General features: G+C 43.0%; 2 pseudogenes; one reads left to right on the top strand and one right to left on the bottom strand.

The window, feature by feature from the left end:
• The first annotated feature begins 17,813 nt into the window (after positions 1-17,813).
• Positions 17,814-40,641, top strand: LOC119925347 (annotated as a pseudogene).
• Positions 40,642-60,434: 19,793 nt separating this feature from the next.
• LOC119925346 lies at positions 60,435-61,383 on the bottom strand (annotated as a pseudogene).
• Between the last annotated feature and the right edge of the window lie 10,706 nt (positions 61,384-72,089).

Below are 72,089 nucleotides of genomic sequence, written 5' to 3'. Positions count from 1 at the left end.
GTCACAGACCATTCTCCTAAGCACTGGAAGATAATACACAGGTTATTTTAAATATGAATAATGCATACTAAATCAGAAAATGAATCAGTATACAATAAGCGTTCAATGTGCACAGTCCTAATACTAAGCATGGTTTAATTTAATCATGTTAGTGGATCTACTTGTAATGGCATATCAATCTGTACTATTTACTGAGCACCTATTGTGTGCAGAGCACTGTACTAAGCACTTGGAAAGGTAAAACACAACAAAGTTCGTAGTCACATTTCCAGCCCACAAAGAGCTTACCGTTTAGAAAATGCATATGATTCATTGTGAGCTCAGTTGCAAATATTTCTCTACCAGATCTTTCCTGAGATCATTCTATTGCCCCATCTAATGGTCAAAGAGAGTACAACATTATTTGCTGATTGGCTTTGAAGGTTTCCTTAGAACTAATAATAATAGCAATCGTGCTATTTGCTAAGTGCTTACTCTTTGCCAAACAGTGTACTAAGCACTAGAGTATACAAGATCACCAGAATGGACACCTTCCCTGTCCTAGATGGAGCTCACAATCTAAGGGGGAGGGAGAACAGGTATCAGATACCCATTTTACAGTCAGGGAAACTGAAAACTCAGAAAAGTTATGTGACTTTCCCAAAGTCACACTGAAGGCAAGTGGAGGTGCCAGTATTAGAACCCAGGTTTCAAGATTCCAAGACCTGTTTTGTCTTAACTAGCTGTAAAAGCTAAGAGTAGACTAATGATTCAAATATTTCAGGTAAAAAAACATGATTTGATGAAAAACGTGTCATTTTGGGTCTGCATGATCCAGATTTCCTGTCTAATGACATTGATGAAAATCACACGACGTTTCAAGTGTAGGGGCAGCTTGAAAGTCTCATAAGTAGTCACTCATCTGCCACTTGCATTCTCTGGCATTTTTGAAACAATTCTTTCCAATTTATGACAGAGAGTACATCAGAAGAAGATGGTAAAAATACATAAAACACCATAGTTTATTACTACTGTTGTTACCAGATTCAGGGAAATAGAAATCAAGGATAGGCCTTAGTTATCCTAAACATACCCACACCAAACCCCATACTGTTTTTGTTCTCATAATCTAGAGTGAACCAAGAAGTTACTAATAACTGGAACTACAAGCATTAAGTTCTATCGAATAAATGTTTCCAGTTCAAATGAAATCTGTTCACTTAAAACAATATTTCAAACATTAGATTGGAAACGCTTAGAGTAAATTATTAATTCATTCATTCAATCGTATTTACTGAGTGCTTACTGTGTGCAGAGCACTGTACTAAGCGCTTGGGAAGTACAAGTTGGCAACAAATTAACATAATGATACCTAAGAGAAAAGGGAAGTGTTTACTCGTGATGAATGTGTGTTTGTCTTTATGGGATTTTCTCATTTGTTTGAACGTGAACTTGCATCATTTTAACTTACAGAGTAGATTGAATCCTCCAGGTGCCTCAGCCCCAAGAGATAAAACCAAACACAACTATGTTCCCTGCAAAGTCAACATCGATGTGCACAGAAGTAACTGAATACACTGAATAGATTGTCTCCCCAAGCAGTGTACATTAGAGACGCCTGATTTTACTAGAAATAACAAGGGATAGCTCACCATTTGACAATGCTATAAATACCCAGGAGTCCAGTGCCAAAACAAGAAAACAGTGGTTTTCTTCCTCTGGGGCAGAGCAAACTGTTGTTTTTTTCTGAAATAAAGGAACTTGGCATATTAGATGTCAATCAGTCAATCAACCAGTCAATCATATTTATTGAGTGCTTACTGTGTGCAGAGCACTGTACTAAGGGCTTGGGAAGTACAAGTTGGCAACATATAGAGACAGCCCCTACCCAACAGTGGGCTCACAGTCTAGAAGGGGGAGACAGAGAACAAAACCAAACATACTAACAAAATAAAATAAATAGAATAGATATGTACAAGTAAAATAAATAAATAAATAAATAAATAGAGTAATAAATATGTACAAACATATATATACATATATAGAGGTGCTGTGAGGAAGGGAAGGCGGTAAGATGGGGGGATGGGGATGGGGACGAGGGGGAGAGGAAGGAGGGCTCTAAGTTTTGGAAGGCCTCCTGGAGGAGGTGAGCTCTCAGTAGGGCCTTGAAGGGAGGAAGAGAGCTAGTTTGGCGGATGGGCAGAGGGAGGGCATTCCAGGTCAGGGGGATGGCGTGGGCAGGGGGTCGACAGCGGGACAGGCGAGAACGAGGCACGGTGAGGAGATTAGCGGCAGAGGAGTGGAGGGTGCGGGCTGGGCTGTAGAAGGAGAGGAGGGAGGTGAGGTAGGAGGGGGCGAGGTGATGGAGAGCCTTGAAGCCGAGGGTGAGGAGTTTCTGCCTGATGCGCAGATTGATTGGTAGCCACTGGAGATTTTTGAGGAGGGGAGTAACATGCCCAGAGCGTTTCTGGACAAAGACCATCCGGGCAGCAGCATGAAGTATGGATTGAAGTGGGGAGAGACACGAGGATGGGAGATCGGAGAGAAGGCTGATGCAGTAGTCCAGACGGGATAGGATGAGAGCTCGAATGAGCAGGGTAGCGGTTTGGATGGAGAGGAAAGGGTGGATCTTGGCAATGTTGCGGAGCTGAGACCGGCAGTTTTCGGTGATGGCTTGGAAGTGAGGGGTAAATGAGAGAGCGGAGTCGAAGATGACACCAAGTTTGTGGACTTGTGAGATGGGAAGGATGGTAGTGCCATCAACAGTGATGGGAAAGTCAGGGAGAAGGCAGGGTTTTGGAGGGAAGACAAGGAGTTCAGTCTTGGACATGTTAAGTTTTCGGTGGTGGGCAGACATCCAGATGGAGATGTCCTGAAGGCAGAAGGAGATGCGAGCCTAGAGGGAGGGAGAGAGAGCAGGGGGCAGAGATGTAGATTTGGGTGTCATCAGCATAGAGATGATAGTTGAAGCCGTGGGAGCGAATGAGGTCACCAAGGGAGAGAGTGTAGATCAAGAACAAAAGGGGACCAAGAACTGAACCTTGGGGAACCCCCACAGTAAGGGGATGGGAGGGGGAGGAGGAGCCTGCAAAAAAGACTGAGAATGAACGACCGGAGAGATAAGAGGAGAACCAGGAGAGGACGGAGTCTCTGAAGCCAAGGTTGGATAGCGTGTTGAGGAGAAGGGGGTGGTCCACAGTGTCGAAGGCAGCTGAGAGGTCGAGGAGAATTAGGATAGAGTATGAGCCGTTGGATTTGGCAAGCAGGAGGTCATTGGTGACCTTTGAGAGGGCAGTTTCCGTGGAATGTAGCAGATGGAAGCGAGACTGGAGGGGATCGAGGAGAGAGTTGGTGTTGAGGAATTCGAGGCAGCGCGTGTAGACAACTCGTTCAAGGAGTTTGGAAAGGAATGGTAGGAGGGAGATGGGGCGATAACCAGAAGGTGAGGTGGGGTCAAGAGAGGGTTTTTTTTAGGATGGGAGAGACATGGGCATGTTTGAAGGCAGAGGGGAAGGAACCAGTGGAGAGTGAGCGGTTTAAGATGGAAGTTAAGGAGGGGAGAAGGGATGGAGCGAGAGATTTCATGAGATGAGGAGGAATGGGGTCAGAAGCACAGGTGGCCGGCGAAGCACTTGAGAGGAGTGAGGGGAGCTCCTCTGAGGATACTGCTGAGAAGAATGGGAGAGTAGCAGAGAATGCTGAGAGCCGGGGGGTTGGAGAAGAGGCGAGAGTGGCTTTGGGGAGGTCGGACCTGATGGATTTAATTTTATTAATGAAGTAGGAGGCCAGATCGTTGGGGGTGAGGGAAGGAGGAGGGGGAGGAACCGGGGGCCTGAGAAGGGAGTTGAATGTACGGAAGAGCTGACGGGGATGATGGGCATGGGTGTCAATAAGGGAGGAGAAATAGTTTTGTCTGGCAGAGGAGAGGGCTGAAGTTAAGGCAGGAAAGAATAAACTTGAAGTGAACGAGTTTGGCATGGTGTTTAGACTTTCGCCAGCAGCGTTCAGCAGCTCGAGCATAAGAGCGAAGGAGGTGGACAGTGGCAGTGATCCAGGGCTTTGGGTTAGTGGTGCGAGAGCGTCAAAGGGAAAGGGGAGCTAGTGAGTCTAGCTGAGTAGAAAGGGTAGAGATGAGAGCAGTAATCTGATCATCAAGACTGCGTAGAGAGGAGAGGGAGGCGAGGTGGGGTGTGAGGCGCTCAGAAAGATGGATGGGGTCAAGAGAACAGAGAGCTCTGTGAGGGAGTAATATGGATTTACAGGGGAAAGGAGTGTGAGTGAGGAGGCAGGTGAGAAGATTATGATCAGAGAGAGGGATTTCAGAGTTGGTGAGGTTGGACACTGTGCAGTGGTTGGAGATGATGACGTCGAGGGTATGATCAAGTTGGTGAATGGGTCATTTCTGAAATATCTGGCTCCTGCTCTCTGGATGATTAGTGAGCAATCGACTGGATTTTTAAGGCCAACTCAAAAAGGTAAAAAGTGAAAATGCCCAGAATGTCCATATTGAAATTAAAGGTCTTGGTGGAATTGGGTTGATTGAAACAGTCAAAAATCTGAATGTAAACATGCCTTCATCAGATAGGAGACTAAAGGGTTCTGCAGGAAATGGGAGACATGGAAATTGAGAAGACATATTTAGAATCTGAATTTGAGGCTTAAATAGGGAATTATAGCTATATCAAAAGCTATAAATTGACAAAAACATTTTATGGCATCCTATCCTTTTAATAAAAACTCCCTTCGCAAAACAACTTGTTGCAGCTTACATTTTTAAAAGTAGATTTATATGGCACTATTTCAAACCACGTATTAAATCATTTTATAAACATGAGTCAAATAATCTTCATGTGATTCCAAAAGAAAGATTTATATAACACTATTCCAGTTTACATACTTACAGAATAATTTGTATTCAAAAACTTGAAACTGAACCAACATTTCAGTGTTATTTCCCTTCCATCACTCCCTAATTAAGCAAGAACGATGTTTAAAATACAATGCTGACTTCTTGGTTGGGGTATAGGGTGTGAAGAATTAAACTCAGCTAAATGGAAGGAGAGAGCAAACATAGAAAAGACTTGAAGAAAGGGAAGAAAGAATTTGGAATAAAAAGAGGTGCTCATATGAAAGGACAGTCCATCATCAGGTATAGATTACATTCAGATACCTCTCCACTAAACTCCAATATAGTTATAATTAACAAAAAAGAATCAAAGCTGAGCAATAGTGAAAGTTTAAGTATAGGGACTGGAGAAGTCCACCGGTTAGGAATAGAGCATTTCCACAGATTGTCCAGATTCCTCCTATAACCACAAATACAAGAGAAGAAATTGTGTGATTTAAGGGAAAGGTAGAGGTATTGATGGCAGTGGGTTTCTGCTTCTGGAGGAATGAGGTGAAAAACTTGGCATCCTAAATATATTCTTATAGTACAATGAATGGATTCAATGACTAAAAAGAGGCATTTAATGAGAACTCACTGTTTGCAGAACACTATACTAAGCATTGGGAGAGTACAATACAACAGACTTTCAAAAACACCCTTTCATATCTATGAGGATTATGGATTTTGCTCTAGGCCCAGTAAGGGATAAGGGAAGCAGCAGTGTTGCCTAGTGGATAGAACATAAACGGGAAGTCAGAATAGCTTGTGTTTTACCCCGGCTTCTCCAATGGTCTGCTGTGTGACCATGGGCTAGTCACTTAAATTCTCTGTGCCACAGTTACCTCATCTTTAAAATGGGGAGTAAGACTTGAGTCCATGTGAGACAAGGACTATCTTCAAACTGAGTAGCATGTATCTATCTTAGCAAAGAGTACAGTGTCTGGCACATAGCAAGCACCAAAACTTAGAACTGCCCAGCGCTTAGAACAGTGCCTGGAAAATAGTAAGCACTTAACAAATACCATCATAACTATTGCTTAGAAAATCAATCAATCAATCAATCAATCGTATTTATTGAGCGCTTACTATGTGCAGAGCACTGTACTAAGCGCTTGGGAAGTACAAATTGGCATCACATAGAGACAGTCCCTACCCGATAGTGGGCTCACAGTCTAAAAGGGGGAGACAGAGAACAGAACCAAACATACCAACAAAATAAAATAAGTAGGATAGAAATGTACAAGTAAAATAAATAAATAAATAAATAAACAGAGTAATAAATATGTACAACCATATATACATATATACAGGTGCTGTGGGGAGGGGAAGGCGGTAAGGCGGGGGGATGGAGAGGGGGACGAGGGGGAGAGGAAAGAAGGGGCTCAATCTGGGAAGGCCTCCTGGAGGAGGTGAGCTCTCAGCAGGGCCTTGAAGGGAGGAAGAGAGCTAGCTTGGCGGATGGGCAGAGGGAGGGCATTCCAGGCCCGGGGGATGACGTGGGCCGGGGGTCGATGGCGGGACAGGCGAGAGCGAGGTACAGTGAGGAGATTAGTGGTGGAGGAGCGGAGGGTGCGGGCTGGGCAGTAGAAGGAGAGAAGGGAGGTGAGGTAGGAGGGGGCGAGGTGATGGAGAGCCTTGAAGCCCAGGGTGAGGAGTTTCTGCCTGATGCGCAGATTGATCGGTAGCCATTGGAGGTTTTTGAGGAGGGGAGTGATATGTCCAGAGCGTTTCTGGACAAAGATAATCCGGGCAGCAGCATGAAGTATGGATTGAAGTGGAGAGAGACACGAGGATGGGAGATCAGAGAGAAGGCTAGTGCAGTAGTCCAGACGGGATAGGATGAGAGCTTGAATTAGCAGGGTAGCGGTTTGGATGGAGAGGAAAGGGCGGATCTTGGCAATGTTGCGGAGCTGAGACCGGCAGGTTTTGGTGACGGCTTGGATGTGAGGGGTGAATGAGAGAGCGGAGTCGAGGATGACACCAAGGTTGCGGGCTTGTGAGACGGGAAGGATGGTAGTGCCGTCAACAGAGATGGGAAAGTCAGGGAGAGGACAAGGTTTGGGAGGGAAGACAAGGAGCTCAGTCTTCGACATGTTGAGCTTTAGGTGGCGGGCGGACATCCAGATGGAGATGTCCTGAAGGCAGGAGGAGATGCGAGCCTGGAGGGAGGGGGAGAGAGCAGGGGCAGAGATGTAGATCTGGGTGTCATCAGCGTAGAGGTGATAGTTGAAGCCGTGGGAGCGAATGAGGTCACCAAGGGAGTGAGTGTAGATTGAGAACAGAAGGGGACCAAGCACTGAACCTTGGGGAACTCCCACAGTAAGAGGATGGGAGGGGGAGGAGGAGCCTGCAAAAGACACTGAGAAAGAACGACCGGAGAGATAAGAGGAGAACCAGGAGAGGACGGAGTCTGTGAAGCCAAGGTCAGATAACGTGTTGAGGAGAAGGGGGTGGTCCACAGTGTCAAAGGCAGCTGAGAGGTCGAGGAGGATTAGGACAGAGTATGAGCCGTTGGATTTGGCAAGCAGGAGGTCATTGGTGACCTTTGAGAGCGCAGTTTCCGTGGAATGAAGGGGACGGAAGCCAGACTGGAGGGGGTCGAGGAGAGAGTTGTTGTTGAGGAATTCGAGGCAGCGCGTGTAGACAACTCGTTCAAGGAGTTTGGAAAGGAATGGTAGGAGGGATATGGGACGATAACTAGAAGGTGAGGTGGGGTCAAGAGAGGGTTTTTTTAGGATGGGAGAGACATGGGCATGTTTGAAGGCAGAGGGGAAGGAACCAGTGGAGAGTGAGCGGTTGAAGATGGAAGTTAAGGAGGGGAGAAGGGATGGAGCGAGAGATTTCATAAGATGAGAGGGAATGGGGTCAGAAGCACAGGTGGCCGGAGTAGCACTTGAGAGGAGGGAGGAGAGTTCCTCTGAGGATACCGCTGGGAAGGATGGGAGAGTAGCAGACAGTGTTGAGAGCCGGGGGGTTGGAGAAAGGGGGGAAGAGACTTTGGGGAGGTCGGACCTGATGGATTTAATTTTGTTAATGAAGTAGGAGGCCAGATCGTTGGGGGTGAGGGAAGGAGGAGGGGGAGGAACCGGGGGCCTGAGAAGGGAGTTGAATGTACGGAAGAGCTGGCGGGGGTGATGGGCATGGGTGTCAATAAGGGAGGAGAAATAGTTTTGTCTGGCAGAAGAGAGGGCTGAGTTAAGGCAGGAAAGGATAAACTTGAAGTGAACGAGGTTGGCATGGTGTTTAGACTTTCGCCAGCAGCGTTCGGCAGCTCGAGCATAAGAGCGAAGGAGGCGGACAGTGGCAGTGATCCAGGGCTGTGGGTTAGTGGTGCGAGAGCGGCGAAGGGAAAGGGGAGCGAGCGAGTCTAGCTGAGTAGAAAGGGTAGAGTTGAGAGCAGTAATCTGATCATCAAGACTGGGTAGAGAGGAGAGGGCGGCGAGGTGGGGTGTGAGGCGTTCCGAAAGATGGGTGGGGTCCAGAGAGCGGAGATCTCTGTGAGGGAGTAATACGGATTTACAGGGGAAAGGAGTGTGAGTGAGGAGGCAGGTGAGAAGATTATGATCAGAGAGAGGGATCACAGAGTTGGTGAGGGTGGACACAGTGCAGCGGTAGGAGATGATGAGGTCGAGGGTATGACCAAGTTGGTGAGTGGGTGAGGTGGGGTGGAGGAAGAGGTTGGCAGCGTCAAGGAGAGATAGAAGGCGGGCGGCAGAGGAGTCGTTAGGGATATCCATGTGGATATTGAAGTCTCCAAGGATCAGAGTGGGCATGGAGAAGGAGAGAAGGAATGTGAGGAAGGGGTCAAAGTCGTTAAAGAAGTTGGAAGTGGGGCCCGGAGGGCGGTAGATGACGGCTACAAGAATCTGGAGGGGGTGGTAGAGGCGAATAATGTGGGCTTCAAAGGAAGGGAAGGAAAGGGAAGGGGGAGGAGGGATAGTGCGAAAGCGACATTGGGGGGCGAGAAGGAAACCGACACCTCCTCCTTTTCCATAAAATTCCAGAAAATACCATAAAAATGTTTTTTGGGGTATTTCCTTGGGACATACCCAGATATTATTTATGATGAAAGGAAATATTTGCTTCGGGGGGAATCTGAGTACTGTGAGTTAGTTAAATGCCATTTTTAGTCTTTGGTTTGTGGGTACAAGCAAATTATCCAAATCATTCAGATATTTGAGGGGTATTTTAGCCTCAATTATCTGGAAATTTCAAGTCAAATAAATAACATTTTCTTGAAATAGCCTCATCTCTGAGACCAAAGGGAATTGGGGGACTTGAATTATTAGCTAATATAGACTTGGCAATTTCCTAATTTACAGTTGATGAATGAAATTTTAAAAAGTTATATATATTTATATATATACATATATATATATATATATATATATAACTTAATAGCATCAGGCTTGTGAGCTTAGGACATTGCTTAGAGAAAGAGAACCCTGAGAGAAAGAGAACCCTTTTAGAATGCTATATATTGAACTATGGTCCAATCAGTGAAATGGGACAGGTGGAATATTACAATCAATTATCCCAAATTATAACTTCTAAGAGGAGAGAGTCATCTAAATACACATTTCTCCCTACATTGCTGAAGCTGACAACTATTTTCCATCCTTTATCTAGGGCTCTGACCTGATTTTTTATGTGATCCTATTTTTTTCTTATAGTTTAAATTGTTAAATGTGCAAGAGTGGGAGAAAGATAATTTATGTTGCTTTCACACTTTCATCTGGGTATTTTAACTTGAATAGATGAATCCTTCTTTTCCTGATTGTAAATGAAAGTCATCATCATATAATTATGCCTCTGTTCCTATAAAGACATGCTTTATTCCATCCACATTTGGGGGTCGTCCAGATCTCACTGGAGGGGTGCAATAGTTGGCTTCATGCTTCCACAGCCAATTTAGGATCCCTTCACTTTCACTGTCTCATTTCATACAAGTACTTGCATGAAAACATGAACCAATAATATTGATATCTGATAGTGAAAAACATCATATCCTGATGTGGTATTATATACCAAGGTATTTTCAAGAATGTTAATTCCCAAGGATATTTAAACTCAATGCAAAAGATCCTTACAAACTCTGAATATAGCATACCACCAACCCTGAATAAACCATTTCCTTGGTACAAGGTAAACTTCAAAAGAACACAGGATAACAGGCTCATTTTTTTTCAATATACAAACTCAGGGGTTTTCTGGTGCCTAGTAAAGAAATATAGCTTTCCAAAGAGCAAAGGAGCTGTCCATTTCGTTCACTGGAATTGAACTAAGGTGATGCATTACACCTAGTTTTGGAATACCACATCTCCTTTTTTTGGATGATTGGTAAGTCACATAGATTTTAATGGCTGTTTTTACTTGTTGCCTGTAGAGCAAATATGGGTCATTTATCAGTTTTGATTTGATTAGACATGTGTTTAAAGACTTCACAAGGATGTAGGGTTAACTGATTGGAATTAATTTAACATTAGCCTAGAGCAGTGAGGATTTGCTAAAATGTGTAGGAAACTTGTAAAATGGAGCCCGGGCCTGGTAGGCAGTAGGTAGTAAATTCTAATCCTAGCTCGCCACTTGTCTGATGTGTGACCTTGGGCAAGTCACTTCAGTTCTCTGTGCTTCAGTTCCCCCATCTGTAAAACGGGGATTGAAACTGTGAGCCCCATGTGGAACAGGGACTGGGTCCAACCCGCTTTGCTTGGATCCACACCAGCGCTTAGTACAGTGCCTGGCAAACAGTAAATACCTAACAAATTGCACAATTATTAAATGAGGCCATTTGTCAATATTTATCATCACCTCCAAAATGAGTCCAGATCTGTTATTTAAGTGCCTGTCTTCCCCATTATATTGTAAACTTCTTGAGGGTAGGGGTGATGTCTATTAATGTTATATTCTCCCGCACATTTTGTATAGTACCCTCTGTATAGTAGGTGTTCAATAAATGCTACTAATTGATTCATTGACTGATTTATCTGTGAATCCCTTTAGACTGACTACCTGCTGCATAGAGAACTGATAACACCATTCTGATCTTCACAAACAGGAACAGCAGTTTTGCTCTGCTAAAGCTCTGGGTAAAAAGGGGAAATGAATGAATATAGTGTAGAAAGACAATAAGGACCCAGTGCCAAAGCAAACTGTGATGTGACAATGGGTATTCCAGAAAACTCAAACTTTCCTCTTATTTTCTTTTCTAGGAGAAACTATGAACTCCAAAAAAAAAATGGGATGATAAAAGAGAGATATATTAAGTCCAATTAAAAAGTGTAGCTCTGTGGTACCCAGAACAAAACTGATCACCCAGTGGTGATCTACTTGTGAAAAATGTAAACAATTGAGAATATTTAGAAAAGCAAATTCACCTAATTTATATATATTATGATCATATTACTTAAACGATATTGTCACTGATTTTTAGTGATTGCATTAAATGCTAGGATTATGTCAGGATCCCTTTCAATGTTTCAGTCCATCCTGTTGTATATGAAGATTGAAAATACACACGATCTATGTCTCTCCCATTAAATTTCAAGTGTAGGGATGATGTCTTTAGCTTGTATGATACTCACCCTAACACCTAAAATAGTGGTCTCCATCCAGGAGGGATTCAATAAATATTACTGAAAGAATGTCACCAGTGGTGATCTATAATCCTCAGGAGTTCAATTACAATCAACCATGAATGGTATTTATTCAACTCTTGCTTACTTGAGCTCTTGGGAAAGTACAATACAATAGTGTTAGTAGAAACAATCCCTACCCTCAAGAAGTTTATAGTCTAATGAGGGAAGAAGACTTTTAAAAAATTACAGGTTGGGGTAGCCACTGAGTATAAGGATATGCACATAAATGCTATGAGCGTGGAGATGTGGGGTGGGACCAAATTTATGGCAGAGGCAGTAGAAAGGAAAAATAGGGTGGTGGTATGAGAGCTTAGTCTAAGAAGGTTCCTGGAGATCTGATTTTAGTAGGGTATTAAAAATGACGAATGTGGTGGGCTGTGAGATATGGATGGGGAAGAATCTCCACGCGTGAGGGAGGGCATGAGTAAGGGGTTGGTGGTGTTTTGAGGTGAAAGTGAGGGATAGTGAGTGAGTAGTGAGTAGAGAAGCAGCGAGTCTAGTGGGTAGAGCACAGGCCTGGGAGTCAGATGGACCTGGGTTCTAATCCCGGCTCCACCACTTGTCTGCTGTGTGAACATGGGCAAGTCCCTTTACTTCTCTGTGCCTTAGTTATCTCATCTGAAAAATTGGTATTAAGACTGTGAGCCTTATATGGGACAGGGACTGTGTCCAATTCAATTCACTTGTATATACCCCAGTGCTTATAGTATAGTGCTTGTCACATAGTAAATGCCTAACAAATACCACCATTATTATTATTAGGTTCTTGCTGAGACAGCGAGATAGGAATTATCTCATCTTGGTAGATATGTTACCACATGTTTTTTCTTCTTATTACACTGAAGGAATATTTCAAACTAAACAGACACTTGCCTGTTGTGTGACCTTGGCCAAGTCACTTAACTTCTCTGTGCCTCAGTTATCTCACCTGTAAAATGGAAATTAGGACTGTGAGCACCACGTGGGACAACCTGATTCCCCTTATCTACTCCAGAGCTTAGAACAGTGCTTGACACAGAGTAAGTGCTTAACGAATACCATAATCATCATTATTATTATGATTATTATTATCATTAATCTTTGAGACATCAAGAGATAGGAAACTACATCAAGAAGTACCTGATTTCTGATTTTCCTAGCATATCTCCAATTTCTAGACCAGCATTTGTCATGATGTTTGACAAGTAATAAGCATTTAATAGCATCTGCCGATTAAATCCCCTTTTCCCCGGCTCCTTCTCCCTTCTGCATCGTCGATGCACTTATATCTGTGACCTTTGACATTTGATATTCTCTCCATCCTCAACCACGCAGCACTTATATTCATATCTTCATATTAGAATTTTTTTATATTAATGCCTATTCCCCCTCTAAACTGTAAGCTCATTTTGGGCAGGGCATATCTGTCAATTCTATTGTACTGAACTCTCCCAAGTACAGTATTCTGCACATAGAAAACTCTTGGATAAATACCACTGATGAAGAAGGACCTTAATTATTAAAAACATTTAGGATCTGAATGCAAAGGGAGATGAGGAGAGGGAAATATTGGCAAGTAGTGAGTCTGGTAATGCATGATCATCAGTCACATATAATTACTACTGTTCCACAGATATGACTACACAGGGATTGCAAATCAATTCGTAATACAAATGTTTAGAACATTGACAGGACAGAACAAATTCCCTTTGAATGCCAAATACTGAAAGCAATGCTTTTAAACAGTGGAAACATTTCCAACTAATTTTCAAAGAAATAAATGTAGTCACTGAATGCATCTATGAAGTGTCCATTTTCTTGTAGTCTTTAAATAGACAGATTAATATTTTCCATTATATATTACTGTGAAAAATAGACATTTTCATACATTCCAGACATTATCATCTAATTAGCATTATGATAAGAAAATGTACTTCCTTGTTCTATGGTATTTCGAACACCATTCTCCTGTAGTACTTTATCTCCTATAACTATTTCCATTGAATGCTATTATGGCAATCCAGAACTCTTGTGTTATATTGTAGTTCAAAGAATGAATGAGTGAAACGGGATCTTGTCTACATCTGAGTTTAATCCAATCATATCACGGAGTCTCCAGTGGAATATATCAGAGGGATATTTTGCCCACTCCCTTTTATCTCCTCTCCCAGCTTCTCTCCCTGGCTTCCCTTTTCTGAAGAGAATCAGTGTGATCTAGTGGTTAGAGTATGGACCTGGAAGTCAGAAGGACCTGGTTTCTAATCCCACCTGCCACTTGCTCCTGTGTGAATTTGGACAAGTCACTTCACTTCTCTGTGCCTCAGTTACCTCATCTGTAAAATGTGGATTAAGACTATGAGCCCCATATGGGATGTGGACTGTGTCCAACCTGATTAGCTTGTGTCTACTCTAGTGCTTAGTACAGTGCCTGGCTCATGGCAAGAGCTGAACAAATACCATAAAAAAAACAGCACAAGGAGCCACTACTTGCCCTTTGGAGCTCACTTGTGAAGTGTAGGCAAATCTTTCCAACAGGTATTCCATAAATCAGATGGCAGGTGTAGTACCAATGTCCTTCTGTCCACCTTATCCAGACAGGTAACCCATCAAGAAGAAGGGGAAGAGATCCCCCCTTCTTGAAGTGTAAGGTCTGAACCTCCAACCTTAGGCAAACCTACCGAGCCAGCTAACGGTTTCCCTGCAGAAGAGAAGCAATTTGGCCTAGTGGGAAGCAGCTTGGCCTAGTAAGGAAAGCGCAAGCCTGGAAATCAGAAAGACCTGGATTTCAGGACCGGCTCTGCCAGTTATCTGCTGTATGACTTTGGGCAAGTCACTTCACTTCTCTCTGCCTCAGTTTCCTCAACTGTAAAATGAGGATACCTATTCTCCCTCCTACTTAGCCTGTGAGCTCCATATGGACAGGGACAGCATCCAACCTAATTAACTTGTACCTACCCCAGAGGTTAGTACAGTGTTTGTCACATAGTAAGCACTTAACAAATACTATTAAAAAAAAGAAAAAGAAAGGACCCTGTAGGTTTTTGGCCTAATCCATACCATCTGAGACAAGATTAACCATTGTTGACTTTAGCCTTATTCTTTAATTCCATATTACAAGGGGTTCTGCAGATGGCTTGAATTCATTTCACGTGATCTATATGTTGATTTCATTTCAGAATCTTATGAAATGGAGAAGTAAAAGTATAATTTCAGTTAAATCAGTCCTGGAGATAAGAGAAGCAAGTCACTGAAAGTTGGTAAGAGCAGGACAGTTCTAAACATATCTCTTTCCTCTACTTAATTTTGGAAGTGGAAATGGGGTGAAAGAGAGTTGGGAAGTTTATGGGGGCATTTCAGAAACTTGTAATAATAATAATAGTATTTGTTAAGCACTTACTGTGGGCCAAGCACTGTTCTAAGCACTGGGGTAGATACAAGGTAGTCAGGTTTTCCCACGTGAGGCTCACAGTGTTCACCCCCATTTTACAGATCAGGGAACTGAGGCATAGAGAAGTTAAGTGATTTACTGAAGGTCACACAGCAGACATGTGTCAGAGCCGGGATTAGAACCCACGTCCTCTGACTCTCAAGAGCATACTCTTTCCACTAAGCCATGCTGCTTAAGCAGCGTGGCTCAATGGAAAGAGTACTGGCTTTGGAGTCAGAGGTCATGGGTTCAAATCCTGGCTCCACCAATTGTCAGATGTGTGACTTTGGGCAAGTCACTTAACTTCTCTGTGCCTCAGGTCCCTCATCTATAAAATGGGGATTAAGACTGTGAGCCCCACGTGAGACAACCTGATCACCTTGTATCCCCTAGCACTTAGAAAAGTGCTTTGCACATAGTAAATGCTTAACAAATACCATTATTATTCTCATTATTAAAAGAAGAAAGAAGGTACTTCAACTCTCCTTCTCTCTCTCTCTCTCTCTCTCTCTCTCTCTCTCTCTCTCTCTCTATCTCTCTCACACACACAAACACACAACCCACAACCAGGGTTATATAATAATTATTGTAGCATTTATTAACCACTTAGACCATGATATACATTAGGGTAGCTACAGGATAATCAGATCAGACAGACTTTGTTCCACACAAGATCCATTATCTAAGGGGAAGCCAGAATGCTAGCTGTTTATGCCCTATTTTATGGCTGTGGAAACTGAGGCTTAGAGAAGCTATGTGACTTCCCCAAAGTTACAGAGCAGGCCACTGTCAGACCTGGAGGCTGAGTCTCCTGGATCTGTCCATTTCCAGGCTCTGGGTCTTCCAAACAGGCTATGCTGTATTCCCAGCCTGTTTCCTGAGGTAAGCTTCCTATTGTCTGAATAATCTCTGAGGATCTCACAAACACCCTGACATTCAGCTCACATGTTCTTTACTCTGGACCTATGATCCTCGCCTTTTTCCTGAGAGGACCACCTACAAGATTCTTGACTCTCCTCCAGAACAGGGTCACTATAGGTGTAGTGTCTCTGGGAGGTGGAGCAGGCCATTGTTGGATTCTTGATGACCCCCAGATCCTCTTTGATCCTGCTTTCATGGACCAGGAGTGCATATATCATCCAAGCATCTGAGCTGGCTTCCACTCAGAGCTCTGACATTCAAATGAGGTACTGGATGCTCTGTGCTGGTTTGCTGTACCTTTTTATGTCATTTGTTAAGTATTTAGTGTGTGCCAGGCACTGCACTAAGCACTGGGGTAGATACAGGATAGCCTGGTTGGACACAATCCATGTCCCAAGTGGGACTGACAGTCTTAATCTCCATTTTGCAGATGAGGTACCTGAGGCAAGAGAAGCCCCTTAATAAGACTCTTAAAAGCAAAGGTGAAAGCTATCACCACTCATCTCCTTATTGTTCTCTCTAAAACAGTTCAGCTTCTCCCAGGTACACAAATACATGCACGGTACACAAATACATGCACCCTCAATCTATACCGCAATCTAGATAGTAAGCAGTGTGGCATAATGGTTAGAGCACGGGCCTGGTCATCAGAAGGACCTGGGTTCTAATCCTCATGCTACCACATGTCTGCTGTGTGATCTTGGGCAAGTCACTTAACTTCTCTGTGCCTCAGTTCTCTCATCTGTAAAATGGGGATGAAGAGAGTGGGCAGGGATTGTCTCTCCTTATTACTGAATTGTACTGTCCAAGCACTTGGTACAGTGCTCTGTACACAGTAAGCACTGAATAAATGTAATTGAATGAATGGATGAGCCCTATGTGGGACAGGAACTGTGTCCAAACTGATTAATACTTTAGCATTTAGACCAGTGCTTGGCACGTAGTAAGTACTTAACCAGTACCGTAATTATTAATATTATTATTACCCACCCTCAAACTTTTTACCATATAGTTATATAGAAAGATAGATTAATAGATAACCTGTGGTGTGTTGGATAAATATCCTTAAGATATTATTCAAGACTCAAGCCACCTGGAGAAAGAATCATATTTGAAAGGTAGGAGTTATTGCTGAGATTAGACTTGCTCAACAACAGGAATCAAATGCAAAATTGGAAATGACTGAGTTCTTTATTTGTTAAAACTCTCTGTGATATCACCATTGAAAAGCACTGAAAGATAGACAATAAAGATTACAAGCAAATTCTACTTCCTAGTAGTCACAGTTAAATGACTCCTTTACGAAGATTTGCACTGACAAGCCTTTCCCACTTTCGCCAATCTGTGTGCAAAGACTATCCTGCACGTTGCTTCATTCTTTCCACCATCTTTCTCCATAATTTCCTCATGGTACTGTTCAGTTTCTCATTCCTCAGAGTGTAGATGAGGGGGTTCAGCATGGGGGTGATAAAAGTGTAGAATACAGAGACAGTCTTGTTCCCAGAAAAGGTGGTGGAGGGCCACATGTACAAGGAAGTGGAAGGACCAAAAAGATGAGTGCCACTGCTATGTGCGAACTGCAGGTGGAGAGAGCTTTGCATCTTCCTTCGGACAACTCCTTCCTCAGTCTCGCCAGGATGTCAGAGTAGGAGATGAGGAGGATGACGAAGCTCCCCAGAGCAATGGAGCCGCTATTGGCTTTAAAGATGATGCTCGCAATGAAAGTGTCCGTGCAGGAGAGTTTCAGCAAAGGGTGCAAATCACAAAAATAGTGATCAATCTCACTGGAGCCCCAGAAAGACAATTGGATTACCAGGGCCACCTGGATGATGGAATGGATGAAGCCCCCTAGCCATGATTAGGCCATCATCTTGGTACACAAAGACCTCCTCATTATGATGGAGTAGTGAAAGGGCTTGCAGTTGGCCACATAGCAATCATAGGCCATGACTGTAAGGAGGAAGATCTCAGTCCCGCCAAAATGATGGACCCCCAAAAGCTGTTTTATGCCCCCCGAGTAGGAGATGGCTTTTCTCTCTGTGAGGAAGTCAGCAATCATCTTAGAGGCTATGATGGAGGAGTAGCAGAGGTCTACAAAAGACAGACAGATGAGCAAGAAGTACGTGGGTGTCTTGTGGAGGTTGCCCGCACAGACTGTTATTATGATAAACTGATTTCCAAGAAGGATTGTGAGGTAAAATAATAAAAACACCACAGAAAATATCTCCTGCAGCAGTGGGTTATGGGAAAGTCCAGAGAAAGTGGAAGAGAAATTATTAATCTGAAAAGATAAGAAAGCAACAGTGTGATGAACACTAACTGATATTTACTGACTGAACGAATAGGTAGTATTTACATCGGCAAAGGTTGATGCTTCCATCCACAATTGTTTGATTCATTACCACATACTAAATATCTACATACAAGAAGCCTCCCCCTGTTCAGTATAAGCCCTCTGCGGGCAGAGAACATGTCTACCAACTCTGGTCTACCTGGCTCCTCCACTTGTCTGCTGTGTGACCTTGGGCAAGTCACTTAACTTCTCTTTGCCTCATTCACCTCATCTAAAAATGGGGATTGAGACTGTGAGCCCCATGTGGGAGAGGAACTGTGTCCAACCCGATTTGCTTGTATCCACCTTAGTACCTAGTACAGTGTCTGGCGCATAGTAAGTGCTTAAAAAATTCCGCAGTTATTATTATTATTACCTTCCCGAGCTCTTAGACCAGTACTCTGTACACAGTAAGCACTCATTAAACACCACTGATTTATCAACTAATTGACAGTTCCTATGGTGCTGTGAGAATTCCGGAAATCTATCCTGGCACCCTGGTATGATCCTTGGAGATGCCAAAAGAGCTGGTAGATATTTAAAGCTAAAGTGGAGAAGGGACTGAGTATCCAATATCGTCACCATCTAGTCCTCCGAACCGGGGCTGCTGGAAGTTGGGAGGACATGGGTTCTAATCCTGGCTCGGCCTCATGTTTGCTGGGTGGCCTTAGGCAAGTCACTTCTCTGGGCCTCAGTGCCCACATCTGTAAAATGGGAATTAAGACTTCTGTGGGACAGGGACTGGGTCTAACCTGATTAAATTATCTGCCCCAGTGTTATAACAGTGCTTGTCACATAGTAAGTGCTTAATAAATGATAATGGAGAGGCAGCATGGCTTAGTAGAAGGAGCCCAGGCTTTGGAGTCACAGGTTATGGGTTCAAATATCAGCTCTGCCAATTGTCAGCTGTGCGACTTTGGGAAGTCACTTCACTTCTGTGCATCAGTTAACTCATCTGTAAAATGGGGTTTAAGACTGTGAGCCCCCTGTGAGACAACCTGATCACCTTGTAACCTCCCCAGTGCTTAGAACAGTGCTTGGCACATAGTAAGCACTTAATAAATGCCATTATTATTATTATTATTATTATTATTATTATTATTATTATTATTAATGACATTTACCACCCCAAATGTAGTACAGTCAACAGGGCCTGGGAATGCACCACGTGCAGAACATCAGAATCAGTTTTATTGAGCACTGGTTTATTTTTCTACAGAAAAGCTCTGGGCATGTCACCCCCCTCCTCAAAAAATCTCCAGTGGTTGCCTATCAATCTTCGTATGAAACAAAGACTCCTCACTATTGGCTTCAGAGCTTTCCTTCACCTAGCCCCCTCCTACCTCACCTCCTTTCTCTCCTTCTCCAGTTCAGCCCACACATTCCGCTCCTGTACCGCTAACCTCCTCATGGTGACTTGTTCATTCATTCATTCATTCAATCATATTTATTGAGCGCTTACTGTGTGCAGAGCACTGTACTGAGAGCTTGGGAAGTACAAGTTGGCAACATATAGAGATGGTCCTTACCCAACAGCGGACTCACAGTCTAGAAGGGGGAGACAGACAACAAAACAAAAGATATTAACAAAATAAAATAAATAGAATAGTAAATATGTACAAGTAAAATAAATAGAGTAATAAATCTGTACAAACATATATACAGGTGCTGTGGGGAGGGGAAGGAGGTAGGGCGGGGGGGAGGGGGAGGAGAGGGAGAGGAAGGAGGGGGTTCAGTCTGGGAAGGTCTCCTGGAGGAGATGAGCTATCAGTAGGGCATTGAAGGGAGGAAGAGAGCTTGTTTGGCGGATGTACAGAGGGAGAGCATTCTAGGCCAGGTGGAGGACTAAGCACCTGATAGATGCAAAGATAGGATAGATGCAAGGTTATCAGGTTGTCCCATGAGGGGCTCACAGTCTTAATCCCCATTTTACAGATGAGGTCACTGAGGCACAGAGAAGTTGTGACCTGCCCAAAGTCACACAGCTGACAAGTGATGGAACTGGGATTAGAACCCCTGATCTCTGACTCCCAAGCCCATGCTCTTTCCACTAAGCTATGCTGCTTCTGTAAAATAATGGTTAAGTGCTTACTAGGTGCCAGGCACTATACTATGCATTGGGGAAGATACAAGCAAATTAGGTTGGACACAGCCCCTGGCCCATGTGGGGCTCACAGTCTCAATACCCATTTTACAGATGAGGTAACTGAGTCACAGAGAAGTTAAGTGACTTCTCCAAGGTCACAGATCAGACAAGTGATCTGAGAGCCCATCTCCTCCAGGAGGCCTTCCTAGACTGAGCCCCCTCTTTCCTCTCCCCTTCTCCATCCCCCCCTGCCCTACCTCCTTCCCCATCCCACAGCACCTGTATATATGTTTGTTCAGATTTATTACTCCATTTATTTTACTTGTACATATTTACTATTCTATTTACTTTATTTTGTTAATATATTTTGTTTTGTTGTCTGTCTCCCCGTTCTAGACTGTGAGCCCGTTGTTGGGTAGGGACCCTCTCTATATGTTGCCAACTTGTACTTACCCAGCGCTTAGTACAGTGCTCTGCACACAGTAAGCATTTAATAAATACAATTGAATGAATTGAATGAATGAATGAGGACGTGGGACGGGGGTCGATGGCAGGACAGGCGAAAGCTAGGCACAGTGAGGAGGTTAGCGGCAGAGGAGCGGAGGATGTGGGCTGAGCTGTAGAAGGAGGGAAGGGAGGTGAGGTAGGAGGGGGCGAGGTGATGGACAGCCTTGAAGCCGATGGTGAGGAGTTTTTGCCTGATGCATAGGTTGATTGGTAGCCACTGGAGATTTCTCCCCCACTTCAGTGGGGAGTCTTTCCCCACTTCAGCCTATACTTCACTCTGCTGCCCGGATTATCTTTGTACAGAAACGCTCTGGGCATGTCACTCCCCTCCTCAAAAATCTCCAATGGTTGCCTGTCAACCTACGAATCAAGCAAAAACTTCTCACTCTTGGCTTCAAGGCCTCGCCTCGCCCCCTCCTACTTCACCTCCCTTCTCTCCTTCTACAGCTCAGCCCGCACTCTCTGCTCTATTTATTTTGTTAATGATGTGCATATAGCTATAATTCTATTTGTTCTGATGGTTTTGACACCTGTCTACATGTTTTGTTTTGTTGTCTGTCTCCCCTTTCTAGACTGTGAGCCCGTTGTTGGGTAGGGACTGTCTCTATATGCTGCCGACTTGTACTACCCAAGTGCTTAGTACAGTGCTCTGCATACAGTAAGTGCTCAATAAACACGATTGAATGAATGAATGAATTAATTAATGACAAGTGATGCTAAAATGAGTGATCATTAAACTATGTGAGAGTAGAAAACTAATAAAAAGAATGAATCAAATCTCAACTTACCATTACCAAAAATGTCTTCTACCTTCCAAATGAAATAAAGCCACCATGGTTGACCCCACTACCTAAGCAATGGAATCTCTTTGATTATGTCATCCAGCTCATATTTTGTGCATGGCTCAGCCCCAATCACTAAGAAGTGTACACGTGATATCCCCAGGACATTCTTTCAATGAATAATTTGGATGGGAGGGGAGTAGCTTTGTTGATCAGTACCAGATGTTCAAAATTTTTAAGTTAAATATAGCTGTTCTTTGTATTGGAAGAATATCCCTCTGAGTAAAATTCTGCAGTGAAGTGTATGCAAATCCTAATGAACTACCCAAAGTTCCACCCTCATTGTTTGCAGGCAAAGATTTTCTTTTGTTGTGTTGTTGTGGTTGTTATGTTTAGCACCTGGGGCCATCTTATTTTTGCCTCTGTCTCATGATCCTCTGAAAGCTTTGCCTCAAACAGAACAGCTTCCTTATCAGTTGCAGTGCACCCTGCTTGTCTGTCAGCCATAGTTGGCTCCCATCAGCTGAGATGCATTGTAGGTTGTCACTTTGGTTTGCAGTATGCTTAAAGCACTTTCTCTGATTCCTTTGTATAGATTTGCCCAATTTCGGCACACATTACAGCAACTTCTGGGGTAACGTACTTTCATCCACTCATTTTACTTATCTTATTTGAGTTACTGAAAGGTGATAATAGCTTCAATGGTAGGAGACTTTGTTCCCTGATTGCATTCTTTGTATTCTAGTATTGCCACTGAATATTGAGCAAAACCCCAAAATGCCCCTGATAGAATTACAGCCATTTCATTCTGTTACCTAGGTAATACACTGCCCAATGACGCAACTAGAGACAAAAGGTAGAGGCTTGAACCCAGAAGACCAGTATGTTGGTTGGGAGACTGTCGGAGTATGGTTCCAACATGGCTTTAAATTTATACCAAACTGCATTCCTGTAGAGTAGTTGTAATATCCCTGCTTCTGCAAGACTTCTAAAGCACTTTCATTCCTGTGTGTTGCATTTAATGTGTGACAGCAGGAAACTCAAACAACTACCTATGGAGAGCCAATATCAGGGAACCAAAATCAAGGAGAACAGAGAAATATTTTAATCACTTGATAAAAACAAAACCTCAGACAATTCTGCATCTCAGCTGAAAACTATGGGGGGCAATTGTTTAGGATACACCAGCTTGGAGTACTGCTATCAAGAAAGGTGTGGCAGTGCAAATATTAAGCTTAACAGTAAGTGTTTCTGTTTAAGATGGTTTCTGGGCCTTGTAGCTTGCTTTTGCATGATGTTTTATGTGACTATCGGAGAATTATTTTTAGCTGGAGGTTTAAAAGGTGACAAAAAGTGATGCCCACGGCGAGGTCCTTTTATTTTATGAGAAAATGGTAAAAACAGTATTTATCTCTCAAACTGAGTGCCTTTGTGGGGGGATTTTTGCTTCACAGTAACTCCAATTACACTGTAGACTTTACACATCTATTGGACTAAATCAATAAATTTGTAGCAGAGTGTTATAAAACAGTATTTTGCAACTACTCAGTGCCTGCAACGTACCCTGGGTTGACCCACCGACTTTTTTTTTCTAATGGTATTTGTTAAATGCTTTCTATGTTCAAGCACTGTTCTGAGTGCTGGGGTAGATACAAGTTAATCAGGTTGAACACTGTCCCTGGGTCATGTGGGATTCACAGTGGTGAATCCCCATTTTACAGTTGAGGAAACTGAGGCACAGAGAAGTTAAACAACTTGACGAAAATCACACAGCAAGTGAGCCCACTGTTGGGTAGGGACCGTCTCTATATGTTGCCAACTTGTACTTCCCAAGCGCTTAGTACAGTGCTCTACACACAGTAAGTGCTCAATAAATGCGATTGAATGAATGAATGAATGAATATGGGCAGACTGTGGGATCCATATTAACATTTTCAGTCACACATGCACTCATAGGTGAATTTCGCTATCAGTGGTGACTTCAATTCTAAAGGACAACTAAATAAACTCATTAATAATGATGATGATGATGATGATGATATTAATAATGGTATTTGTTAAGTGCTTATGATGCACCAAGCATTCAAGATAATCATGTTGGATACAATCCCACTCCCTGCTCCATGTGAAACTCACTCTCTAAGGGGAAGGAGAACAGATATTTAATCCCCATTTAATAAATGGGGAACCTGGAGCCCAAAGGATTTAAATGACTTGCCCAAAGTCACACAGCAGGCAAATGGAAGAGCCAGGATTAAAATCCAGGTCTCTTGATGACCAGCCTTGCTCTTTCCCCAGGCTATGCTACATCTATTTAACATCTATTTAACATCAGCGCTTAGAACAGTGCCAGTGCTTAGAACAGTGCCTTGGACAGAGTAAGCGCTTAATAAATGCCATTATTATTATTATCAAATGACAATATACGATCACAAACAATGAGGTTTTCTTTGAGGACTCAGAATGCTGTCAGTGTTTCAGCATGGCAGCAGTGCTTGTTATGTTACATTAGGTGTGTAGGATGAATGTACAGGATAGTAAACAACTACTCAGTGATGATCTCATGGGGTATGGCAACAGGGCCCCTACGTAGTTCATGTCCCTGATTACAATACACTTATTTGAATTCTATATTTCCTGTCTTAAGGTCATATTAATCTGAAAATTATAAATGTTTTCATCAAGTTTTACATCATCAGGTGTTGCACATGATATTTTAATTTGCAAATGCCTAATTAAAGAGTAACAAAAATGAATGTTACAAAATGGCAAATGAATAAACCACAAGAAGATCTTTGTATAGTAGATAATGAATTTTCCTAGATCTAAACATTAAATTCTTCTGAATGGGTTTTTCCCAGGAAAAATAAATTAAATTTAACTTTATAAATAAAGAGGATGTTTATTTGTATAGTTTATTTATGTAGCTGTCCTTCATAGTTGAAGAAGATATCAAATGGACATCTCCATTTGGATGTCTGCCTGCCACCTAAAGCTCAACATGTCGAAGACTGAACTACTTGTCTTCCCTCTCAAACCTTGCCCTCTCCCTGACTTTCCCATCTCTGTTGACGGCACTACCATCCTTCCCGTCTCACAAGCCCGCAACCTTGGTGTCATCCTCGATTCCGCTCTCTCATTCACCCCTCACATCCAAGCTGTGACCAAAACCTTCCGGTCTCAGCTCCATAACATTGCCAAGATCTGCCCTTTCCTCTCCATCCCAACTGCTACCCTGCTCATTCAAGCTCTCATCCTATCCCGTCTGGACTACTGCATCAGCCTTCTCTCTGATCTCCCATCCTCGTGTCTCTCTCCACTTCAATCCATACTTCATGCTGCTACCCGGATTATCTTTGTCCAGAAACGCTCTGGGCATATCACTCCCCTCCTCAAAAATCTCCAGTGGCTACCAATCAATCTGCGCATCAGGCAGAAACTCCTCACCCTGGGCTTCAAGGCTGTCCATCACCTCGCCCCCTCCTACCTCACCTCCCTTCTCTCCTTCTACAGCCCACTCCACACCCTCTGCTCCTCCACCGCTGATCTCCTCACCGTACCTCGCTCTCGCCTGTCGCACCATCGACCCCTGGCCCAGGTCATCCCCCGGGCCTGGAATGCCCTCCCTCTGCCCATCCGCCAAGCTAGCTCTCTTCCTCCCTTCAAGGCCCTTCTGAGAGCTCACCTCCTCCAGGAGGCCTTCCCAGACTGAGCCCCTTCCTTCCTCTCCCCCTCGTCCCCCTCTCCATCCCCCCATCTTACCTCCCTCCCTTCCCCACAGCACCTGTATATATGTATATATGTTTGTACATATTTTTTTTACTCTATTTATTTATTTAATTTATTTGTACATATCTATTCTATTTATTTTATTTTGTTAGTTTGTTTGGTTTTGTTCTCTGTCTCCCCCTTTTAGACTGTGAGCCCACTGTTGGGTAGGGACTGTCTCTATATGTTGCCAATTTGTACTTCCCAAGCGCTTAGTACAGTGCCCTGCACATAGTAAGCGCTCAATAAATACGATTGATGATGATGATGATGAAGATACCACTGAGGTGAAGTTCACCTGTTGGAACATGTGTGGTTGTAAAGGTCAGTGTAGGACAACAATCTCGGTCACATTGGGCTCACAAAATGTTGTGCCTTGTGGTTCTGTGCTTAATGCTTATTGCATCTGATGCTACAGGTATGTAATAATAATGATAGTATTTGTTAAGTGTTTACTATGTGGCAAACACTGTTCTAAGCATTGGGTTAGATACAGGGTAATCAGGTTGTCCCTCATAAGGCTCACAGTCTTAATCCCCATTTTACAGATGAGGTAACTGAGGCACAGAGAAATGAAGTGGTTTACCCAGGTCACTCAGCAGGCAAGTGGCAGAGCCAGGATTAGAACCCACATCCTCTGACTCCCCAGCCCATGCTCAATATATCCTGACACCAAGAACCAGCTTAATTGTACTTCAATGCATGTAATCTATTTTGTGCATTAATATCTGGCCAGCTTGTTTTAGGTTTATACATGCTTCTTACTATGTCATGAGATGTTAAAAGTTATTTTAGGTGTAGTTCTTAAAGGCAACAGTTCTGCTAATGTCAAAATGTTCTACTTTAACGACCTGTTAATCTCAGAATTCTCACTTCCACTAAGTGAAACTGTAGTATTTTCAGGTCTTCAGGCATATGTTTGCCAAGTAACACCAGCCTGTGACAATATAGTAATTCATACACACCGTACAGCTATATAACTCTATATATTTATACATTGGAGGAGAAGCATTGTTTGAAACTGATAGCTATTTTACATATTATTATATTTATAATTATTAAGCACTTACTATGAGCCAAGCACGATACTAACTGCTGATGTTGATATAAGATAATCAGTTTGGACGCAGTCCCTGTCCCACATAGGGCTCATGGTCCAAGTAGTAGACAATAGGATTTAACCACCATTTTACAGATGAGGTACTAGCTACTAGCCAAATTTATATGTGTATATGTTCTATTCATTCAGGTCTGATATCATTACTTTTGGGAGAAGGGTAGAGAAGAGGGAAAGGGGAATGGGGCCTATTTTCTGAGGGGTGGGTGGTTGTTTTATCTTTCTTTAACCCATTTCTCCCAAACCAGAGCCGAGGCCTTCAGTGAAGACAGAGATAGTCGTAGGGGCAAAAGAGATAATAATAATAACAATGTTGGTATTTGTTAAGCGCTTACTATGTGCCAAGCACTGTTCTAAGCACTGGGGTAGATACAAGGTAATCAAATTGTCCCCCGTGGAGCTCACAGTCTTAATCTCCATTTTACAGATGAGGTAACTGAGGCACAGAAAGGTTAAGTGACTCGCCCAAAGTCACACAGATGACAAGTGGCAGAGATGGGATTAGAACCCACGGCCTCTGACTCCCAAGCCCGGGCTCTTTCCATTGAGCTGCACTGCTTCTCATGTGTGTGATAAAGGACCAGACAAAAACAGTTTGAGTTGGTTGTTGAGTCCTGCTTCTATAAAATCCTGTGACTACTCTGTGGCAGGACCTATAGAGTTGTATTTCAAGCCAGGGGCTCGTGCTATCTAGTCAGTCATGAGGAATCCAATTAATTGTCCCCTCCATGAGACAGGAGAGTCCTGTCAGAATGGAGTCAGGTGGGGAACAGAAATTCTGGAAGGCCTGGGAATATTTGCAACCAATGGGGCCAAATCGTTAATGTTAATAAGATTTGTTTATGCCAGATTGCATTACCTATTAGGTCCTCAGCTAGGGAAGAAATGTATTGTGATGATCTATAACATACGCCTCCCCCAACCGCTCCAGAAAGATTAATTAAATAGGAGAGGGGACAGGGCATCCTAAGGAAAATAACTTGAAAATCAAAACAGACTGACTTACCAGGAACAAAGCTTATGCCAATAAAAAGTCTCTGATCACTCCCACAATTTAGGACAAGAATCAGATTTAATCTCTCCCACAGAGACTGAAGACACAGGGCCTGATTTCAGTGGATGTTTTTATGCTTTTGGCTGCCATTCAGCTCCTAACAAGACCCAGTGGACCCAATTTCCTGGCTCTCTTAAACTTACTTCAAAGGTACAGTAATTGCACCTCACTATCGTGTAACTTTTTAATCATGCCCATTGGACAAGGCTATTATAACCATCCCATTGGCAATTGCATCTCTACAGTTGCCTAGGAGATGAATAAATTATAAAGTTGAACATTTCTCAGCCTGAGACAACAAACCTGTAACTATAACCTCCCTGGATTTCTGTTGGTCCTTTTTAACTAAGGACAGTAGTGATTATCTTGAACACACACACACACACACACACACACACACACACACACACACACACACACACAGTTTTTTGCTTCTTTATGTGTTCAGGAATCACCTCCATTGAATTCCTAAAGCATCATTTTGTAAAGAGATAGATAATCACTAAATGGTATAGATCTGTGACTGGAAACTCACAGAGAAAGAGTATAAAATAATAAAAATAATAACAATAGTAATAATAATAATGGTATTTGTTAAGCACTTTGTAGGTGTCTAGCACTGTTCTGAACGCTGGGATAAATACATGGCAATCAGGTTATCCTACGTGGGTCTCAGAGTCTTGATTGATTGATTGATTAATCCCCCTTTTACAAATAAGGGAACGGAGGCACAGAGAAGTTAAGTGACTTGCCCAAGGTCACGCAGTTAAGTGGAGAAGCTGGAATTAGAACCCATGACCTCTGATATCCTAGCCCGTGCTCTGGAAATAGGAAACAACTCCAAGGAACAGAACAAATGATTGCAGCCAGTAGTCTCTCCAGTTTCCTCTTTTGACCCCAAAATTCTTTGGTTCCCCTACTCCCTCTCCCTTCTGTGTCACCTATGCATTTGAATCTGGTCCCTTTAAGCACTCGATATTCACCCAACTCTTAGCCCCGCAGAACTTACATACAGACCCATTATTCATTTTAATGTCTTTCTCCCTCTCTAGACTGGTAATTCTTGACTAAAAGCTCCTGGTAGGCAGGGATTATGTCTACCAACTCTGTGTTTTATGTATTCTCTCAAGAGCTTAGTATAGCACTGTGTGCACAGTAAGTGCTCAATACATTTCAATGACTGATTGACTGATTTCACCTTTGATGATTTCCTGTGTGGAAATATAAAACAGTCATTGCTAGCAAATCACTGAAAACTGGCCCTAGTTTCCACCCTACAGGAAATAGATGGCCTACCAAGACACCAAAAAGCATCATTTTCACAATTTCATTTTTTTGAATGCCATTGGTTAAGCACTTACTCTGCGTCAAGCACTGTTCAAAGAGCTGGGGTAAATATCAAATTTATCAGGCTGAACCCAGTCTTTGTCCCACATGGGGTTCATGGTCTAATTTGAAAGGAGGAGGACTGGAGGATTTAATCCCCATTTTACAGATAACTGAGGCACAGAGAAGTTAAGGGATTTGCCCTAGGTCCAGACAAATTAAATAAGGTGACAGTAGAGTCTTTGTTATGTACTTCCTGACATTCCAACAACCAATTTTGTTTAGCTGAGCAGAATCTATGTCTGGAATCTTCAAAGATTACAGATTTTTTAATGTATGATTTAGTGTTGTGATCTAGACCACTAACAGCAAAGCCATAAGTAACTGAGGCAGTCATCCAACAAGGTTCCCTGAGGAACCCTCCTAGCTGGCCAACCCTAGTTTGCTGGCAGTCCCTAACACTGTTTTTTCCTCTGTTGCAACAGAGCCAATTCTTTCCATATTGCAGAATGCCATGCTGGACTCTCTGCAACAACTGGCTCCCAGAATTCAGGAACCTTATCAGCAACACAAGCAGTGCTGCCTAGTGGATAGAGCAGGGACCAGAAGGACCTGGGTTATTATCCCAGTGCTGCTACTTCTCTGTTGCATGACCTTGGTTAAGTCACTTCACTTATCTGAGTCTCAGTTACCTTGCCTGGAAAATGGGAATTAAGACTGTGAGCCCCATGTGGGATATTGACTGTGCCCAACCTGATTAGCTTGTGTCTACCCCATCACTTAGTACAGTGTCAGACACACAGTAAGCTCTTGTCAAATACCAAAATAAATGAAAAACTGCACTAAAACCAGCTCCAAAAAGAATCTCTGAGAAGATACTTGGGGAGGGTGACATGCTCAGTTTAACACCATTAAGCCAAGTATACAAAACAGAAATTGTTAAACAATCAACCTGATCATTTGGATGGAATCACTGAGATATTTTAATACAAGGCAGGGGTGAAGATATTTTTAATCAATTTACATTACGTCACTTAGAGCTAGCCAAATTATGCTGGATATCAACTCCCCTAGGTCTTGGATTTGTCACATTCCATTTCCTTTTTATATGACTCTTGTTAAGCACTTACTTTGTGTCAAGCACTGTACAAAGCACAGGGCTAGGTACATGATAATCAGGTTGGACACAGTCCCTGCTGTCCAATGTATGATTCACTTTCTAAGGAGGAGAGTGTAGGTTTTACTCCCCATTTTACCGATGAGGAAACAGAAATACAGAAGTTAACTTACTTGCCCAACATCACACGGCAGACAAGCTAAATAGTCAGGATTACTACCCAGGTCCTCTGACTTTCAGGTCTGTCCTCTTTTTACTAGGCCATAATGCTTCCGATTTTATTCTTATAATACTCCAAGAAGGGAATGAGTATTGTCATATTCATTAGCCAGAGGATGGCCAGAGAGGTTAAAGGTATTGCCAGAAGACACAGGCAGGTCAGTAGCTGGGGGATGGACAAAGATCATAGATCTCCTGACTTTCAGACCTATTTTCTTTCCACTAGAGCCTACTTCATTTTTATTCTGCATTATCCTGAGGAGAATCAACTGGGCTTTAAACATTTTAATTGGCATCCATAGAATTATTAGAAATTTTTTAAATGGCAGCAGTCAGTGTGAATCTTCAATGCAGCTGGCTTAGCAACAGATAAGAATCTCCATATCTGAAAATGCCACTACACTTCCAACAACCCCCTTTCAGTATCCACAGGCCCAAAAAGCCACAGAAAGGGATTAGAGACCTGCAGATGACATAACTATCCTCTTCTCGATGTTGTTAGTAAGGTACTTATCGCTGCATTTTTTTTCGTTATAGAAGATGTGCTTTTAAGCGTTCCTTTCTGGGAATTGTATTACAATTTTACCCCTGGCCTTTCTTTATTCAGAACATTGGGCATAAAATTGAATAGAGATCCGTGGATGGAGAAATTGTGACTGATGTTGAAACAATCACTTTCTTGGGATCTAAGAAACAATCTGAGATGCAAGTCATCCTCTTTAGAATGCTTCTATTTATCTATTTTAAATTTTGGAGAGTCACGTAGTGATCATCCTTATCAGAACTGTTTCACATCTTCCCAAACTCATGCACTTTTTCCTCAGCAGCGGTAGGACATGAGGAGGAGGAAGAGGAGAGGAAAAGCAGGATGAAGAGGATGATAAAAGGAGAAAAAGCACTATGAGGACAAGGAGGAGGAGAAGGAGGAAAAGGAAGAGGAAAAGGAGGAGGAGGAGGAGGACTGGTAGTACTAAAAATAATGGTTTTTGTTAAGTGCTTACTATATGCCAAGCAGTGTTCTAAGTAGATACAAGGTAATCAAGTTTTCCCATCTGAGGCTCACAGTCTTAATCCCCATTTTACAGATGAGGTAACTGAGGAACAGAGAAGTTAAGTGACTTGCCCAAAGTCACAGAACTGACAAGTGGCAGAGCTGGGATTAATACCCACGACCTCTGCCTCCCAAGCCCAAACTCTTTCCACTAAGCCACACTGCTTCTGAAGTAACATTTATTAAGGGCTGACATGGTGAGGTGCACTGTATGAGGCCTTTTGGAAATATAGAATAAAGACGTGACCCATTCTCTGGTTACAAGGTGCTTACCCTCAGCAACTTGGCATTCATCAATATCCTTTATTCCTCTACCATTATCCAGATTCTTATCAATTTCTTATTCAAATAGAAAACCATTCCCTACACTGGGTTTTTTGGCCATAGGTACTTACTCTTGGCTTAGTCTGTAATGAGTGCTTCCTCCTGGACTCGATGTGCTCTGACTGTTGTGTAGCCATCTGTTGTTGTCTTATCCTGTCAATTCATGTCCGACCCATACTGATGCCATGGACACATCTCTCCCAGAACGCCCTACCTCCACCTGCAATCATTCTGGTAGTGTATCCATAGAGTTTTCTTGGTAAAAATACGGAAGCAGTTAACCACTGCCTCCTTCTGCGCCATAAACCTGAATGTTCACTCTCGACTCTCTCCCTTGCTGCTGCTGCCCAGCTCAGGTGAGTTTTGACTTGTGGCAGATTGCCTTCCACTCCCTAGCCACTGCCCAAGCTAGGAATGGAATGGATATGCCTCTGTTTGACTTTCCCTCCCCTAGTCGAGACTGGTAGAATACTGGAAACTCTCCAAGTGTGACCCTGACTGGTGAGGCATCTATAGCCCACTGCTTTTTCCAGGCTTTGTGTCTCAAATCGTCTGCAAATGGCTGAACCCCATCTCATTGAATCGAATTCACCAACTCCTTAATCTCAGTAGGCTAATGTTCTCTTTGCTATTCATCATTTTTGCTATGAAATCTTCACACTCTTGACACAACCCTATGTAAGAGCCTACAAAGAGCCTAAGATCCTCCCAGACTAAGCCCCCCCATTTCCTCTGATCCTCCTCCCCTCCCCATCACCCTGACATTCTTCCTCTACTCTACTCCCTCCCTGCCCCACAGCACTTGTACATATTTATTATTTTATTTATTTTATTAATGATGGATATATATATGATTCTATTTATTTATATTGATGCTATTGTTGCCTGTTTACTTGTTTTGATATCATTCTCTCCCCTTCTAGACTACTAGCCCATTGCTGGGCAGTGATTGTCTCTGTTGCCAAATTGTACTTTCCAAGCACTTAATCAATCAATCAATCAAACAATCAATCAATCGTATTTATTGAGTGCTTATTATGTGCAGAGCACTGTACTAAGCGCTTGGGAAGTACAAGTTGGCAACATATAGAGACAGTCCCTACCCAACAGTGGGCTCACAGTCTAAAAGGGGGAGACAGAGAACAAAACCAAACACACTAACAAAATAAAATAAATAGAATAGATATGTACAAGTAAAATAAATAAATGAATAAATCGAGTAATAAATACGTACAAACATATATACATATATACAGGTGCTGTGGGGAAGGGAAGGAGGTAAGCTGAGGGGGATGGAGAGGGGGACGAGGGGGAGAGGAAGGAAGGGGCTCAGTCTGGGAAGGCCTCCTGGAGGAGGTGAGCTCTCAGTAGGGCCTTGAAGGGAGGAAGCGAGCTTGCTTGGTGGATGGGCAGAGGGAGGGCATTCCAGGCCCGGGGGATGACGTGGGCCGGGGGTCGACGGTGGGACAGGCGAGAACGAGGCACGGTGAGGAGATTAGCAGCAGAGGAGTGGAGGGTATGGGGTGGGCTGTAGAAAGAGAGAAGGGAGGTGAGGTAGGAGGGGGCGAGGTGATGGAGAGCCTTGAAGTCGAGGGTGGGGAGTTTCTTCCTGATGCGCAGATTGATTGGTAGCCACTGGAGTACTAGATAAATACGATTGAGTGAATGAATGAATACGAAGGAAAAATAGGGCTTAACTCATATCTTCTCCATCTCTTATAGCCCTACTCTCTCTGCTGTCCCAACAATCTTTTCCACTGATGCCCAACATAAAGTCTTTTCACTTTCACCTCGCACTCATGGGGTGACAGTATTGCAAGGGACCCTGTTTCTTCACTTACCCACAACTGGATAATATCACTTCCCTGCCAGAATGATTAAGGAGCTTCTGTGGTTTATAATGAAGTCATTCTCATCCTGAATCCTTTGCTCTACAAGGTGAAGAAGAAGAAAGACAGTAAAAAAGCTCTCCCGAGAGCAATGAAAAGTTTTTTCTTTAGGGACACTTGTCTTAGAATGCTAAAAAAATGGAATTGAACCATCTTTCTGTAATCATTAAATTCTGCTGCTTAGAAAATCTCTCCTGTTTTGGAGAGCTTGCTACTTCTCTATACGTTGTTTGTTTTCAGTATGGACTATTTGGCCACTGGAGTGTGGGATGTGTTCTTGTCAGTCTCTGCTGGTAATTTGCTTCAAGCAGTGCAAACAGAATTGATGAAGTTGCTGTATATACTGTCCATGTGGTGTCCCCTCTTCACGGTCATTCAGTTGTATTTATTAAACACTTACTGCGTGCAGAGCACTGTACTGAGTGCTTGGGAGAGTGCAATATAAAAATTACCAGACACATTCCCTGCTCACAGTGAGCTTACTGTCTACAGGAGCTTACAGTCTAACAATATTATGTTGACAATTGCACCTCAGATATCAAATCTTTGCTGGCATCCCTTTCTTTCCAGAGCCAACGTTCCAATCAATCAGTCAATCAATCAACGAATAGCATTTATTAAGCACTTACTGTATGCAGAGCACTATGCTAAGTGCTTGGGTGACTATGATATAACAGAGTTGATAGATATATTCCCTGCTCACAATGAGCTTACATTCTAGAGGAAGAGACAGACATTAATATAAATAAACAAATTACAGATATGCATATAAGTGCTGTTGGGCTGAGGATGCATAAATAAAGGTTACAAATCCAAATGCAACACTCCAAATGCTGAACAGCTCAAGCCTATGCATCTAGACGCATTGCCATCAATAATGATAGTTGTGTATTTGTTAAGCACTTACTTTGGGCCAAGCACTGTACTAAGCACTGGGGTAGGTAGATGGTAATAATAATGATAATAATAATAGCAAATACTATTACTATTACTGTTAATCACTGTACTAAATGCTGGGGTAGATACAAGGTATTCAGGTCAAACACAGTCCCTGTCTCATGTGGGTCTCACATTCTAAGGGGGAGGGAGAATAGTTATTGAATCCCCATTTTACAAATGAGGAATTAGACACAGAGAAGTTAATCAATGATATTCATTAACTGCTTACTGTGTGTAGAACACTCTACTAAATGCTTGGAAGAGTTCAGCTCAATATAGTTGGCAGACGAGATCCTCTCCCTCCAGACGTTTACCATGTAAGTAATAATAATAATAATTCTGGTATGTGCTTGTCTTGTCATATGCTGTTGAGTCAACTCCAACCGATAGCGGCACCATGGACACCTCTATCCGAGAATGGCCCACCTCCATCTGCAATCGTTCTGGTACTGGATCCATAGAGTTTTCTTGGTAAAAATCCAGAAGTGGTTTACAATTGCCTCCTTCCATGAAGTAAACTCGAATGTCCACCCTCAAATCTCTCCTGTGCTGCTGCTTCCCAGCACAGTGAGATTTGACTTGTAACAGATTGTCTTCCACTAGCTAGCCACTGCCCAAGCTAGGAATGAAATGGATATGCCTCTGCTTGACGCTACCACCCACTCCCCCATAGTTGAGACTGGTACAGTATTGGAAACACTCCAGGTGAGACCCAAAGAGGGATTGGTATGTGCTAATCTCTAAGCACTGAGGTGGATACAAGCAAGTCGGGTTGGACACAATCTCTGTCCCACCTGGGGCTCACAGTCTCATTCCCCATTTTACAGATGAGGTAACTGAGGCCCAGGGAAGTGAAGTGACTTGTCCAAGGTCACACTGCACTCAAGTCACACAGCAGGCGAGTGGTGGAACTGCGATTAGAATGCTTTCTGATTCTCAGGCTCTTATGCTCTTTTCACTTGGCCACTCTGAACAGCATTTGGTGAAAGCCTGCACCTCAGGGAGCAGAATTAAGCTGCCCACCATCAATGGATAGCATTTCGAGGAGGAGTTAGGAAACTGGACCTTGGTTGAAGTGCGATGTCAGTCTTTTTCAGCTGTCAGCCCAAAGCTTTCAGGGGTTCATCAATGAGAGTATTTGCAATCATCGTCTTTGCATAAAGGCCCTGCAAATTGAAGAGTCCACCTCGTAGGTGATTCTGTATGTAGCTGCCAAATTCCATATTTAGTATGTGTCACTCAGCAACACTGTGAACAGTATGGTGAAAAGCATCAATGTAATGGTTAACACCATTTGTGACAGCAAAAGGTGTCCTTTAAACAGCTTTTATCCAGAACTTTGACTGCCATTCCAATAGTGTGACCACATGCTGATAATAAATTTGGGAAAGCCAAACTTGAGCAGGATGACCCCCAGGTCTTCAGGATTTACAAAATCAAAAGAGGCTTTCCCTGGTCAATGAAGACCATGTACATGGCCTATTTTGAAAGAGAAGAATCAAGGTCAATCATGCAAACCATGAGAAGCAGCATAGCTTAGTGGATAGGCCAGAGAGTCAGAAGGACGTGGGTCCTAATTCTGGCTCTTCCACTTGTCTGCTATGTGACTTTGGGCAAGTCATTTTACTTCACTGTTCTTCAGTTACCTCATCTGTAAAATGGTGATGAAAACTGTGAGCCCCAAGAGGGACAGGGACTGTGTTCAACCTAATTACCTTGTAGCTTATTACACCTCTGCACTCAGTACAGTGTCTGGCAGATGGTACATTATTTACAAATATCATGAAAAAAGTAAAAAGTCTCATTTTTCTGTAATTCAGAGATTACAAGCTCATAGAACATTTCAACAAAGAACATTCACATGATAGGGTATGTCCCAAGTCTGCTGCCACACCTGGGGTTTATCTATTTCATCCAACACATCGCATTTTCTCAAAATTGATTAATGTATCCGAAGAACATCCCCAAATTTCTTACTAGTGTCCTCTCCAAAAAACCTAGAGAAATCACACATTTTGGAGAAACAGAGTGCACTTGGGTCTATCTTACTCTGAACTTTTGTCTTTGAAAAACTTTCTCATATACTTACTTTGGAAATGACCCATGTGACCAATTTAATCCCGGCCTCTCTCAGGAGAAACAAGGTTTGTTTGGTTACTAACTTTCTGGTGGATAGATGTTCTGAGGTTCAAGCGAGGGAGAGGCTGTCAGCACTGTGTTGAACAGATCAGAAACTGACATTGCCCAGAATCCTTATAAATAATGCTGGTGTGATCTTTCCTTGGAAATGGCTAGTGCTGTTTTGGATTTAATCTGAATATTTTATTTGCCCAGGGATAGAGGATAGGAAAGAACATGAAAAAATTATGACAAATTAAATCAGATGATAAAAGATTTAAATCAGAGGGCTTTGATACTTCTTGGGAACTAAATCCATTTTGTAGCAAAGGAAAATCTGCAATGGCAAACTAGTAGAGAGAAGTTTCATGGGGAATGTTATCAACTTCCTCTGAATAACGTGATTCTTGGAGGGATGCATTTTCTTTAACCCCACAATGATAATTTAATGCTCACAAATGGGCAACAATTTGATATTATATCATATTAGTAGACAAAAAAAACCTTCTGATGGCATCCTTCTCTTTTTAAAGAACATCAAAAAAAATTCCTTTAATATATGGCATTTTTTATACTCATTCTCCTTTTGGAAAGATCCCATTGACTAAGGAGAGTTGGAATTTCAAGTAGACCCTTTCCTTAACCCTGTCATATCACCTAATCAGAATTGGCAACCACTATAAAAGGTAAGTGATTATGTCTCTGTGATTATGTCTCTGCTCAGTAACAATTCTGTAGTAAAAGTTGTATGATTATATACTGGTGTCCTGGAAAGTTTACATAATAACTAGGCTCCTAGAGTTTTGTAAAAAGTCTTGAAATGGCAACTAAAATATAAATTAAAGGTAAACCCCTCAAAATTTCTTCATGATGTATCCTCTCTGATTCATTTAAACAAAAGGGCAAATTTGACTTCAGTAAATTGAAAATTTGAGGAAGAAGGATAAACATAGCTTCACTATAGAGATTTTTGTAAGTTAATGCCATATGTGTGATTTCTAAATGAAGTAATTCTTTTTTAAAAGTTCAGCTGAAATTTCCAGTGAGCTTCAGAGTTTACAATAATACAACTTGTATGATCATCATCATTATCAGTGGTATTCATAGGGAGCTTACTAGTTATAGAGCACTATACTAAGCGCTTGGGAGAGTACAATTCAACTGCAGTGGTGGACACATTCCCTGCCCACGATGAGCCTACAGTCTACATGGGAAGACAGACATTAGTATAAATAAATGATTCGCTATATGTAATTTAAAGACATATATATATCTACAGGAGGTAGATCCCTCTGGCTCTGCTCTCATAATGGAAGTTGTGTTGAGACGTGAAAAGAGAGAATATCGCCCCCAGCCTGCGTTCATCGAAGATAATAATAATAATAATAATAATAATAATAATAATAATAATAATAATAGTATTTGTTAAGTGATTACTATGTGCAAAGTACTGTTCTAAGCGCTGAGGAGATACAAGGTGATCAGTTTGTTCCACGTGGGACTCACAGTCTTTATCCCCATTTTACAGATGAGGGAACTGAGGCACAGAGAAGGTAAGTGACTTCCCGAAAGTCACACAGCTGACAATTGGTGGAGCCGGGAATTGAACCCATGATATCTGACTCCAAAGCCCGGCTCTTTCCACTGAGCCACGCTGCTTCTCAATAATAGTGATGGCATTTGTTAAGCACTTACTATGTGCCAAGCACTGTTCTAAGTGCTGGGGGAGATAAAAGGAAATCAGGTTGTCCCACGTTGGGCTCACACTCTTAATCCCCATTCTATAGATGAGGTAACTGAGGTACAGAGAAGTTAAGTGGCTTGCCCAGAGTCACACAGCTGACAAGTGGCAGAGCTGGGATTAGAACCTATGACCTCTGACTCCCAAGCCCGTGCTCTTTCCACTGAGCCATGCTACTTCCCAGAATTTAGGTCCCATCAAGATTTGAACTCAGATCGCTGGATTCAGAGTCCAGAGTGCTAACCACATGTGTGGAATCCCTGGAAAAGGGCTGCAAAATAGCAAGGAATTAGCGACAAGATGGTGTCAGGGCTATATAGATGGTCTTCCCAGGATTCTTTGAGTCATACTCTCTACTCTCCTAAGCTCATGCCTGAGGTGTTTCTTATATACCTGAGTCTAGCATCTAGAGATAACAGCATTGGACTGTATGTCAGTAGACAGAGGTTCCATTCCCTGCCTCATCACTTGTCGCCTTGTGAACCTGGGAGAGTTAATTAACTTCTGTATGCATGAATTTTCCCATCTGTAAAATGGGGATGAAATACCTGTCTTCCCTCCCACTTGGACTGTGAGCCTCGTGTGGGACATGGACTGGGTCCCATCCAATTGTCTTGCATCTACCCCAGCACTTGGAACCTAGCAAATGATTAATAAATAATAATCATTTTTTAACATAGGCCGAAACTTGTTGAAAGATGAGAAACCTGAAAAAGTAAGTCAGAAGAGGAAATAGAGGGAAGAATTGCATTCTAATCCCTTTTGTAAGAGTAGGAGTTAACAGGGTGGGTAATAATAATAATAGTATCTGTTTAATGCTATGTGTCAAACACTAAGTGCTGAGGTAGACACAAGCTAATCAGGTTGGACACAGTTCCTGTTCCACATGGGGCTCACAGTCTTAATTCCCAATTTACAGATGAGGTAAATGAGGTACAGAGAAGTTAAGTGAATTACCCAAGGTCACACAGCAGACAAGTGGAGGAGCCAGGATTAGAATTCAGGTCCTTCTGACTCCCAGGGCCGTGGTCAATCCACTAGGCCATGTTTACCCCCATGGCCATCTTCTGTCCCCTTTATGCACAAGCATAGACACACACACACACACACACACACACACACACACACACACACACACATGCAGAACCCCTTTGTGATTGTGGGAATAGGTGAGAGAAAATTGAGTTATTGCAACATCATTTCAGTTCTATGTAGTTGTTCAATGACTCTGCAGGATCGAAAGCATTCTCCATTCAAAGTGAACATAAACTTCTCCCATCGCTGTTGCCCGAGAAGGGAAAACCTGGGCTTCCCTGACTTTCCTCTATCCAAGCACAGATATCGAACCAAATGCGATCTAATAGCAGTATCCCTTCCTAAGTATGTTTCTCTATCAATTCTCCTAATATCCCCCAAACTGTAGGAATATTTTTCCCCTGAATTTCAATATTCATTTCTCATTAGAGGAGAGATGCTGATGCCACTGGCCACAGGAAATGATACAGGAATGGCCGACTTCATCCTCATGGGCCTGACGGATTCTCCAAGAACCCAACTGGTCCTTTTCATGGTATTTCTCCTGATCTATATGATTTCTGTGGTGGGGAACCTAGGGCAGATCCTGATAATCCAGAAAGACTCTCAGCTTCACAGCCCCATGTATTTTTTTTTCCTGTGAGGTTTGCCTTTTGTTGATCTAAGCTACTCTACAGCCATTACTCCCAAAACCTTGGAGAGTCTAGTAACATCTAGAAAGAAAGTCTCATTCACTGGCTGCTTTGCCCAAATGTATTTTTTCATTTCTTTGGTAGGAACAGAATGCTTCCTCCTCTCTGCAACGGCTTATGATCGTTATGTAGCTATCTGTAACCCACTGCTTTATTCCTCTGTTATGTCCTCAAGATTATGCATTTGGCTTATGGTTGGGTCATATGGAGTTTCTTGTACAAACTCCCTGATAAATCTTCTGTTCATAGCTAGGTTGCCATTTTGCAACTCTAATGCAATTCACCATTTTTTCTGTGATACCTCACCAATATTGCTTTTGTTCTGAACAGACACACACAACACGGAAATCATGATCTTTATCTTAGCTGACTCCACACTTGCAATGTCTCTGATAACGATTGCAGTCTCTTACATGGATATTATCCCTGCCATTTTGAAGATCAGCTCCCCTGTGGGAAGAAAAAAGCTTTCTCCACCTGTGCTTCCCACCTCATGGGAGTCACCATCTTCCACAGGCCTCTAATCTTTACACAGTTAAAGGCGAGTAAATCTTACTCCCTGGGTAAAGACCAGGTAGCTTCTGTTTTCTATACCATCGTCATCCCCATGTTGAACCCCCTTATCTACAGCCTGTGAAACAAAGAGGCGAAAAATGCTATGAGCAGAATGATTCATCTGTGCCCTATAATGATGTGGCCAGAAGCGGGATGACAGGCAGAAGTCACCCGCTGGAGAAGGAAGGGGAAGTTATCTGGGCAGAGATCTTGAAGGAGGGCTCTGGTCCAGGACTTCAAGCCTAGACTCTCTATGTGGCCTCCTCCCTCACCGTGGGCCTTCTCTCCATCGGTCTCTTAAGGAGCTCCTGCCAGTGTGGCCCAAGCAGGGTTCAAACAACCTTAGGACCAGCTCCCAGCCTTCTGACCTCCCCTGGCCCAAAGCAGCGGGGAGCTGGGGCAGCCTCATCACTTCACCCAGTCCTAGAAAAGAGAACATCAGCAAGGACCCTCAGGTCAGAGCCCCCATTTCTTCAGCCTTTCATTCATTCATTCATTCATTCAGTCATATTTATTGAGCACTTACTGTGTGCAGAGCACTTTACTAAGTGCTTGGGAAGTACAATTTGACAATATATAGAGACGGTCCCTACCCAACAATAGGCTCACAGTCTAGGAGGGGGAGACAGACAACAAAACAAAATATATTAACAAAATAAAATAAATAGAATAGTAGAATGCTTAACTTCTTGGTGCCACAAACATGAAAACCCATTCAACTCTTCTAGAAGCCAATTAATACACTGGAAGAATTAATAAATGATTGCCTGGAAGACTCTTATAAGGTCATAAAAAGAAAGCACTAGATTAAATGTAAAAATATCAGAATTAATAGATAATTTTCTAAATAGATGAATAAATTTCTCTTAATAAATATTTTTCTCCACAAGTATAACATTCCCAACTCTTGTAGACACCTTCCTTCTCTTCTACAAGTCTTCTTTCCTTATGGGTCCTAGGCTGCTGCAATTTCGATCTCAAACGCCTTCCCCCTCCGCACCCCATCAGTCAGTCTGTCAGTCAATCACATTTGTTGAGCACTTTCTGTGTACAAAGCACTGTACTAAGGACTTGAGAGGGTCCAATATAACAAGCACACTCCCTGTACGCAACAAACCTACAGTCTAGAAGGGGAGACAGACATTAATATAAATAAATAAAGTACAGATAGGTACATAAATGCTGTGGGGCTGGTAGGAGGGAATGAATAAAGGGAGCAAGTCAGGGTAATTCAGAAGGGAGTTGAAGTAAAGGAAACGAGGTATTAGTGAGGGAAGAGATGTACCTCCAATAAGGTTTTGAAATGGGGGACAGTAATTCTCTATCAGTTAAGAGGAGGAAGGATTTTCCAGCCCAGAGGCAGGATGTGGGCAGTGAGATAGATGAGATCCAGGTACAGTGAATAGGTTAGCATTAGAGGAGTGAAGTGTAGCTAGGGGACCTCCACCACCACTCCACCACTTCCGGAGGTGGCGGGGAGAGAGGAAGGAATGGGAGAAGGAAAGTGCTTAACTTTCTCAGCGGCAAATACCACAGTGAATGGAAAATTGGAGGCTTATGGTTCAGAGTTAAACATTCATAAACCCCATGTATAGCATCAGCATAATGATACAACATATACAGCATATTACAGAATATTGTAATGAGAAAGGAATTCAAAATAAAATACTCAGCCTATCAATCATATTTATTGAACACTTACTGTGTACAGAGCACTGTACTCACTGTACTAAGGGCTTGGGGTAGTACAATACAACAGAGTTGGTATTCTCATTCCCTATCCACAATGAACTCACTGTCAAAAATAATGTAATAAAATAAAATTAAAACCCAAGAGTCCATTTGAGGCATCCTCAACTTCCAATGGGAAAGATATTTTAAGGCATATTGAAAAGTGTAATACAATACACCCCCTCCAGATTCTTGTAGCCGTCATCTACCGCCCTCCCGGCCCCACCTCCAACTTCTTTAACGATTTTGACACCTTCCACACCTTCCTTCTCTCCTTCTCCATGCCCATTCTGATCCTAGGAAACTTCAACATCCACATGGACATCCCTGATGACGACTCTGCCGCCCGCCTTCTATCTCCCCTAGACGCTGCCAACCTCTTGCTCCACCCCACCTCACCCACTCACCAACTTGGTCATACCCTCGACCTCATCATCTCCTATCGCTGCACTGTGTCCACCCTCACCAACTCTGAAATCCCTCTCTCTGATCATAATCTTCTCACCTGCCTCCTCACTCACACTCCTTTCCCCTGTAAATCCATATTACTCCCTCACAGAGATCTCCGCTCTCTTGACCCCATCCATCTGTCTGAGCGCCTCACATCCCACCTCCCCTCCCTTTCCTCTCTACCCAGTCTTGATGATCAGATTACTGCTCTCAACTCGACCCTTTCTACTCAGCTAGACTCACTCGCTCCCCTTTCCCTTCGCCGCTCTCGTACCACTAACCCAGAGCCCTGGATCACTGCCACTGTCCGCCTCCTTCGCTCTTATGCTCGAGCTGCCGAACACTGCTGGCGAAAGTCTAAACACCATGCCAACCTCGTTCACTTCAAGTTTATCCTTTCCTGCCTTAACTTAGCCCTTTCCTCTGCCAGACAAAACTATTTCTCCTCCCTTATTGACACCCATGCCCATCACCCCCGCCAGCTCTTCTGTACATTCAACTGCCTTCTCAGGCCCCCGGTTCCTCCCCCTCCTCCTTCCCTCACCCCCAACGATCTGGCCTCCTACTTCATTAACAAGATCAAATCCATCAGGTCCGACCTCCCCAAAGTCACTCCCCCCCCCCCTTCCCCAACCCCCCGGCTCTCAACACTCTCTGCTACTCTACCATCCTTCCCAGCAGTATCCTCAGAGGAGCTCTCCTCACTCCTCTCAAGTGCTACTATGGCCACCTGTGCTTCTGACCCCATTCCCTCTCACGTCATGAAATCTCTTGCTCCTTCCCTTCTCCCCTCCTTAACTTCCATCTTCAACCGCTCACTCTCCACTGGTTCCTTCCCCTCTGCCTTCAAACATGCCCATGTCTCTCCCATCCTAAAAAAACCCTCTCTTGACCCCACCTCACCTTCTAGTTATCGCCCCATATCCCTCCTACCATTCCTTTCCAAACTCCTTGAACGAGTTGTCTACACACGCTGCCTAGAATTCCTCAACACCAACTCTCTCCTCGACCCCCTCCAGTCTTGCTTCCGTCCCCTACATTCCACGGAAACTGCCCTCTCAAAGGTCACCAATGACCTCCTGCTTGCCAAATCCAACGGCTCATACTCTATCCTAATCCTCCTCGACCTCTCAGCTGCCTTCGACACTGTGGACCACCTCCTTCTTCTCAACACGCTTTCTGACCTTGGCTTCACAGACTGCATCCTCTTCTGGTTCTCCTCTTATCTCTCCGGTCATTCATTCTCAGTCTCTTTTGCAGGCTCCTCCTCCCCCTCCCATCCTCTTACTGTGGGGGTTCCCCAAGTTTCAGTGCTTGGTCCCCTTCTGTTCTCGATCTACACTCACTCCCTTGGTGACCTCATTCACTCCCACGGCTTCAACTATCATCTCTACGCTGATGACACAAAGATCTACATCTCCACCCCTGCTCTCTCGCCCTCTTTCCAGGCTCGCATCTCCTTCTGCCTTCAGGACATCTCCATCTGGATGTCTGCCCGCCACCGAAAACTTAACATGTCCAAGACTGAACTCCTTGTCTACCCTTTCAAACCCTGCCCTCTCCCTGACTTTCCCATCTCTCTTGACGGCACTACCATCCTTCCCGTCTCACAAGCCCACAACCTTGGTGTCATCCTCGACTCCGCTCTCTCATTCACCCCTCACATCCAAGCCGTCACCAAAACCTGCCGGTCTCAGCTCCGCAACATTGTCAAGATCCGCCCATTCCTCTCCATCCAAACCGCTACCCTGCTCGTTCAAGCTCTCATCCTATCCCGTCTGGACTACTGCATCAGCCTTCTCTCTGATCTCCCATCCTCGTGTCTCTCCCCACTTCAATCCATACTTCATGCTGCTGCCCGGATTGTCTTTGTCCAGAAATGCTCTGGGCATGTTACTCCCCTCCTCAAAAATCTCCAGTGGCTACCAATCGATCTGTGCATCAGGCAGAAACTCCTCACCCTCGGCTTCAAGGCTCTCCATCACCTCGCCCCCTCCTACCTCACCTCCCTTCTCTCCTTCTACAGCCCACCCCGCACCCCCCGCTCCTCTGCCACTAATCTCCTCACCGTGCCTCATTCTCACCTGTCCCGCCATCGACCCCCGGCCCACGTCATCTCCCGGGCCTGGAATGCCCTCCCTCTGCCCACCCACCAAGCTAGCTCTCTTCCTCCCTTCAAGGCCCTACTGAGAGTTCACCTCCTCCAGGAGGCCTTCCCAGACTGAGCCCCTTCCTTCCTCTCCCCCTCATCCCCCTCTCCATCCTCCCCATCTTCCCTCCTTCCCTGTATATATGTACATATGTTTGTACATATTTATTACTCTATTTATTTATTTATTTATTTTATTTGTCCATATCTATTCTATTTATTTTATTTTGTTAGTATATTTTATTTTGTTCTCTGTCTCCCTCTTTTAGACTGTGAGCCCACTGTTGGGTAGGGACTGTCTCTATATGTTGCCAACTTGTACTTCCCAAGCGCTTAGTACAGTGCTCTGCACACAGTAAGTGCTCAATAAATACGATTGCTTGATTGATTGATTGATTGTAATACAGAACCCTGGAATTGTTTGGAAAGTTATTTTTAGCAGTTCATTCAAATCCTATTCGCTCTTTAGCTCTGCATTTAAAAGATCCATATCTAAATCCTAAAGACTTGACCTCTTCTGAGTTTCCCTATCTCTCCCAACTCATGATTTCAGTGAATGTCTCATCTTTAAAATTATGGATAAATACCTGTTCTCCTTCCTCCATAGACTGCTAAATTCCACTCCATGTGAGCTTGTTGTGGGCAGGGAACCTCCCAAATCTGTTGTATTGTACTCTCCTAAGTGCTTATTATAGTGCTCAGCACACATTAAGCACTCAATAAATACCACTGAGGATGATAAGGAACAGATCACCCAGCACCCCCCATATCCAGCCCAGACTCAGTGTTAGCCAATATTTCCACATATTGGGCAGAGATCTGCAGACATGCCTGAGAACCAGTATGGCCTAGGGGAAACAGCACACACCTAGAAGCCAGTAGAGGTGAATTCTAATCCCAACTCTTGCCACCTCATCTGTTGTGTGACCTTGGGCAAATATTTCCCTGTGCCTAAATTTCCTCATCTGTACAATGGGGTTCAATACCTGTTTTCACTCCATCTTAGACTACGAGCCCGAAGTGGGACAGGGTCTGTGCCTGAAACGATTATCTTATATTTACCACAGTGATGCATGACACGGAGTAAGTGTTGAACAAATACCCCAATTATTATTTGGGTTACTGAATACAAAATCACTTTAATTATGCTTTAATAGCAGTGTTCTATTTTCATAAAGCTACAAAATATTTCCCAACATTCCTATCCTCTCCCATCTCCTTCTAGACTGTAAGCTCCTAGTGGACAAGGAATGTGTCTACCCAATCTATTGTACTGTACTGTCCTAAGTATTTAGTACAGTGCTCTGGACACAGTAAGTGCTCAATAAATTTGATTGATTGATTGATCTCCCAAGACGTCCCTGTTTCATTTTTCTCTGAATATGAGCACATACTTGTTCTCAGGCCATAGTTCGCCCTATCCTTGCAAAGTATCAGCATGGCCTAGTAGATAGAGCATGAGCTGGGATTCAGAAAGACCTGGGTTCTAATCTTACCTCTGCTATTTATCTGCTGTGTGACCATGGGCAAGTCACTTGACTTCTTTGTGCCTCAGCTACCTCATATGTAAAATGGGGGTTAAGATTGTGAGCCCCAAGTGGGACAGGGACGGTGCCCAACCCAGTTTGCTTGTAACCACTCCAGCACTTAGAACAATGCCTGGCACACAGTAAGAACTTAATAAATGCCACAATTATTATTGCTATTTGAATCCAGAGAGAGAGGTTTACAACAGGTTGCATTTTATTGTCTGGGGCTGGATTAAGTGGGGCAAAAGGTTTGGGGGGGCAGATTGCACTAGTTTATGAAATAGCTCCTCAAACTCCATGGAGCAACTGCTTTTCTTGGTTTATATTTAAAGGACCTGTATTCCCTGACTATAGGTTCATATTCTCTGGACTGAGAATTGAACAATTAAGCCCTACCAGCCATCTGCCTAATAGCTACTGGGGACTGTCATATAGGCTGTCAAAATCTCAAGGGACTGGATCCCTACATTCCTCAAAACCAATATAATCACTCCTACCTCTTCAGAACAACAATCTGGGAGCCACAGAGGGGAGAGCTTTCTTTCTATTTTCATCTCCGGGTAATCAATTGTACAGGATGGAAAAATATTCTCTGTCTAGACCCAAGAGTTAGGATAATAATGATGCTATGTGTTAAGTATTTACTACGTGCCAAGGACTGTACCAAGCCTTGGGGTAGATCCAAATAATCAGATCAGATACAATCCCCATACCGTATCAGGCTCACAGTCTAAGTTGAAGGGAGAGCAATAGTTAATCCCTATTTTACAGAGGCAGAAAATAAGGTCCAGAGAAATGAAGTGACTAGCCTAAGGTCACATAGCAGACTAGTGGATGAGATGGGATTAGAACCCAGGTCCTCTGGCTCCCAGGCTCACAATGGTAGAAGCCTCAGTTATTTATTTGTATTTTTTTCTGGAGAGAGGAATATTTTCCCCATTTAGAGCTCACTGACTATTGTAGAAACAATGAATCAACAATTGATAGTGATCTCCTACTAATCCAGAATCTTTGGAATGTAGCCACTGCTAAATATTTGAAAAGTCTAGATATTTGTAGATCATAGTCCTACAGCACATTAATTCATCTCGGGGCATCAGATTCCAGATAAAAGGAAAGTTCAGTTGCCCCCTGCTTTGGGTCTGCCTCTCTCGAACCCCAGTGAGATAGCACTTCCTAAAGGAGAGTACCAGCAGAAGGGGGGAACTTGTGGAATTAGTTGGTGCAGTGGCATAAGAGGTAGGGAGTGCAAATGTTAATGGGGACTCTTCTTTTGGGGACACTTCTCCCCGGCTCTTAAATGCTGAGGAGAAACAGAATGGCCTAGTAGATAGAGCATGAGCCTGGGAGTTAGAGTAATGTATGCTCTCATTCTGGCTCTGCCACTTACCTTCTGTGTGACCTTGGTCAAGTCACTTAACTGCTCTGTGCCTCAGGTACCTCATTTGTAAAATAGGGATTATGACTGTAAGATGTAAGACATGGACTGTGTCCAACCTGATTAGCTTGTATAAGTGCTTAATACAGTGCTTTGCACGTAGTAAGCATTCAATAAATACCATTGAATGAATCTACCTCAGTGCTAAATAATGTACCTGGCACATAGTGAGCACTTAACAAATACCATTTAAAAAAAACAAAAACTGCTTAAATGCTTTGAGGCCTGCTTGCATGGACCTTCCCCTTTCCTGTCTATTGACTTTTTTTGGCTTTAAAAGATCTTTCTGGTGCAACAGATGTTCTGGGTATGAGCCTGAGAAAGCTAACTCTTGCTCTACCCGATTACTCCTTTACCATGCATAGTTCCATAGTGTGAAGTTCTTTGAAATAATAGGCACTGTGCAATAATTTCCAAGCAGCCACACCAAATACAGTCATTCAGGAATTGTCCAGGATGCAATAAAGCTTTTTCACATTTCAGTAAAGTCTCTTGTAAATTTCCAAGAAGATTTGAAATAGCAGCTATGCTAGGTCAGAGCCCACCAGAATATCCTCGGGCCTGTGTGCTGCTGGTGCTGTTGGTGAACACTCGCAAGTCACAGGTATGTCTGAGTGAATCAATCAATCAATCAATCGTATTTATTGAGCGCTTACTATGTGCAGAGCACTGTACTAAGCGCTTGGGAAGTACAAATTGGCAACACATAGAGACAGTCCCTACCCAACAGTGGGCTCACAGTCTAAAAGGGGGAGACAGAGAACAGAACCAAACATACCAACAAAATAAAATAAATAGGATAGAAATGTACAAGTAAAATAAATAAATAAATAAATAAATAGAGTAATAAATATGTACAACCATATATACAGGTGCTGTGGGGAAGGGAAGGAGGTAAAATGGGGGGATGGAGAGGGGGACGAGGGGGAGAGGAAGGAAGGGGCTCAGTCTGGGAAGGCCTCCTGGAGGAGGTGAGCTCTCAGCAGGGCCTTGAAGGGAGGAAGAGAGCTAGCTTGGCGGAGGGGCAGAGGGAGGGCATTCCAGGCCCGGGGGATGACCTGGGCCGGGGGTCGATGGCGGGACAGGCGAGAACGAGGTACAATGAGGAGATTAGCGGCGGAGGAGCGGAGGGTGCGGGCTGGGCAGTAGAAGGAGAGAAGGGAGGTGAGGTAGGAGGGGGCGATTTGATGGAGAGCCTTGAAGCCCAGGGTGAGGAGTTTCTGCCTGATGCGCAGATTGATTGGTAGCCACTGGAGATTTTTGAGGAGGGGAGTAATATGCCCAGAGCATTTCTGGACAAAGATAATCCGGTCAGCAGCATGAAGTATGGATTGAAGTGGAGAGAGACACGAGGATGGGAGATCAGAGAGAAGGCTGGTGCAGTAGTCCAGACGGGATAGGATGAGAGCTTGAATGAGCAGGGTAGCAGTTTGGATGGAGAGGAAAGGGCGGATCCTGGCAATGTTGCGGAGCTGAGACCGGCAGGTTTTGGTGACGGCTTGGATGTGAGGGGTGAATGAGAGAGCGGAGTCGAGGATGACACCAAGGTTGTGGGCTTGTGAGACGGGAAGGATGGTAGTGCCGTCAAGAGAGATGGGAAAGTCAGGCAGAGGACAAGGTTTGGGAGGGAAGACAAGGAGCTCAGTCTTCGACATGTTGAGCTTTAGGTGGTGGGCGGACATCCAGGTGGAGATGTCCTGAAGGCAGAAGGAGATGCGAGCCTGGAGGGAGGGGGAGAGAGCAGGGGCAGAGATGTAGATCTGGGTGTTGTCAGCATAGAGATGATAGTTGAAGCCGTGGGAGCGAATGAGGTCACCAAGGGAGTGAGTGTAGATTGAGAACAGAAGGGGACCAAGCACTGAACCTTGGGGAACCCCCACAGTAAGAGGATGGGAGGGGGAGGAGGAGCCTACAAAAGAGACTGAGAAAGAACGACTGGAGAGATGAGGAGAACCAGAAGAGGATGCAGTCTGTGAAGCCAAGGTCAGATGGCGTGTTGAGGAGAAGGGGGTGGTCCACAGTGTCAAAGGCAGCTTAGAGTTCGAGGAGGATTAGGACAGAATATGAGCCGTTGGATTTGGCAAGCAGGAGGTCATTGGTGACCTTTGAGAGGGCAGTTTCTGTGGAATGAAGGGGACGGAAGCCAGACTGGAGGGGGTCGAGGAGAGAGTTGTTGTTGAGGAATTCTAGGCAGCGCGTGTAGACAACTCGTTCAAGGAGTTTGGAAAGGAATGGTAGGAGGGATATGAGGCGATAACTAGAAGGTGAGGTGGGGTCAAGAGAGGGTTTTTTTAGGATGGGAGAGACATGGGCATGTTTGAAGGCAGAAGGGAAGGAACCAGTGGAGAGTGAGTGGTTGAAGATGGAAGTTAAGGAGGGGAGAAGGGATGGAGCGATAGATTTCATAAGATGAGAGGGAATGGGGTCAGAAGCACAGGTGGCTGGAGTAGCACTTGAGAGGAGGGAGGAGAGTTCCTCTGAGGATACCGCTGGGAAGGATGGGAGAGTAGCAGAGAGTGTTGAGAGCCGGGGGGTTGGAGAAAGGGGGGAAGAGACTTTGGGGAGGTCGGACCTGATGGATTTAATTTTGTTAATGAAGTAGGAGGCCAGATCGTTGGGGGTGAGGGAAGGAGGAGGGGGAGGAACCGGGGGCCTGAGAAGGGAGTTGAATGTACGGAAGAGCTGGCGGGGGTGATGGGCATGGGTGTCAATAAGGGAGGAGAAATAGTTTTGTCTGGCAGAAGAGAGGGCTGAGTTAAGGCAGGAAAGGATAAACTTGAAGTGAACGAGGTTGGCATGGTGTTTAGACTTTCGCCAGCAGCGTTCGGCAGCTCGAGCATAAGAGCGAAGGAGGCAGACAGTGGCCATGATCCAGGGCTGTGGGTTAGTGGTGCGAGAGCGGCGAAGGGAAAGGGGAGCGAGTGAGTCTAGCTGAGTAGAATGGGTAGAGTTGAGAGCAGTAATCTGATCATCAAGACTGGGTAGAGAGGAGAGGGCGGCGATGTGGGGTGTGAGGCACTCCGAAAGATGGGTGGGGTCCAGAGAGCGGAGATCTCTGTGAGGGAGGAATACGGATTTACAGGGGAAAGGAGTGTGAGTGAGGAGGCAGGTGAGAAGATTATGATCAGAGAGAGGGATTACAGATTTGGTGAGGGTGGACACAGTGCAGCGGTAGGAGATGATGAGGTCGAGGGTATGACCAAGTTGGTGAGTGGGTGAGGTGGGGTGGAGGAAGAGGTTGGCAGCGTCAAGGAGAGATAGAAGGTGGGCGGCAGAGGAGTCATTAGGGATATCCATGTGGATATTGAACTCTCCGAGGATCAGAGTGGGCATGGAGAAGGAGAGAAGGAAGGTGAGGAAGGGGTCAAAGTCGTTAAAGAAGTTGGAAGTGGGGCCGGGAGGGCGGTAGATGATGGCTACAAGAATCTGGAGGGGGTGGTAGAGGCGAATAATGTGGGCTTCAAAGGAAGGGAAGGAAAGGGAAGGGGGAGGAGGGATAGTGCGAAAGCGACATTGGGGGGCGAGAAGGAAACCGACACCTCCTCCTTTTCCGGTGAGTCTGGGGGAGTGGGAGAAGAAGAACCCTGTGGGAGAAGTGAACCCTGGGTCAAGAACATATTTATGGTTTGCCTGAGTTATTGACCTCATTTTTCCTCATAAAACCAGAGTTACTATCAAGGAAATAGTAGTAACAGGGAGAATGGATAGCTACAAGAATAAGAAATGTCCAACCGGAAGCATGCCACTTGGAAAGACCTGAAGATGATACTTCCATTCCCAGGAAGAAGTCTGCGCCTGTCAACTGTCTATTTCCTGGGTGATAATTCTCCAGTAGTGTTGCTTTTCACTTTGCATCATCTTGCTCTTCTCCCTTCTCCTGACCCTTTTCAGAGAAGTGCTTGGCACATAGTAAGCACTTAACAAATACCATCATTATCATTATTATTCTGTCCTATACCATCCCAACCCTACTTTTTTTTTGCATTATTCTGGCCAACAAAGTTTCCCATGGGAAGGTTCCCCAGTTCCCCAAGCCCGGGCAGTATGGATTAAGTGACTAAAGCATGGGGATGGACAGAATGGGTTTAGGGAATTGGAGTGTTCCATCCTCCTAAATGTGCTCCCAACTCAGGCTTAAATGCTCACCCACACCCACCCTCACCAAATTGAGCCCCCTTCCCATCCCTGCTCTCCCTGCTGGCATAGAATGTAGAGAGAGGGTTCGTTCAAAGTCTTCATGAGACAGTATGGTCTATGGAGAGCTATCCTTCATGCCACCATGCCCATCTTCAAGCGTACCGCACCTACAATCAATCAATCAGTCATATTTATTGAGTGCTTGCTGCATGCAGAGCACTATACTCAGTGACTGAGAAAGTGCAATATAATAGAGCAGGTAGGCATTCATTAGGCAAGGTGTTTGAGTACTTTATAGCCAATAGTAAGGAATTTCTGTTGGATGCCGAGGTGGATGGGCAATGACTGGAGGTTCTTGAGGAGTGGGGAAATGTGGACTGAAACCTTTGGCAGAAAAACGATCCTAGAACTCCCTAGGGTCTGAAAGCCTGCCCATGAGGAAGTCTTGTTTTTTTTAAAAAAGGTATTTGTTAAACCCTTATTATGTGCCAGGCACTGTACTAAGCTGTGGGGTAGATGCAGGCTAATCAGGTTGGACACAGCCCATATCGTACATGGGGCTCACAGCCTTAATCCCCATTTTACAAATGAGGTAACTGAGGCTCAGATAAGTTGAGTGACTTGCCCAAGATCACACAACGGACAAGTGGAAGAGCTGGGATTAAAACCCAAGTTCTTCTGACTCCCAGGCCCATGCTCCATCTACTAGGCAAGGATGCTTCTTTTCAATTTTTTAAAAGGGTAAACGATGCTATAGAGTGCGAGGGAACTGTGTGGGGAGAGAAACCTGGATGAGTAGAAAAAGTAGCTTTACCTAACAATTATCGATTCTAACATACTGCTGTCTATTATCAACACAGGGAGTTTTGAAGAAGGAAAGAATTTGTGGCTGGGAGTGGAGGCGACACCTACTGGTGATCTCCGGTGTGACACCAACTTAGACAAAGTTGTGAGTCCATTTCCCGTGTTTGATTTGTCATCATCAACGTCTTCAACATCAATGGTATTTATTGAGCGCTTACTATGGGTAGCACACCGTATTAAGCACTTGTGAGAGTACAATACAATAGAGGTGCTAGATGCATTTCCTGGGCAAAATGAATTTATAATCTAAAGAGAGAGACAACATTACTGTAAATAATTTATAATATAGAATTCATAGATATGTACATAACTGCTGCGTGGTTGAGCATCCTTTCTTCTCTACCGAATCCTGATGATCAGATTACTGCTCTCAACTCTACCCTCTCTACTCAGCTCGACTAGCTCGCTCCCCTTTCCATTTGTCACACTCGTACCACTAACCCACAGCACTGGATCATTGCCACGGCCTGCCTCCTTCGCTTTTATGCTCGAGCTGCTGAACGCTGCTGGCAAAAGTCTAAACACCAAGGCAACCTCGTTCACTCCAAGTTGATCCTTTTCTGCCTTAACTCTGCTCTCTCCTCTGCCAGACAAAACTATTTCTCCTCCCTTATTGACGCCCATGCCCATCATCCCCATCAGCTCCTCCATACATTTAACTCCCTTCTCAGGCCCCATGTTCCTCCCCCTTCTCCTTCCCTCATCCCTAACAATCTGGCCTCCTACTTCATTAGTAAAATTAACTCCATCAGGTCTGAGCTTCCCAAAGTCATTCCTCCCCCTTGTCCAACCCCCCTGCTCTCAACCCTCTCTACTACACTCTCCCATCATTCCCAAGAGTAACCTCAGATGAGATCTCTTCCCTCCTCTCAAGTGCTACTCTGGCCACCTGTGCTTTTGACCCCACTCCCTCTCACCTTATGAAATCTCTTGCCCCGTCCCTCCTTTCCTCCTTAACTTCCATCTTCAATGGCTCACTCCCCACTGGTTCCTTCCCCTCTGCCTTCAAATATGTCCACATCTCCCCCATCCTAAAATACCTTCTCTTGACCCCACCTCCCCTTCTAGTTATCAACGTATCTCCCTCCCACACCTTTCCAAACTCCTTGAACGAGTCATCTACATGCGCTGCCTCGAATTCCTCAATGCCAACTCTCTCCTCGACCCCCTCCAATATGGCTTCTGTCCCTACATTCCACAGAAACTGTCCTCTCAAAGGTCACCAATGACCTCTTGCTTACCAAATCCAACGGCTCCTACTCTATCCTAATCTTCCTCGACCTCTCATCTGTCTTCGACACTGTGGACCACCCCTTTCTCCTCAACACGCTATCCAACCTGGCTTCACAGATTCTGTCCTCTCCTGGTTCTCCTCTTATCTCTCCGGCAGTTCATTCTCAGTCTCCTTTGCGGGCTCCTCCTCCCCCTCCCATCCCCTTACTCTAGGAGTTCCTCAAGGGTCCGTTCTTGGTCCTCTTCTGTTCTCTATCTACACTCACTCCCTTGGTGAACTCATTCACTTCCATGGCTTCAACTATCATCTCTACGCTGATGACACCCTGTCTCCCCCTTTTAGACTGTGAGCCCACTGTTGGGTAGGGACTCTCTCTATATGTTGCCAATTTGTACTTCCCAAGGGCTTAGTACAGTGCTCTGCACACAGTAAGAGCTCAATAAATACGATTGATTGATTGATTGACACCCAAATCTACATCTCTGCCCCTGCTCTCTCTCCCTCCCTTCAGGCTCGGGTCTCCTCCTGCCTTCAGGACATCTCCATCTGGATGTCTGCCCGCCATCTAAAACTCAATATGTCCAAGACTGAACTCCTTATCTTCCCTCCCAATCCCTGCCCTCTCCCTGACTTTCCCATCACTGTAGATGGCACTACCATCCTTCCTGTTTCACAAGCCCGCACCCTTGGTGTCATCCTCGACTCTGCTCTCTCGTTCAGCCCTCACATCCAATCCCTCACAAAAAACTACCAGTCTCACCTCTGCAACATCGCCAAGATTCGTCTTTTCCTCTGCATCCGAACCACTACCCTGCTGGTTCAATCTCTCATCCTATCCCGACTGGATTACTGCATCAGCCTCCTTTCTAATCTCCCATCCTTCTGTCTCTCCCCACTTCAGTCTGCACTTCACGCTGCTACTCGGATCATCTTTGTGCAGAAACGCTCTGGGCATGTTTCTGCCCTCTTCAAAAATCTTCAGTGGCTACCAGTCAACCTACACATCAGGCAAAAACTCCTCACTCAGCTTCAAGGCTCTCCATCTCCTCGCCCCCTCCTACCTCACATCCTTTCTTTCCTTCTACAGCCCAGGATGCACACTCTGCTCCTCTGCCGCTAACCTCCTCACTGTGCCTCGTTTTCACCTGTCCCGCCGTTGACCCACAGCCCATGTCCTCCCGCTGGCCGGAATGCCCTCCCTCTGCACATCCGCCAAGCTAACTCTCTTCCTCCCTTCAAAGCCCTACTGAGAGCTCTCCTCCTCCAAGAGGTCTTCCCAGACTGAGCACCCTCCTTCCTCTCCCCCTCCGCATCCCCCCTGCCCTACCTCTTTCCCCTCCCCACAGCACCTTTATGTATGTTTGTACAGATTTATTACTCTATTTATTTTACTTGTTCATATTTTCTGTTCTATTCATTTTATTTTATTAATGTGTTTTGTTTTGTTGTCTGTCTCCCCCTTCTAGACTGTGAGCCCATTCTTGGGTAGGGACCGTCTCTGTATGTTGCCAACTTGTACTTCCCAAACGCTTAGTACAGTGCTCTGCACACAGTAAGTGCTCAATAAATATGATTGAATGAATGAATGAATGAACAGTAAGCACTCAATAAATACGATTGAATGAATGAATGAATGAGTAGTGAACATCAAATGTCCAGAGGTCACCCATCCAAGTAAACAGATGGTGCAGAAGGGAGAGGGGAAAAAAGGGCTTAATCAGGGAAGGATTCTTGGAGGAGATGTGACCTTACTGAGTCTTTGAAGGTAGGGAGAATGGTGATCTGACGTATATGGAAGGGAAGGAAGTTTCAGGTTATGGGAAAGACGTGGGTAAGAGATAGACAGCAAAGTAGGTGAGATCGGGGCACAATGAGTAAGTAATGCTAGAGGAAGGGAGTATGTAGGCTGGGCTGCAGTAGGAGGAGACCAATGAGGTAAGGTAGGAGGGGGCAAAGTGATTGACTTCTCCAATCCAAGTAGTACTTCTCCAAGTAGAATCGGATTCTACTTTAAAACTACAATGAGCATGAGTCCTGGAGGTGAGATGTTTGGTGGAAACCATACCTCAGTTGCAGAGTTCATCCTCTTGGGCCTGACTGATAATACATGGATGAAGATCGCATGTTCCAGGACATTTTGGAGGATCTATCTTGTAACGTTAGCGGGGAATCTTGGAATGATCTTGTTTTTTTGGATTGACCCTCGACTTCACTCTCCCGTGTACTTTTTTTATCAGTCATCTGTTTCTAGTGGATCTTGGTTATTTCTACGCTGTCACTCCATACATGCTATCAGACTTCTTAAGGAAGGGTAAGTCATTTCTTTCAGTGGCTGTGCTACCCAGATGTATTTTTTTGTCATCTTTGCAAGCACAGAATGCTACATTTTGGCAGCAATGGCTTATGACCATTATGTCGTGATTTGTAACCCACTGATCTATGCGGTTACCATGTCACCCAAAATCTGTGCCCAGCTCGTGATTGGATATTACGTCATGGGTTTTGTGAATGCAAACCATTCTGATGTTCTGTCTATCTTTCTGTGCCTCCAATGTCGTCAACCACTTTTTCTGTAACCTCCCTCTCCTGCTGAAACAGTCCTGCTCCAAACTCCACATCAACTAGATTGTACTACTCCTGTTTGCAATCTTCCTGGGTATGTTCACATCCCTAAAAATCCTCCTTTCTTATATATCATCCTGGCTGCCATTTTGATGATTGGCTCTGCCAAAGGGATGCACAAAGCTTTTTCTACATGAACTTCCCACCTGGCAGCTGTGACCATTTTCTACAGGACCAAAGTCTTCCTGTATGAGCGGTCGAACTCCAGCTACTCCCCGGACTAGGAAAAACTGACCTCTTTATTCTATACAGCGGTAATCCCCATATTGAATCCCATGATCTACAGCCTGAGAAAAAAGGAGGTGAAGAATGCTGTAAGCACGTTTATATAGCAGGGAAGGTGTCCTTGAGTGAAGAACCCTTTTGATTGGAGGGGTACATAGTAGCACTTTGTATGGGGACGTTACATTGAGAAGATAGAACCAATGGAATTTCATGACTGATTGAATGTGTGGGTTGAATGAGAGAGATGAAGTGTACTTCCCAATCACTTAGTGCAGTGCTCTGCACACAGTAAGCACTCAATAAATATGATTGAAAGAATGAATGAACGAACAGTGCCAAGGTTGGGGGCTTGGAAGACAGGAAGGATGATGGTGTTGTTTCTAAACTACAGTGATGGGAAAGTCATGGGGAGGATAGGGCTTGGGTAGAAAAAGGTAAAGTTCTGTTCTGTCCCTTCTATGGACCGAATGTCAGGGCCCACGGATTTTGAGATCCTGGGGCCCTAAGTAACCTGGAAACACTCCCTGGCCTAGAACTTTCCTGCCCATAGCCATGCACCTTTTAGACACTCTACCCCAAGGCCAGGGTCACGGATGACCTTTGAGAGGGTAGTTTCTATGGAGTGAAGCACCACTTATCTCTCTCATTCCACCTAGATATTCAGACTGTCACCAAATCCTGTTGGTTCTACTTTCACCACCTTGCTAAAATCCGTTAATCAAAGCACTTATCATATCCCACCTTAACTATTGCATAGACCTATCACTGACGTCCCTGCCTCCTGTCTCTCCCTGCTCCAGTCCTTTCTTCACTCTGCTGCCCAGAACCTTCTTTTCTAAAGGACGTCTCCCCACTCAAGAGCATCCAGTGTTTGCCCATCCATGTCCACAGCAAAGAGAAACTCTACCATTAGCTTGAAGCCATTAAATCAGTTCTCCCTCACCTACTTTACCCAGCAGATAGAGCATAAACCTGGGAGTCAGAAGGTCAGGTGTTCTAATGCCTTGGGCAAGTCCCTTCATTTCTCTGGCCCTCTGTTATTTCATCTGTAAAATGGGGAGTGAGACTGTAAGCCCCATGGACAGGGACTGTGTCTAACCCGATTTGCTTGTATCCAGCCCAGTGCTTAGTATAGTACCTGGAACAGAGTAAGTTAACAAATACAATTATTATTATTATTATTATTATTATTATTATTATCATTATTATTATTATTATTATTATTATCATTATTTCTTACAACCCAGGCTGCCCATTTCCCTCCTCTGACACCAACCTACTCTCTGTATCTCAATTTTACCTGCCTTGGGGCCGGACTCTTACCTATATCCTCCTTCTGACCTGGAACTCCCTCCCATTTCACATTCATGGAGCACCATTCTCCCTATCTTCAAATTCCTACTAAAGTAAAATCTCCTACAAGAAACCCTCCCTAACTAACCCTTAATTTCCTCAACCTATTTACCATCCCCTCTGCATCACTCATACACTTGGGTCTTTATCCCTTAAACACTTAGATATTTACTCCACCTCCAGCTCCACAGCACTTAAATACATATCCTTATACACTGCCATTTCCTCTATGTATTCATTTTAATGTCTATCTCCCCTTCTAAATTGTAAACTCCTTGTGGGCAGGGATTGTGACTACCCAGTCTATTGCATTGTAGTTTTCCAAGCACTTAGTACAGTGCTCTGCACGGTTAGAGCTCAATAAATAATATTGGATGGTTAATTGATTGGCGGTGGCTATGTAAATCTGGGGATTGGAAGGTAATAATAATAATGATAATTGTGGTATTTGTTAAGTGCTTAGTATGTGCCAAGCACGGTTCTAAGTGCTAGGGTAGAGATAAGGTTAACAGGTTGGACACAGTCCATGTCCCTCATGGGACTCATAATCTTGATTCCCATTTTACAGATAAGGTAACTGAGGCATAGAGAAGTTAAGCGACTTGCCCAAGATCACACAGCAGACTTGTGGCAAAGTTAGGACTAGAAGCCATAACCTCCAACTCCCAGGCCCATGTTCTTTCCATTAAGTCATGCTCCTTCTCTGTAAAACCCCAATCACCTGGAGAATCTTGGGGCAAAAAGGGAGAAGGAAGATAATCACTGCTTCCATTCCAGGAAGTTTCATTGCTTCCATTCTGTGGCTGGAGAAGAAAACATGGCTTATTGTCCTATACACGTATGTTTACATGTATCTATGTGCATATGCATGTGTTCACTTGCACACGAACATGTGCACTTATGAGATTCATATATACACATGTTCTCATGTATGTACTTACATACAAGTGAATATATCTATATATGAATGTTTTCCACATACAGTGTATATGCATATATATGCATTCTTCTTTGTGCTGAAGAGTTTGAAATAGGACTATGTCATATCATAAGATACATACATATATATACACATAGATCTTTGTCTGTGTATAGATTCATATTTGTAAACATGGAAGAATTTGATTTCTTTTAAATAATTAACTATGAGCCCAATTTGTCCCTCCAAAACCAAGAGAATTAGAACTGTGCAATTCTTCCACGCTTTGACCAAACTGGATTTTGGTTCCATTTTCAACTACAGTTATCGGAGACAGAGAGGCAAGATGGTAGAAGGTGCTTTAATGCCCCTCACACAAGCTCTGGTGGAGAAGATTCATATTTTGAACAGGAGAGCCAGACAAGGAAAATCCTTCATAAGTGTGGGGACTTTGATGGTACAGGTATCCACCCTGCCAAGATCCTGAACTCTAGGGAGGAAGAGAGGCAGGGGGCCAGAGATGAGGTAATGGCAGAATGGGAGAGAGCAGATTTGGGGGTTCTGGTACACACAAGTGATTTGGGGACTCAGATCCAAATCAAAGATTGACAGAATCAGTGGGATTCCCCCAGAACACCCCAGGAGGTAACCCCAGGGCTGCAGACCTGGATCCTGAAAGCCCCTCTCATCTTTAAAATCTGACCAGCTTTGAAAGCCTTACTGCATTATAAGAATAGCAGGATTCACAGGGTGGATTCCTTAGGCCAAACTGCAACCCGAATCTGACCCTGAAGACTGGATTTCTGCCTTGAGGTGTAAGGGAAAGTCAGGGAAGGAGGATGAAGTAGGAGAAATTGATGGAAAATCAGTGACGAGAGTAGTACTTAGATTGTAAAACAAAATATGGCTGCTAGTTATGGCCTGATGATTAACAGAACATCAAAGAGAGTCTGCTTATTGCCAAGAAAGGAAAAGCTTCAGATAGCTTTAATTCTAACTTAGGTTCACTACCCTTTCCCTCCTGCTCCAACCCCCTGATCATTATTCCTCATTCAGGGGGTTTAAACAATCTTTTTCACCTCCATCTATTAGAACATAAAAATAAACCTAGCAATATTTCCAAAAATGTTCCTTAAGCGCTTTGTTGTAAGTTTCAAAATACAGTGTGGAATTAATCACATGTGTTTACCCATTCACATTTAAGCCTAAACAATGCCTTCTGAACTCTCCAGTTCTACCTCACAATAGATCTAACTTATTCTTCAAAAAGACATGTTCTATGGCAAACCATTAAAATTTCTACAGTTCTGGGGAACACAGTTTTCTTCTCAATATTTTCTTCAGTGCACCTTTCATTTCACTGCTTCTCAAACTGTAGATGAGAGGATTTAGCAGGGGGGTGAGCAGAGAATATGCCAGAGAGAGCAATTCCTTGCTCTCTGCAGTGTAACTGGCCTTTGGTTGCAAGTAGGTGAGATTAGCTGGGCCATAGAACAGGGTCACAGAAGTCAGATGAGAAGCACAGGTGGAGAAGGTTTTTTGTCTTCCTGCTGTCGAAGATATTTTCAGAATAGTGTAGAGGATGCAAATGTAGGACGGAAGTATCACCAGGAAAGGAAGCATAACCACTGAAATGGTGCCTATATAGGCATAGATTTCATAAAGGAAGGTGTCTGCACACACCAGTTCCGGTACCGGGGTAGTTTCACAGAAGAGGTGGTTAATTTTATTGTGGCCACAAAATAGAAAGCTAAATACCCAAGGAGTTTAGATTATGGCAATAACTGATTCAGAAATTGGAGAACCCGATGCTAGCTAGGGGACAACTGCTTTAGTCATAAAGACAGGGTAATGCAGGGGATTACAGATGGCCACGTAGTGATCATAGGCCATTGCACATAGGAGAAAGCATTCTGTAACCCCTAGGAACAGAATGAAATACATTTGCACCACACAACTGACAAACGAAATGGTTTTGTGATCCGTTGAAAGAATCACAAGCATTTTAGGGACAATCGTTCCACTGAAGCAAGTTTCTAAGATGGACAAGATCCTCAGGAATAAGTACATAGAAACGTGAAGACTCTGTTCCAGGGTGATGATGAAGACAATGACCATGTTTCCTACCAGAATAATTAAGTAAATGATTAAAAGCACCACAAAGAGAAGAAACTGCAGTTTGGGAAAGTTAGAAAAACCCAGGATGAAGAATGAAGTCAGTCACAGTGCTCTGGTTTCCCCTCATCATTTCAAGCATGAAAACAGGAAGGCAAATGGCATTTAATACTCTTTAGCATGAGGTTAACCTATTCTGAAATCTGGCTTCTGCAATGACAACATCCTGTTCAACTTTCATTCCCAGTCATCTGTGAGAGATCAGAAATCAGCATTCCCATCTCTTCTGGGATCTCCATTTGGCATTTGTTACATTCACTGAGCAAAGCACCAGGATGATTTGCAAATCACCAGGATGGGAAATTTCCCTCAAAGCTGAAAAATGGATGATGGATATTCCTAGACCAAAAGAACAGAAGCAAATTCGTCATTAGATAGAGAGTTTAATTCTACACAGTCATAGATACCATGGGTTCTGTATATATAAGCATAAAAAAGCTTTGCTATTCATGTATAAATCAATCAACCCATCCATCATATTTATTGAGCACTTACTACGTGCCTGGAAGAGTATTTGGAGCACTTGGGAGACTACAATATGACAATGTAACTGAAACATCCCCTGTCCCCTCTGAATTTACCGTCAAGAGGGGGAGCAATGTCAGAAATAGGATTTGAACCCCTGCCTCTCTTCAGAGAGAAGCCCCAACAAGGGGAAATGACAACTTGAGTCTGCCTACTCAGACCACTAGGCCAGGGTGCTTGCTCTTCCTCTGGGAATGCAGACACATAGATAGTTTCTGTTGACAAGGTTTGCTTCTGGCAGGTATTCTATATGATCAAGTTTAGCTTTAGACGTTTGACCACCCTGAAGAGAGGAATAACTGTCTCCTTCTCTAGGATCACATGACAGCCAGTGATGATGTGCAATGTGACTTATTGACTTCGTTAGGAACGATGTATTGTAGTCCTCCCTAACCTATTTTTCTCCCACCTGAACATATCCAACCGACCAATGAATCCATAATATTCTCCCAAGCACTTAGTACATAATAAGCACTCAATAAACATGATTGATTGATTGATTGATAATGTTCATTGAGTTCTTTCTCTGTGAAGAACACTACACAGAATTCTTGAGAAAGGACACTAGAGTTAGTAGACATGATCCCTGCCCTCAAGGAATTTACAGTTAGTGGGAAAGACAGACAATAAAATAAATTACAGATAAGGAGAAAGTAAAAAAATAGAAAGATATAAAACTCATTGCCTGGAACTGTCACCTCTGGAGATATATCACTAATTCAGATCTTGCAATTGCAATTCTTCAAAAGTTCCAAAAAAAATTCATGATGATAAAAATCTCCAGAGTTTTGAGAGGTCACCCCATCTCAAAAGCAAATATCACCCCCGTGATGATGTACTCTGAGTAGTAATGTCTCTTACAGTCTGAAGCCTGTGCTATATATATATATATATGTGCCTGTATATATGAGTGTGTGTTGATTGGGGACGTCTCTGCAGTGCTCTGTGAAATTCTCCTTTATTGTCTATTATCAGGCATGTGTGTTTAGGAGCTCCAGAATAACTCGTATTTGGGGATTGTGGGATTCATTCTCAAACCTTCATTTTCCTGCCATTCTCCCTGTCCCTGAAGTCATTTATGACTCTTCTGATTCATACCTCTCACATGCAGTTCATCTTCAAATCCTGTTGGTTTTTCCTCCACAGTTTTCTAGATCCATCCCTTCCTCTCTTTATTATTTTTATTATTCCTCAGTTTCTTATTCCCACCATCCTGATCCTTATCTTCCATCTTCGCCCCTCTTCATCTTTCTAAGTTTGAAGTGACTCAAAAGTAGAATTTATTAAGCACTTACTGTCTGAAAAGCCCTGAACTAAGCAATTAGAAAAAATACATGGAGAGGCATTAGACATGGTTCATTAATCTTGTCTTATGCCGTCGAGTCGTCTCCCACCTGTAGCAACACCATGGACACATCTCTCCCAGAATGCCCCACCTCCATCTGGAGTTGTTCTGGTAGTGGATCCAAAGAGAGTTCTTTCTAAAAATAAAGAAGTGGTTTACACAGAGTCAACTTGAGTCTCCACCGTTTCCTAGATCCCATGCTGCTGCTGCTTCGCACAGTTGAGTTTTGGCTTGTAGTAGATTGCCTTCCATTTGCTAGCCACTGCCCAAGCTAGGAATGGAATAGGTATTCTTCTGCTTGACTCTTTCTCACATAGTCGAGACTGGTAGAGTCCTGGAAACTTTCCAGGTGATACCCTGAGAGAGGAGTCCATTAATACAACAATATAAATAAATAAATTATGGATATGTAAATAAGTGCTGTGGGACTGATGGGGTTAGTATAGGGTGAAAATCCCAGTGCAAGGGTGATGTGGAAAGGAGTGGAAGATGAGGAAATGAGGGCCTAGTTTGGGAAGGCCTCATGGAGGAGATTTGCCTTCAATAAGGCTTTGAAAGTGAGAGAACAATCATCTGTTGGGTACAAAGAGGGAAGGATTCCAGGCCAGAGGTAGAATGTGGATGAGAAGTTGCCAGCGAAGTAGGTGAAAATAGTCTCCAGTTGTGGCAATGGGAACTGTGTGATTATTTACTTATTTATTATGTTAAGGCCTGTCTTCCCCTCTAGACAGTAAGCGCTTTGTGTGCAAATAGTGTGCTTACCAACTGTGTTTCATTGTATTCTCCCAAGTGCTTAGTACTTAGTGCTTAGTGCTACATGGAGTAAGTGCTCAATATATATCATCGATTTATTGATTGCTGAGTGCCCTTATTGAAGCATCTCAATGTTTAGGAATGCACCAACATTTACCCTTTCCAGCCCTGATTTTCTCTTTATAGCCCATTATAGATCATTCATCCATTCATTTATACATTATAGAGCATTCATCCATTCATTTATACAACCCTGTCTTGAATCTGCTAATATTATCTACCTGTACAACTTTCTGAAACCATAAATTCTGAACGTTTATCATCCACTATGTGTAGAAGAGCTAAGCCTTCAGAGCTGGTTAACCTAAAGCACATTTTCAAAACATGCCTCCTTATGTACTTCACACTTCTTACTTCACACTTCTAGCATAATAATTATAGTTCGCAAAGAGGTGAAGACCTGAAGTTCATATTGCACTTGATTGAAAGTTGGAAGACCAGGGGCTATCAATCAATTAATCATATTTATTGAGTGCTTACTGTGTGCCCAGCACTGTACTAAACACTTGGGAGAGCACAATGTAACAGAGTCTGTAGAAAAATTCCTTGCCCACAGCCTGGTGTGGTGGAAAGAGCATGGACCTGGGAGTCAGAAGGTCATGGGTTCTAATGCCAGGTCCACCACTTGTCTGCCATTTGACCGTGGACAAATCACTTTACCTCTCTGCACCTCAGTTACCTCATCTATAAAATGAGGATGAAGACTGTGAGCCCCATGTGAGATAGGGATTGTGTTCAACTCGACTTATTTGTATCCACCCCAGTGCATAGTACAGTGCCTTAGCACATAGTAAGTGCTTCAAAATGCCATTATCATTATTATTATTCCTTTTCTAAATGATCTTAGTAGAATGACAAATTTCCTGGGTCTCATTTTGCCTATGTAATCAAAGGGAATAAAACTCCTCAGCTGATTGACATAGTGGTCATTTCTAAGTAATGATCTATGTCAAGAGCATTATCTTCTCATGAAGGAAAGTAGCAAGTCCTACTGGATAAAGCATGGGCCTGGAAACCAGATGACCTGTGTTCTAAACCCTGTTGTGCAACTTGCTCACTTTGTGACCATATGTAAGTCACTTAATTTTCTGTGCCTCAATTTCCCCAACTTGCAAAATGGAGATTCAAAACTTGTTTTCCTTCCTACTCAGACTGTGAGCCCCAGGTGGGCCAGAGACTCTACCCATCCTCAATAACTTGTAACTACTCCAGTGCTTAGAACAGTGCTTGACACATAGTAATCACTTAACAAATACCCTCCCCAAAAATATAGAATCTCAGGTAAACAATCCAAATGGACAACTTTCTTTACATATACGTTTATTTTTCAAAACAATTAAACATACTAAGTTCCTTAAGTAGTTGAGAAAATAAATTGTTTTCCATATACAAATGCTATTGATGCATCTCAATGTGACTAAAGTAGCTTCAGAAATAATATAAAAACAGAATGCTTTGGATAAGCCTTTAAGGCAAGAACACCTTGCTCTCCTGTTCCCACTCTAATTCCTCCTCCTCACCTTGTAAAGGGGATTTGGCTCAATTTCAAAATATGTCATCATAAATTCCCTCACATGAAAGCTGCAGTGGGAATTGGCCTTGTGTGGAAATCATAATTGAATGATATTAGTTCCTTACATTACACTACAATTTCATTCAGAGCAAAAGCTAGGTACATGAAACTGGTACTAGGAAAAAGCAAATTCAAACATAACAGACCAGAAAAGCATGAAAACCTTCCAAAACCAATGCTGACTGAAAGCAAGTTTTCTTTTCTTTTTCAAGCCATTTCTTTTGAAACATTATACAACCTTTTGAAATAAGAAAAATCATTTTTCATTTTCAAGGCAGAGCTTAATAATATGTCTTTCCAGTGGTAATTTTTGGAAGAAAAGAAATAAGCTTCTCTCCCTTCACTCCTTCTCTTTTCCCTCTTGTCCATTTTCTCAGTAAAGCAAGGTTGGTCATGGAGGGGTTGTTTTTCTAATGGAGGAAGCATTCTTGTGTGGTCCCTGGGTAATTTTCCAACCACTACAAAGTGCATGCAGATCTCCTCTCATTGTTATTATTATCATTATTCCCACATACTAATGGTAATGATAATAATGATAATAACTGTGGTATTTGTTACATGCTTACTATATGCCAAGTAGGTGCAAGATATCCTGGGTAGATACATTCAATCACATTTCATTCGATCATATTTATTGAGCACTTATTGTGTGCAGAGCACTGTACTAAGCGCTTAGAGGGTACAATTGGGCAACAGGTCCCACCTGAGGCCCAAGTAGGAGGAAGAACAGATAGTGAATCTCCAGTTTGCAAATGAAGGAACTGAGGCACAGGAAAAGTTAAGTGACTTACCCAAAATCACACAGCAGAGAGGTAGTGGAGTTGGGATTAGAACTCAGATCCTTTGGCTCTGAGGCCTGGGCTCTTTCTACTGGACCCGGCTGCTTCTCAGGATATGCTGTTTTTCTGCCCTCCTTGGGCTCTCCGTGTCTGTAAAGCCCACTCTGTGCTTCTAAATCTGGAGGTTTAAAAGTGAGAAAAATGTCCAAACCTAAGTGCCAAAATTACGAGAAGACTTAGTACGGAGAATGCAGTCACATCTTGTCTATGTTGTTGCTCACATGATTTTCATTCTAGTGGGACTCGTACATCATCAAACCACACTCTCTTTCAATCCAAGTGAAGATAGCAGAGTTCATAGCAAATCCAAATCATCAAGTCCCTTCTACAGTGATGTTGTACTGTGACTGAAAAATTGGGTTCTTAGATTCGAAACAGCCCAGAATTGAATTAAGAATATGAAGACTATATTTTAGCCATAACTATGTAAAAGCATCAAAAGAGGGTTGAGTAATAAGGGGGGTAAAATTTGACAGATGAAGATTTCAACACAGATAAGTTTCCTGTCAGTTTGAAATGTGAACTAAGAAGAAAGAGTGAGAAAAAATAAGCATTCATATTTATCCACAAAAGAGTTGATGAATTAAACTAAATTGTTTTCATAAAGATATAATAAGAATAGTATGCTTACTGTAAGATGATTACCTTTTCTATTCCTCAGTACATGGAAAAATGTTTATGATTACATTGCAATAAACATCTTTACCTCCAAGCTGAAAAACATTAACCAGTGTTTTCACTACTGCAAAGGATCTTTTGATTCTATTATATTAAGTGCCCTCAGTTACTGTTGAGACTTACTCCCTTGAGCATCTTCTGGCACAGTGCAAGATAATATAGCAACAATAATATCAACTGTTGCTAAAAGTATTCTCTTATGCAACCAGATTACTAAATAAATTGACTCCAATATATTGCCCCAAATTTGCTATTCTTTTATTCAAATGTTCTCACCAAGCCAAGATTTATTCATGCCCCACCAAATCTAATAAACAATAACCATGACGATTGAGATGTCACCCCAAATATAAGGAACATAAACATTCTTCACAGATATCTTTTAATGGAATGTAAACCCACTTCCATCATCCTCTTTTGACCATTAAATACAGTTGGAATAATTGACTATATAAAATATACATAAAGGAAGTAATAATATATGCGTAACATATTAGCTTAAATATACTCACTGCAGTACCATTAAGAGTCAATAATATATTATGAATGAAGACAAATATTGGACTAGTAGAGATAAACTATGTTTGGCAGTGAAGAGCAACATTAAAATATCTGTCAAGACATCCTGGGCTCAGTTTTATATTAGCTATTAGGACCTTGCTGAATTTAGGACATTTTCCAGGCTGCCCAGTAAGAGGTCAGATTTGTTCATCCAGTGGTATGTCAGGAATTTCATTCTCCGATAACCCTCTTACAGAAATTATTAGCACCCTTCACAAATAAACCACATAATCTCAGAATCAATATAATGATGAATATTTCATTTCTACACACTAAATCTTGCCAGTATATTCAACATGATACAGCTCAGAATTAACCTAAGCTTTCCACCCAAATAACCACCACCTTGGTTCAAGATCTTGTCATCTCCAATTAGATTACTCTATCAGCCTCTTTGATGACCTCCCTTCTTCCAGATTCTTCCCATTTCAGGTTAAAATTCACTCCAGAGCCTGCATCTACTCCTAAAATGCTATTCCACTCACAACACTCTCCAATTCAAATACTACCATGACTACCTGTTGACTGGCTCTAAGTTTCAGCTTGAGATCTTCTTTTATACTTACCTGCCCTCATCACACACTAGGCCTCAGCCTGCAACTTATGCTCGGCCCAAGTCAGTTAGTCAGTCAGTTGATTGTATTTATTGTGCAGTTACTGTGTGCAGAGCACTGTACCAAGTGTTTGTGCAGTTACATTTCCTGCCCACAATGAGCTTACAGTCTAAAGGGGGATACAGAAGTTACTATAAATAAATAAAATTGCAGGTGAGCCTTCTCCTTGTCGCTACAGTATGGCATAATGGAATGAGCATGGGCCTGGGAGTCAGAGGACCTGGGTTCTACTTCTGGTTCTGCCAGTTCCCTGCTATGTGACCTTGGTCAAGTCACTTAACTTCTCTGTGTCTCAGTTTCCTCAATTGTAAAATGGGGATTAAATCCTCCTCCCTCTAATTTAGACTGTGAGTCCTATGTGGGACAGGAACTCTTTCCAATCTGATTGACTTGTATCTACCCCAGAACTTACAACAGTGCTTAACTAATCCAACAGTAATAATGATGAGAATAATAATAATAATTGTGGTATTTGTTAAGCACAAATACAACAAAGCACAATTTGATAAGCTATGTGTCAGACACTGTACTATGTACTGGAGTGGATTAAAACAAATCGTGTTGCATGCAGTCCCTGTCCCAAGTGGGGCTCACAATCTTGGTCCCCATTTTAAAGATGAGGGAATTGAGGCACAGAGAAGTGAAATGACTTGCCTAAGGTCACCCAGCAGACAAGTGATGGAGTGGGGATTAGAACGTATGGCCTTCTGACTTCCAGGCCTGTGCTCTATCCATTATGCTATGATAATAGCATTAGGAAGGCACTGAGCTTGTATTTCCTATGACTAGATGGTATACTTGCACTGCTTTGGCTCAAATAAAGCAAGTATAATGATTGCACGATAGAATAAAGAGTCATACTCAGTTCTTCCAAAATGTATACTTAGACTAAGCATTTTGGATGAACATTGTTAGGAAATTAAGGAATGTTTTTACAACACATCTGTTTTAATAGAACACAATCTGATGTTGGAAGAAAGTTGTACTGCATTGGTTAAGCGATGCATATGAGTAGTAGCATGACCTAGTGGACATAGTGCAGGCCTGGGAGTCAGAAGGACCTGTGTTCTAATCCCACTCCACCACTTATCCACTGTATGACCTTGAACAAGTCACTTCATTTCTCTATGCCTAAATTACCTCATCTGTGAAATGGGGATTAAGACTTTGAGCCACCCCTAGTACAGGGATGTCCAAACCAATTAGCTGGTATTTTTTAACCCAGCACTTAGTTAAGTGCCTGGCAACTATTAAGTGTTTAACAAATGCCAAAGTGCAGGTTAGTATACAACTTCTGACTAGTGGGAAAAAATATGGCATTTCTTAAGTATTCTTACTATATGCCTGGCACTGTACTAATATCTGGAGTAGATTCAAGATAACTGTGTTGGGCGCAGTCCCTGTCCCACATAGGGTTCACTGACTTAATCCTCATTTTACAGATGAGGGAACTGAGACCCAAAGAAATTAAGTGACTTGCCCAGGGTCACACCGCAGAAAAGTGGCAGAATGGGATTAGAACCCATGACCTTATGGCTCCCAGGCCAGTGCTCTATCCAGTAGGCCAAACCTAGGAGTCAGAAACCTTGGACTCTAAACCCAGTTCCACTTCCTACCTTCTGTGTGAACTTGAGCAAGTCAATTGATTTATCTGTGCCTCATCTATAAGATCAATCAATCAACTCATGTTATCTATTGAGCACTTATTGTGTGCAGACTACTATACTAAGCATTAGGGATAATATAATGAATGGGGGTGAAATACCTGTTCTCCTTCCCCCTTTAGACCATTAGTCCCAGCTGACACAGATACAGAGGCTGATCTGTTTTCATTTTATCTATCCCAGCACTTAGTACAGTGCTTGGAACATAGTGCTTAACAAATATCACTTTTTTCAATAATAATAATAATAATAATAACAATTATTATTTTTATTATTATTATTATTTAGACATTATGGCATTAATGTAATATGAGCAGCAGTAAACACCTGCAAATAGTTTTACTGGCATTTTAGCAAAGTTAACAAAACCACTAGTATTTATTGAGAATCTACTGTGTGTGCTGATCTCAGCTCTTGGGAGATAACTGTAGTAATATAAATAAATTGCAGGAGTGTCAGATTGCTATTGGTGCTAATGAAGAATTATCTTAGTCTTACTTCAGTCAATCAATGGAATTTTTTGAGTATTTACTACATTCAGAGTAGTGTGCTAAGTGTTTGAATACAACACAACAGAGTTGGTAGGCATGTTCTGTGCTTACACACGGGTCCTCTGCATTCACATTTGTATGAGATTCATCCTCTCCTTCCTTCTTTTCCCCTACCACTTTATTCATCAAACCGTCACTAGACAAGGAAATTCAGATTATACAATCCCAGCTGGGTAAGTAATAACGTGAAGGAATCAAGTTCATTTTAATGTGAAAGTCCTTGCTCAACAATTAGTCTACATTCATTCATTCAATCATATTTGTTGAGCACCTACTGCATGCAAAGCCCTGTACTAAATGCTTGGCAGAGTACAATATAACAACCAATAGACATATTCCCTGCCCACAGTGAGCTACAGTCTAGAGGGTGACAATGCATACACACTATACATACTTACATATACTATATATATATACACATACATACATATATACATATACATATATACATTTACATTCTATCCAGTTAGTTTTACTAAACTATGGTTTGGATCTATAACTGAAAATATAAGCCTTTCTAGGTCAAATTTTAAAAAAGAATTCAACATACTGTGTTTGGGATGAAAAGTTGAATCCCTAGAGAAATCATTACTTGACCAAATATCTCCAGTAGAATAATAAGGATAATGTGGTATAAAATAGTTCAGTATGTAAATAGGGGAATTTGACAATATTCAACTTGATTTTGCTAAGGAGTTGTTGTTGTTGTCTTATGTTGTCCTGTCGTGTCCAACCCGTAACGATGCCATAGACACATTTCTCCCAGAATGCCTCACTTGCATCTGCAATCGTTCAGGTAGAGTATACAGAGAGTTTTCTCAGTAAAAATATGGAAGTGGTTTAACATTGCCTCCTTCCACGCAGTAAATGAGTCTCTGCCCTTGACTCTCTCCCATGCTGCTGCTGCCCAGCACAGGGGAGTTTTGCCTTGTAGCAGATTGCCTTCCACTCACTAGCCACTGTCCCAGCTAGGAATGGAATGGGTATGCCTCTGTTTGACTCTCCCTCCTGTAGTAGTGACTGATGAGTACTGAAAACTCTCCAGATATGACCCTGAGAGGGGTGCTAAGAAGTAAGTGTTCAATAAATACCACTGATTGATTGATTTGAAAGGGTACTTATATTGCTAGCATAAATGAATGTTACGTTGCATTCGTAAAAAAGGGATGAATTAGAGCAATATTATTCATAAGAAATAAACCTCTCAAAATTAATTTTCCGCAAACTGTATTAAAATAGACATGAGAGTATTTGTATGGGCTAAGACTCTTACCTTGGCAAAATGATCTTATACTTCATAAGAGAATACACTTACAATTATATCTGGTGCAGTCACCTTTACGCAATGTGAGAGAGTGGATGCAAGGAGTTAAAAGAGTGGCTCGATACAAATCTGAAGGACTTGTTGATTCAATTATATTTGCCGTCTCCATGTTTACCGAGTCAATCATTGGAATACTAACTAATCTTGTAATTATGCACAAATAACACCCAGACTAAACCTGCGATTTGCTCCAAGAAGCTCTCAGGGAATTGTTTAAAATTGATAACTCATTTACTTTCTTTTTATTTTCTGTCCTAATTTTGTTTCCCAAGAAATATCACTCATTGCTCAG

This window comes from Tachyglossus aculeatus, chromosome 3 (genome assembly GCF_015852505.1).
Source record: "Tachyglossus aculeatus isolate mTacAcu1 chromosome 3, mTacAcu1.pri, whole genome shotgun sequence".
NCBI classification, from domain to species: domain Eukaryota; kingdom Metazoa; phylum Chordata; class Mammalia; order Monotremata; family Tachyglossidae; genus Tachyglossus; species Tachyglossus aculeatus.
Note: the sequence above shows the minus strand (reverse complement) of the source record. Positions and strands in the feature narration are given on the sequence as shown.